The 53,205-nt window shown below is 30.3% G+C and overlaps 2 protein-coding genes and 2 long non-coding RNA genes across 4 annotated transcripts; 1 reads left to right on the top strand and 3 right to left on the bottom strand.

Moving 5' to 3' along the window:
• Positions 1–15,513: 15,513 nt before the first annotated feature.
• On the bottom strand, positions 15,514–16,325 carry LOC116403707. Its single transcript, XR_004216534.1, has 2 exons — positions 16,076–16,325; positions 15,514–15,922 (listed from the first exon to the last, which is right to left on the bottom strand). It is a non-coding gene; the product is annotated as an uncharacterized LOC116403707 (long non-coding RNA).
• Positions 16,326–16,612: 287 nt separating this feature from the next.
• Positions 16,613–21,439, bottom strand: LOC101216582 (cytochrome P450 714A1). Its single transcript, XM_004146418.3, has 4 exons — positions 21,054–21,439; positions 19,172–19,640; positions 17,919–18,300; positions 16,613–17,252 (listed from the first exon to the last, which is right to left on the bottom strand). Exons 1-4 carry the CDS (start codon positions 21,364–21,366, stop codon positions 16,827–16,829), a joined length of 1,590 nt encoding a protein of 529 aa, XP_004146466.1. The 5' UTR covers positions 21,367–21,439; the 3' UTR covers positions 16,613–16,826.
• Positions 21,440–31,929: 10,490 nt separating this feature from the next.
• LOC116404004 lies at positions 31,930–34,239 on the bottom strand. The gene is made up of 2 exons (XR_004216942.1): positions 34,099–34,239; positions 31,930–32,252 (listed from the first exon to the last, which is right to left on the bottom strand). It is a non-coding gene; the product is annotated as an uncharacterized LOC116404004 (long non-coding RNA).
• A 1,821-nt stretch (positions 34,240–36,060) lies between these two features.
• Positions 36,061–38,269, top strand: LOC101216819 (isoleucine N-monooxygenase 1). The gene is made up of 2 exons (XM_011656750.2): positions 36,061–37,103; positions 37,398–38,269. Exons 1-2 carry the CDS (start codon positions 36,168–36,170, stop codon positions 38,019–38,021), a joined length of 1,560 nt encoding a protein of 519 aa, XP_011655052.1. The 5' UTR covers positions 36,061–36,167; the 3' UTR covers positions 38,022–38,269.
• The last annotated feature ends 14,936 nt before the right edge of the window (positions 38,270–53,205 follow it).

Raw genomic sequence — 53,205 nt, 5'->3', positions numbered from 1 at the left:
ATGACCATGTCATTGTGTGCTTATATGTTGATGATATGCTAATTATAGGTAGCAATATTAACATTATTAAAGAAACCAAACAAATGTTGGCCAATAAATTTGAGATGAAAGACATAGGTGTCGCAGATGTTATTTTAGGTATCAAAATTTCTAGAACCCCACAAGGATTAGTGTTATCTCAATCACATTATGTTGATAAAATATTGAAGAAATATACAAAACATGACATTGTGATTGCAAAGACTCCAATTGATGGAAGTTTCCATTTAAGTAAAAATAATGGAGATAGTATAGCACAATTAGAATACTCTCGCATCATTGGTAGTTTGATGTACAGCACAAGTTGTACACGTCCTGATATAGCGTATGCGGTAAGCAAGTTAAGTCGCTATACAAGTAATCCAGGTCATAATCATTGGAAAGCTATTTTGAGAATTTGGGGATGCTTAAAGCATACTAAAAATTATGGATTACACTATACTCGATATCCTGTTGTACTTGAAGGCTATATTGATGTCAATTGGATATCGAGCACTAAAGACTCCAAATCCACCAGTGGTTACATTTTTACCCTTGGAAGCGATGGTGTTTTTAGGAAATCTTCCAAACAAACATGTATAACACGATCAACAATGGAATCTGAATTTATAGCTTTAAACAAGGTTGGAGAAGACGCATAATGACTTCAAAATTTTTTGGAAGATATTCCCAATTGGTCTAAACCAGTGCCTGCAATATGTATACATAGTGATAGCCAAACAGTTATTGAAAGCGCATGGAATATTATGTATAATGGTAAGTCTCGACATATACAATGGATACATAATACAATCACACAACTACTCTCTAGTGGAATTATCATAATTGACTTTGTGAGGTCAAAAGATAATATAGCAGATCCACTTACTAAAGGTCTAACTAGGGAGTTGGTTGAAAATTCATAAAAAAGAATGGGATTCAAGCCTATAATATGAAGTTATCCAGAGAGGCAACCCAACCTAGTTGGCTGAAGATCCCAAGATCTAGGTTCAACGGAAAAATCGATCTCTAAATAACACAATGAGCACTGCATTAAAAGATTTTCCCATTCTACGAATGATGAGGTAGTGCCAGTATAGTTTTAGGGTAAGCTTTATGCTTTTAATGATTTCCGTTAGTGATATTTATTAACAAATGAACATATATGATGTTCTGTACATGAATCACCTATGTGAGTGTGAAGGGGCCACTTCTGTGAGAATTTTTAAGGCAACATTCTCTAAAACACTCATGAAACCAGGCGGTGTTCAAGGCCAAAACGAATACAACCATGAGAACAAACTTTGTTATAATGAGAAGTTGTGTGACATCTATTGTTTTAGTTTACTCTAGAACAGTTGACAGTTCAAGGCATCATGTCCATTAATTAACCAAGTAAACTCGAATGATTTTTACTAGGAAAAGTTCAAAGTTTATACTACTTATCCTCATGCTGGTTCTCCATTCGAAAATATCGAACGCTTATTTTCTCCCATTTGTCAAATTACCATTTATGAGGGAGATTGTTGGAATAAATGGTTATGATTATTCATGAATGGATGCATCAGTGGATGCATCATTTCATGAAAAGTGTTATTAACTAAATGACATGACTTTTCGAATAGTCACGAAAAGTCTATAAATAAGTCCTTTTGATTAAGAGAAACAAACACATCAAAATCATTTGTTTTCTATAAACAAATTTCTCTCCATATCCAAAATCTTGACGTTCGGTAGATTCACAAGATTTCATTCGTAGATTTTCTATACTGGGTGTTACACTTAGAAGAAAGTTGATATGTTCTATCCTGGGAGACAATTACTCTAAATTCTCAAGCACTAGGGTGAGTAAATTTGTCTTAAGGAGACAACATGAATTCGTTGGGCATAGAACTATAGTTATGTATGACTTTTTGTTCATTGTGATAATAATCTTTATGACATTTTGATAATCTGTATAACAATAACTTAGAGAAAAAATAAAAATCTAGAAAAAAGAATACATAAATAAGACTTGAATTCTGGTTGGAAGAGGGGGTGACAAGCAAAGTTATTACTAAACTGCATACAAATATTAAGCATTAATAAGTTTTGTTTATACATATTATATAAAGACAATAAAGTTGAGAGGGGCTTGAGCCCCTCGAGCCTATACTAAATCCGTTGGTGACATAGGCTATCTTTGCTAACCATTCGGTATTTAGTTTTTAGTATTTTTAAAAATGAAGCTTAAAATCCCGACTTTTATTCGTAGTTATTTTAGAAGTGTTGTTAAAATCAAATAAAATTTTTGAAATCTAACAAAAAGATAGCTTCTTAAAAATTGTGTTTGTATTTTGAATTTTGCTATGATCTCAACTATTGTACTTAAAAATAACGCATGTTATGATAAAAATCTGTAAGAAAATAAATTTCATTTTCAAATTGTTTTTAAAAAAAATAACGAAACGATTGTCAATGAGTGGTTATAGACCTAATTTTCAAAATCTAAAAAACTGAAGTCAAATAGTTATGAAAAATAGCCTTAATTTTTAACTTTTGGTTTTGAATTTGAAATCACTATTAAAATCTAGATAACAAAACATACAAATCATAAATGAAAATGATGTTTATAGCCTCAGTTTTTTTTTTCAAAAAGTTTATTATTAAATTTAGAGTCACAAAATTAATTTTATTAAATTAATTAAATAATAATAACTTCTAAGTTAATTTCATAAATATAACAAAACAATTAAATACTCATGACATCTACAACAAAATAAAAAAGCTCATGATATTTTCATAAATTTCAAGTATGCCCTTGAATAATGCTGACAGATTTTCACTTATTTTCTTCTTCTTCTTTGTGATTCATCTCCTCTTCGTATTATTATTATTTCTATATTCTTAATTCTTCTTCAGTTTACAATATTATGATTATTTATGTTAATATTTACCAATTTAATTTTTTAATTTTCTCTTCTAGAATTTATTCCTTCTTCTTCCTTTCTCATTTTTTTCCTCTTTATATAAGATCTAAATGATGTTGGTATAGAATCTAAACGATCGTGTATCATTATCTAAACAATCAGTTGTCTATCTCAGGTAGACAGAGATAAACTACTATCACTAATAGATTGATTAGATTTGGCACAAAATCGTTTAAATTGGATATACGATCATTTAGATTTGGTACAAAATCAACCATTTAAACTGGGTACAATATCGTTTAAACTAGTTACAAGGGTACAAGATCGTTTATACTTGGTGCAAAGGTATAAGATCGTTTAGACTTGCTAAAAAATTGTTTAGCGATTGTGTTCACACTTGTTTAGACTTGGTACAAAGGTACAACTTCGTTTAGACTTGGTACAAGATTGTTTAGATTTGATGTAAAATCATTTTTTCACTCGTGTGCAACTAATTAATCACGAGGATATTTTTGTTATTTCATCTTGTAGATTTTTTTCTTTTTAAAATTATTCGATAGAGTGTAAACATTTTTCCACTATGTTCTATCTTTTAAATTTTAAAAACTCCTAATTTCTACCAAAGAAATTATAATAGGTGAATATGTTTTCAAATTTTATATTTTGTGAAAAATCTAATAATTAAAAAAATGAAAATGGCAACAAACAACTAAAATTAAGTTTGGCAAAGTATACACACAAAAATTAGATATATTAAAAGGAAATTATTTTAATTCTATAATAATTATTTATTAGCATCATCATGAGGAGTTGTTGTTTTCAAATGTTATCTCCTTTTTCTATTTATTTATTAAGAATAAGAACGTCGTCCCCTTTTTCTTTCTTTTGTATCATTGGGGAATCATAACATCATTTTCATCATCTCATTTGTTTGTATTATTTTTGGTAATATATGTTAGTATAGTTTAGCTTTTAATGATTAAGACATCTCATTCTTTTTTATAATTAATGGTCCAATTTTTTTTCTTCATGATGTGTCACGGAGAAATTAAATTTATCATCATCTATAGACAGTATAAATTTTATATCAGTTGAACTATACTTATTTACGTAATTGATGGTAAGAGTTCTCTTTCAATAATATAGTAGATCGTTGTTATTTACTTTCATATTTTTTAGAGTTTTTTAAAAAATATAACAAATCAACAAAATATTTACACTGTATAAAATAATTTCGAAAATGGAAAAAGTTCACAGGTCACATTGTAAAATACCAAAAATGTCTCAATCAACACGCGATTAATTTATCACTTGGACATAATATATTTGGTACAAAAACGTTTAGATTTGATTACATGATCGTTAAATTTAGCTACCGAAATCTAAACGATTGTGAACCAACATCCCAAACATTTTTTTTTAAGATCTTAAAATAATGCAAGATTTATGATTGATTGAAAACAAAGATCGTGGTTTTAAAAAAATATAAAAAAATTGCGAAAGACGGTGGAAATGAAAAGAAAAATTACTAAAGAAGACAAGAAAGAGATGAAAAGAAAAGATAAGCGTGAACTATTTAGAAAAAATGGCTTTATGAACTTTTTAATTTTGTTACATGGTAGTAAATATTTTAGTATTTTAGGGATAGTTTGATAACCCATTTGTTTTAAATTTTTGTTTTAGAAAAGACATATTTGGTAATTACTTCACTATTTTTTTTTTTAAACAAAAAACTTGTTTTTAAAATTACGAACAAAAACTAAAAGTGATAAAAAGAAGCTTTAAGAAAATTAAAAAAAATGGGTTAATCAAACATATATGGGTTAATCAAACATATATAGTTTTCTTAATAAACAAAAATTTTAAAAACAAAAAATTAAAATAATTACTAAACAAGATTTAAAGATCAAAATGTTTTGATCCTTTCAAATTTGTGAAAGATGTTTTGCATACAAGTATAGAGTTTATATGAATTATAAACTTTGGGTTAAAGTGAGCATTTATGTGTCACAGTGGAATCGTCTTTTGGGTTCTAATTTAAGAGTTTTTGTCAACTACATTTATTCGTGTTAATATGAGTATAAGGACTCAACTCACAAAAATATAACGATCGTCCATCAAAATATCAAAATTAGAATCCTTTCGATGTATAGACAAAGATTGGATTTATCACTTGTGTCTATATTTTTCATCCATTACTTCATTAGTTACATGTGTTTTTTTAAAGTATAATTATGTCATTTGGATGGTGTTAGACTTGTGGAAAAGATATAATAAACAATATGTTATAAACAAAGAGTTAGTTAACAGATACACAAATATAGAACACTATTCGATTGATATTGGCTAAGATAGGAGCAATCAGACAAAGATATAGATAAAGATAGAGGACAGATAGACATTGACATTCTCTTTTGTTACTTTCACTTCTTTTTCTTTCTTAATTTGTTTTTCTTCTGCCTTTTCTTTAGATTTCGTTGCTTTGCTAGTTGATGTTGCTTGCTTTTTGCTCACCATCTATTTTTTTTTATATAAAATAGGGTTAACTTACACAGAATAAGAGTGGTTATTACATTAAATAAAACAAAGATATATTATTTTTTTGTATGGAAGATAGATCGAGTTAGATTTGGTTGTGGAACCAAAATATTGAGCAATGACCAAAATGTCAGAAACAAATTTCAAAAGAATTGATGGAGTACAAAATGTAAATAACAAGATGAAGAACAATTTCAGAAGTTTGGTTGAAGAAGGTAAGTGGAAATGAACGATCGAAGAAGATGTACGACGAAAATGATATGAAGAAAACGAAGTTGTCTGAACAAGAGAAAAAGTATGAACAAAAGGATTCTCATTTTTATAGCGCGTTGATTTGGATAGTATTTTTTAAGGACTAACAGAAAAAATAGCAAAATTGAAGGTTTACTTTGGATAAATAACAAAATTTAATTTAAATTGATAAAATAGCAAAATAAAAAAATATGAAAAAAATGGTGCAACAATATCTTAAATGCCCCTAATCTAATGAAAAAATGCTGCAACATATACTCCATAATTGATTCAAACTCCAAAAAGAAAAAAAGAATGATTATATCTATCTCCTAATTTTTCTCTATTAACACAACAAAATCAATTAAAACCTATCAAAATTTTAATTTCCTTCAAAAATCCAAAATTCCTCTCCATCAAAACTTCAAATTCCAAACAAAATTTGGACAGTCATTTCATATTTTCTTAACTTATGCACGAAAGAACATTATCATATGTTACAAACCCATCAAATCCTTCACACCTTTCAAACATTTCAAGCATTCAAACATTTAGGGAAAAGAGGTTCACCGAAAAATATTCTTCAAACCCCTCAAACTCTTCAAATCGAAAAGATTCCAGCTTCATCCTTTGTAGAAACGATTCCAGCTTCGTCCTTTGTAGAAACGATTCCAGCTTCCAGCTTTGTGATCCTCTTCAAACTCTTAATACATTTGGCGTAAGGCATGGAAGTATTCAGGTTTTTCTTATTGTGGAGGACCTTCATCATTAAAATGATTCCAACTTTATCCTCCGCAGAAAAAATGTTTGTTTTCCTCATTCTTCTTTCGTTCGCTTGAATTTTTGATATTTAGTGAACTTGATGCTTGATAATACCTCTAAAAAACAACGTTTAGAATAATAAAAACAAATAACATGAATAATGATATTTTAAAATATTATAAAAAAATACAAATTTTCAAAATATTTTTTAAAAATCTATAAATAACATACATTTTAAAATAATAAATTTGAAAATAATGAACGTATTCTGCATATACATTTTAATATATATATTTTAAATAGATATAACTACCATCAAAATATACATTCTAAATTTTTTAAAAAATATATTAATGAATGTATTTTGCATACCAAATGTGCGCCGAATTTTCAAAATCTAATCTAAAATAGATCTTATGTATTTATTTAACAATATAATTCCGAAATGTTACTAAAAATATATATTATGTATTATTTAATTATAAATTACTAAAATTGTTAATAAATAGTTTATGATATAACAAACCGGGAATTTGGAAGGTATGTTTGCCATTATTATAGGAGAAGTTGCTGCAATCTCGTCCATAAACAAAATCTCAGATTTAGTTAGGATTTACTAAAGTTAAAGATTGTTTGTAAAATATATTGTCTTTCTCAAATGTGCGATATTTGCCTCATGTTGGATCTATTAAAATATATTGTACTTTGAATCTATGAATTATCCTATAATGAGAAATATAATCAGGATGAGTATAATTAAATCATGCCGAATGACAAGTAGTTCTCGGAACTACATTGTAATCATGAGCATATCCCAACTTATTCGAGATAATGAGGATGTATTTAACAGTGATAAATTCCAACACATTGCTTACATACCAACGTATAATCTTTCCATTTGAAATAACCAATATGTTAGATTTACAATAATTGAACGCACAAATACAAAAAAGACAAATACTCCATAAGGCAACAACGATTACAAACTATACATAATGTATCTTGAGCCTAAATGATAATATATGACATGAATTTTCGATTATAACAACCTGAATGTATCTAATTTGAAAAGAATGGTACTTCAATTTAATACGAATAACCTACAATAGAGTATAATTGCAAGGACAATATACTTAGGTGACTATAAAATATATGAAATACATTGTATTTCGATGAACATAAGCACTGATTTTTTTCATACAACCAAGCAAATCCGATAATAACAGAGAACACTCTTATGAATTAACAATATTATAACAAAACCCAGTACTTAAAAAGAATAACTAAGAACTAAGGAAAATGCTAAAATGGGAACTTAACGTTGTATGAGTTCTTTACAAGACCTACAATTGTGACCTATTTGACCACAACTGCTGCAATAAATAGTAACTTTTTTTTAAAAAAATGAAGTAAGCCTCCTCTTTTTAGTCTTCTTTGCTGGAAGATTCAATCCATCTACCATCCAAAACAGTTTTTACTCGTTGTAAAGCCATTATAAAAACTTATTATGATTTTACTATTGTCTCCGAAAACTAGTGTTAAAGGATCTATTGTAAAGATTGTAATTAATCAACAAAAAATGTTAAACAAATAAACTAAAGCTTACAAATATTAAAAATACATATTTTTAGAATTTAGAATCTTAAAAGCAAACAACGAGAATACCAATATTTCAAAAAATATAAAAAGTGCACATTTTCAAAATATTTTTAAAAATAGATATAAATAACATATTTTAACATGTAAACATTTACAATAATAAACGTATTTTGCATATAGATTTTACTATATATTTTTTATTTATTTTTTAATATATATAACTGCCACCAAAATAAAAAGGAATAAAACATATTGATAAACGTAAATTGGGCTGAAATTAAGAAATCTAATCTAAAATATAATTTCAAATTGTTATTAAAAATATTGATTATGTACTATGTAATAGAACATATCCAAAAATAGCAAAAAAATTATGATAATAGGGCCCATGTCACTATATTTTCTAAATTGTCAAAATAGCAAATTTAAAACTCGACAACTCTCTAATAGCTTTCTGATATTACAAATTTTGCCATATTCACAATATGCAAAAAAATACGTGGTATGAGTTGTTTTTTAAATGTTTTTGTCATCTAATGCAATTTTCTTTATTTAATAATAATTACCGATATTGTTAATAAATAATTTAAAATATAACCAACCAAGAATCTTGTAGATATATTTTGTCACACCCCACCTCAAGTACCTACTTGCTCGGCTCGAGATGTGGCATAAAGCCAACCAACATCGTTTCCTTTCTCTAAACAACATCAGTTGACCCTGACTACTGATTCTTTACTATACTAAGCAACTTGAGTAATTTTTTTAAAAAAACTTATGCAACGAAAACTATGAGAGATATTCTTTAAACATAATAGATCAAAACAATTTTAGGCTAAACACCATTTATTTACAGACATCACACTTAGGCAAAAGAAAGATAAGATTTCTAACTAATTTCACTTTACAAAGAACTATGAACAAGATAAAGATTAACCTAGAATTGTCTCTTCGCAACAAAACTATAAACAACTTTGCATAGTAGTCTGAAGACAACAGTCAGGTTCTTGGATCACGACCTCTACCTAGAAAGTAGAGAAAACATTTAGAAAGAGTGAGCTAAAAAGTCCAGTGAGTGACGGTTTTATAAAACATGCTTTAAAACGATTTAACTTTAAATTTTAGGATTTTACACAAAAAAAAATCACAAAACATATCAATAAAACTTCCTCTACTTTTAAATATATACCACACAAATCACAAGGATGGAATCATACACACTCTAATGGATCCTCATCCTATGATGTGATATTTACGAGACGAAGACTAGGCGTTAATAGTGTCATGTCTCACTATAGCTACAATGAAATGGAATCAAGATAATCGTACAGGCCCTCATCTTTTAAGATGGAAAACTAGGCATATGTAGACCCTCAACTCATTAGATCTGTCCCAATGATGTAAACTAGGTTTCTACTGAATACCCTCATCAAAGGAACCTTTGTGCACAAGCTATATCCCCCAACGGATTGCTATATATATTGGACGATATAGTCTAAAACATTATGAAATCATTTTTTAACTTAGATACTTATCATAAAATACTCGACAAATATTTCAAATCTCATGCATTGGAAACATTTTTGCTAAATCAGTAAACTCAAGTAATTCATACATCAAAGCATACATAAAATATTTGATAGATAATTAGATTAAAAAATCAACATTAAATTCATTTTATCACTCATCGATCATAGCTCAAAACCTCGGCCAAAATAATTCCATTTAATTTCCTTTAATCATAAAAACCTCAAAACTTTCCTTAAGAATTTTCAAACTATAAAAAACAGCCCAAACACATCAAAATGACATGGTTGGCGTGCAAGGGTGGGCGACAGAGCCCTGGCTGCGCGCGTTGGGTTACCCACACTAACCTCACAAGAGGTTTGCTATACGCACTGGGCATGCCTGCGTGCTAACCTTACGCACAAGCACGCCACGCTTCTCATCTGGTTGTGTGCTTAGCATCTCGCGCAGCCTTTATCATGTGCTCCCTTGGCTGCTCGCCCATTGTGCGTAGGTCGTGCATCCAACACCAACCTAAATGCACGCAACGCTAACCTCCTTTAACCTAAAACGCACGCTCATCTCACCTAGCAATCATTGACACTCGACCAATAACCTATACTGCCCAGAAACTCACAATTCGACCAAAACCTTACTTCTAGTTTAGACCTCTATAATGTAAAATCCAGAACTCAAATGAAAATACTTTCTTCTACAACACTATAAGAAATGAGACTTTTACCGACACAACAACGGACGTTGAGAAAAACGACGTCGGTGAAGAGCAGCAATGCCAACATTGTTAAATCCACGTCGAGATGACGAGGTAATGCCGACGCACTTACACACGACGTTGAGAAAGGTCCGAATAATATTATTTTATTGAAACCTTTGTTCACGTCGAATGCAAGTGCGTCGGCAAAGGTTTGAACAATATTTTTATTTTAAACCTTTGCCAACGTCCTTACACGCGACATCGACAAATGTTGTATTTTAATAATATTATTTAAACTTTTACCGACGTTGTGTGTAAATGCATTGGCAAAGGCTTGAACAATATTTTTATTTTAAACCATTGTCGCCGTATTTACACACGACGTGGACAAATGTTGTATTTTAATAATATTATTTAAACTTTTGCCAACGTCGTGTGTAAGTGTGTCGGCAAAATTCGAATAATATTATTAAATTCATACCCTTTTTGGACTTTCTCCAACGCGTCACTAATGGCATCGGGGAAAGCGGGAAATGCCAACGTGTTCGGGCTGCATCGGCTGTTCCCTTCCCTATTTGTTATGTTTTACACAGAACACACAAAATGCGAAAGAGAAAAAGGAAAAAGTGAAAGAGAGGGAAGAAGAAATCCGTCGTCCGCTGCTGTCGTCGCCCACCATTCCGTCATAATACAATACTCATTTCAAACTCATCCACAAAAAAATAATATCATCAATGTAGACTTGAGCAACTAGAAAATCATGTCGCCTCCGTTTAATTAACATAGTCTTGTCAGCATCGCCTCGACAGTATCATTGTTGTGGAAGAAACTCAGTTAAGCGTTCATACCAAGCCTGACGACCTTACTTTTAAGACCATACAAGGTTTTATGTAGTTTGTACACATGATTTGGGTTTGAGGGATCCAAAAAAACCTTAAGTTGAGAAACCATTCAAGAATGCACTTTTGATGTCCATTTGTTATAGTTTGACTTTACGAATGCAAGCTAAGCCAAGCAACAACCAAATGGCTTCAAGACAAGCAACAGACACAAAAGTTTCCTAAAATCCACACTTTCAATTTGTGCATATCCTTGAGCAATAAGACAAGTCTTGTTTCTAGTCACACAACCCTTCTCAACAGTCTTATATTTTAAGATCCACTTCGTGTCAAAATGTTAACGTGAACCGGTTTTGGAACCAAATGCCATACTTGATTACGTTTAAATTGAAACTCCTCTTGCATTGCAGCAATACACTATTCATCCTTCAAAGCTTTAGTAACATTTGTAGGTTCAATGGGAGATGTATAGCACACATTTGCAATCATCTTTGCATAATTATGGTGTTCCTTCTTACGAATTGTGATTCCACCACCGATCTCTCTTATAATACTGCTAAATGGGTGATTTCCTTTAGCATGAGCAGATGGAGCAATTTGTTGAATATCTATAGAACAATGGAACTAATGTGCTTGTTGTTATCTTCAAAGTTAACAACTGGCAAATCAACAGAATCATCACTAACTAACTCATTAATCAAAGAGGAAACCTCAGATGTAGTTCCCCGGTTAGTAACAGAAGACAAAACATCTGAATTGACTATATCACTAGTGGATGAACTGATAGAAGTGAAAACCAGCAGTTCACTCATGTCATTAATAACAACTTTAATAGACTTAAGAGTTGTTTTGGTGTGCTTATTAAACACCTTGAAAGCTCTACTATTTATAGAGTACCCAAGCAAGATGCCTTCATCGGATTTGAAACTTCCTATCGCTTAGAATATAACACGTGCTACCATAAACATGAAAGTACTTAACGTTTGGTTTATGTCATTTCCATAACTGATAATTGGTGAAAGGATGTACCTAGATGAAGGGAAATATGATTGTGGATGTGACAAGTAGTATTCAAAACCTCTGGCAAGAAGTACAAATTAAAGGAAGAGATTTGGCATGCAACATTACGTAAGCCATTTCTTGCAAAGTTTATTTTTTCGTTCAACAACCCCATTTTGTTGAGGAGTAAAGGGTGCTGAATATTCATGAAAGATTCCTTCATTTTGACAAAACTTATCAAAGGCAGAATTCTCAATCTGTCTTCCATGATCACTGGGAATACGCACAATAGCTTTGTCTTGTTCTTTTTGTAGTTGAAGACACAAAAAATCTACATACTTTAAAGGTATCTGATTTTTTAATAATGAATTTCACCCAAGTATATCTTGAGAAATCATCTACACACACAAAAGCATACATCTTGCCACGAAGGCTTTCAACTCGCATAGGACCCATGAGATCAATAGGGAGAAGTTCAAAAACTCAATGTGTAGTACATTGCCCAATAAAGTTGTGAGATGTTTTAACTTGTTTCCCAATAGGACATTCTTCATAGAAATTATCTAATACAATATTCAATAAAGGAATTCCTAATAGAGCCTTTTCCCTAATAGTCTTGCATATGGTAGAAATATTGTGTCCAAGACGTTTATGTCATAGCTCGACTTCATCAAACTTAGACAAATGACACAAATAGTTTTTTTATTCAGAATTTCGTTGATAATAGTTATCAGATAATCGAGTCCCTATCATTATAATATTTTTTTCTTGATTCAGAACTTAAAGAAAACTCTTGATTACACAGCTGACTGATGTTGATCAAGTTAGCAGACAGTCCCTTTACAAGTCTGACATCTTGAAAAACCGGTAATCCAGGTTTACTTATGCTTCATTTTCCAACAACTTTGACTTTCATACCATCACCAAAAGTCACATGTCCAACACTTCACTCCTTAAATTCTTAGAAGAAAGAGAAGTTTCCCGTCATTTGAGTTAGACGCGTGAACAAAGGTAAAAGTCACATTACATATGTTATGTTTTTCTTCTTTTTTCATTCTCCACTCTGTTTTAATAATAGAATGAGGATGACTTAGTAAGTTTTTTTTACTAATCTTTCCATTCAACCTTCTATGGTTGTATCATATATAGCCATGCAACTTATAATAAAATGGTTGTATATGTCCAAATTTTCCACAAATATGACATGTCCACCTTTTTTAAGGTTTTTGAATAGCCTTGCGTTGACTAGTTTTAACACACAACGACTCTGCAGATTCTTCACATTGGTTTTTGCTATCTGAAGCTCTAACAAACACTATTGAGGATTCACTAGTGCTAGAACCTCTTCCAGTGAAACTAGTGCCTTTTTTTATATAAAAAAAAATCTCTTTTAGTCTTTCCTTCATTCAAGAGATTATCCAAACTCTGAGTTCCAGAGATGAGCAACTTCACAAATTTTGATAAGGACTCAAACTCAATATGAACATCTTTCAATTCCATTTTAAAAGTAGAAATCATGGTCATAAGAAGATGATTATCTTCCATAAGAACTTGTATTCTCTCCTTCTGCAATTTCAACACTTCCTGATCTTCTTCCCATTTTATAAGCAGATCATCCTAACTAGATCGAATAAGACTGGTTTTTATATCGTTTTTATTGACTAATTTTTTATCATGTATACTTTCAGAGACTTCTGGTTCTTCCTCATTTGCACATCTGGTAAGAGCTCTGCCATATTCCTTTCCATTACTATCATATGATGATTCTTCATCGACAATGTAACGGTAAAGCTATTCTTTTTCCTTTTTAGAAATGTAGGATATTTTGCCTGATAATGCCCAAAACCTCCACACTCATGACATCTGAAGCTTCTGTCACTTTTGTATGACACAGAATTTTGATCACCTTTGTTAATCTCTCTATGCTTATGAGCAGCATTAAGAATAAGAGGAATTTGAGCTTGATGCACTGGAACTACCAAAATCTCTATTAGACTGAGCTCCATAATTACCAGATCGCTGGTGAAACTTGCTTCGAAGCTTCAAAACCTTTTTAGTCAATAAGATAATGGACACGGCTAAATTTTCATCATGAGTATGTTCTTTGCTCGATTGAGAAGTATCCTCATTTATAACCTGAAGAGCAACTCCACTTCTCTTTTTGGAATCTCCATCATCAAGATTTAGTTCAAAGGTTCTCAAAGAACCAAAAAGTTCATCTACTTTCAAAGAAGCAATATCATTTACCTCTTCAATGGCAGTAACTTTCATGATGAAATGAGGAGGTAGAGATCGCAAAACTTTTTGGACGAGCATAGTGTCTGAAATATTTTTCCCTAGGGAAAATGATTCATTATCAATGTTAAGAACTCGATCATTAAGTTCAACTATAGACTCATCTTCAGACATTTTTAGGGTTTCAATTATTTATGTTAAAAGTTGCAATCGTGACATTTTCACTTTAGATGTTCCTACATAAGCTACATCCAAAATACTCCAAGTCTCCTTTGCAGACGTATATGTGTTAATTAATTTGAACATGTTTTGATCCACTCCATTGAAAATTGTATTTAAGTCTAGAGAATTGTCCAGAGACGTTTCATCTTTTGCAATGGACCAAGAGATTTCTGGCTTCTGAGATACTTTTCTAGCAATATCAGTTACAATAGGATGCTCCCATCCACTTACAACAATCTTCCATGTTTTGTTGTCAATTAGTTTCAAGAAGGCAATCATTCTAGCTTCCTAGTAGGCATAGTTAGAATAATCCAAAACACGAGGTCTTGTGTAGAGCTTCCTTCACGCACACAGATTCCATATCAGACACAGATTACGTAACTAATACCTAATGAAAAAAGAATAATTCAGTTAATAAGGTGCTTCTAACATACACTTCAGCTAATGACTGACGTAATAACTTTGAGAGCAATAAGTAGATCTAACTATTTAAACACCAAACATTGTTATCGAGTTCAATGACACAATATCTACATTTAGGGGTCCTTGACCTATGATAAGAGATTATATATTGTTTTGTGTTATAATTCGTGAATATAGACTTATGACCAAAAGTATAGACATCTAAACATATTTTTAACCTTCTGTACTTAGTGACACATTTTTACTGACAAATGAATCATTAGAACATTAACTAGTGTTTTTCAAAGAAATAGCAAAAGAAATCCTCCCCCTTAATTAAATATCACTATGCAATCAATCAAACATCAGTTGATCGTTCCCTAATAATCTTGAATCACTCTTTTAATGATTGATCACAAAATTTTATCTCATCTTCGTATCTCACTCACCATAGGAGTACACGAACTAGTTAACTTATCTTTGACAACTTCTTCAAAAAAAAATTCCACCACACTCCAAATGCACCTGAGAGCCAATAAAAGACGAAACAAGCAGCATATAACAAAAAAGAAAAACTAGGAGCAAATCTCAACAGCTAGTCAAAACTCAACAACTATATGCAGAGAAAATAATTTAAAACCGAACTTAAATACAATGATTAAATAAAGGAAGTGATACCCTAAACACAATAGAAAGAAATCAGGAGGGTGCAAGCTTGTCAAAGCACAGTGGTTCACCTAAGAGAGTGTTGTTGTGTTTCTAGTGTGATGTTCGTTCAATCAAGTTTGGTGCGTCGCTCCACCTCGGGGGAGCGCCATTGTGCTTCATCTAGGTTTGAGGTCTTTGAAAAGCACGTCCAGCAGGCACCAAGCTAGCACCCCTGCGCTTCATCTGTATAGGTCTTCTCGAATTCTACCCCAGACAAGCGTCAGGGCATTCCTGAAATGCTATGCGCCAGAGGACCAATTTGAAGCTTACACTTAGTTATTTTATAGAAGATAATAAACATGCTAGCAAAAGCCAAACAAATTAAACACTCTAATTGCTTTCAATTTTTAGGATTAAAACATGCTCAAAATAATAAAAAAGAATTTAATCACCATTACAAAAGTCTTTTTGACTGATCTTTGGCCATAGATCGAGATGTTGGGATCCGATGAGTGTGATAATTTATAGAGAATTGAAGAAATGAAAGAGAGCTTTCGGTAGTGCTAAGATTTTCAGGAAATCTTAAAAAACAACTAAGAAGATTAATCTAATTAAACCTTCATATATTTATAGCCATGCAAATCAATTGCATAAGAATTGAACACTTAAACTTGGTTAAATGAGTGGGATTTGTGGTAGATTGAGTGAAGAACACTTTCCCAAGTAGGGAGCTCACTCATACTATTGCTAAAAATGGGATAATCCCACTTAAACGTGGGATTGTTCACTAAATGTGTCTAAGTTAACCTTCGGACTTTTGGTAAAAAAAATTGACCACCAAGGTCAAAATGTCAGCTTTTACTTTTTTACAAATATTTTAAAATTTCAATTTTAACACCTTTGATTTAAATTTTTTCAACTTAATTAATTAATTAAACAATTTGATTAATTTAATATTCAACAATAATTTTCATTAATCTTCATCAATATGATTGAAAAGGAATTTAGCTTGTAGTACAGTGAATCAAATGTGATTTCCATAATGTATATTTGTACTGTAGCCTTGTATAACTAACAAATTAAACTTGTACCAAATGATAAATAAACACACATACCAAACATATCACTCCAATTTCTTATAACTTGACCCAGCAATAACCCTAAGCTAAATTAACCTCATTTACAAAGTTCTTAAACCTCAATTCAAAGCCTTTGGAAAACAATCTTCACACCATTTGCAGGCTCCACAATCATTCTATATGAAGGGCAATGGTGATACTCAGGAGACAACGAGAATCTAAACTTGGAAACTATAAGAGAAATTATGATCTTCAATTCAACTAATGCGAAGTTCTTCCCCAAACATAGTCTAGGGCCTGCCCCAAATGGCACGTAGGCCTGAGGGAACTTGCATGCTTTGGCTACCCCATTTGCGAATCGCTCTGGCTTGAACTCATTTGCATCTTCTCCCCATATTTCAACTTCTCTGTGCAGCGTCGGAATTAAAGTCCATAAGCAAACGCCCTTTGGAACCACCACATTCCCAAGTTGTGTCTCAGCAAATGTCTCCCTCGCCACAAATGCAGCTGGTGGATACAATCGTAGCGTTTCGTGAATCACCATACTCACCTACATACACCAGTTGTTTCATGTGCTAAGGTTAGGAGAGTATACACATGTGTCCACCATTTACTTTTGGTTTCAATTAGTTAGTATTTTAAATTTGCAACAATTCAGTTCATTCTCCTAAAAACTTAGATTCCACCCATACCCTTCTTTCTTTATCATCATCTTAAAATTCATGACTTTTTATTATCTTATTTTTCTCCGCAAAAAGTTTTAAAGACCTATTATTTAAGAAGTAGGTGTTAGAGTCAAGAAGTAAGTGATCCACTTATTAGTTCCAAAAGTTCGAAAACTTCATAACTATAAAACATCGTGCTCTTAACTCATTGAACTTTTTATATACTATTAGATTCCAAATTAAACAACTTAAAAGAAAATGATAATTACATATAAAACAATTAGATTAGTATATGTATAGAAGTATAGATTTAAAATATTCGCATAGGTAACATTTTTTTAAAAAATGGTAAATGTAGCAAAATTGTTAAAGTTTATCCACGATAAAATCTAACCAATAAATTTTGCTATATTTACAATTTTTAAAAAATGCAATACTATAATAATTTCTAATATTTGGAGAAATAAACCTAATTAAACAAGTTTTACTCCTGCAAAATCACATATTATTGTACAATCTAAAACAAACTATGTGTTTGAGAGAGAGATTACCGATTTGAGTTGTGAAGTGGCAGTCGGGTCGAGGTGGCCGTCGGGACAAGCCTGAGCAAACTCAGAGCGGATACGGTCTTGCCATTCGGGGTGGAGGGCGAGGAGCATCAAGGACCAGGTGGCGGCCACGGCGGTGGACTCATGGCCGGCGAAGTAGATGCTCTTGCAGTTGTCAACAATGAAGTTCTTGGAAGAGTCCTTGGCTCCTATATTTGGGTCATCGATGGTGGCTTCCATTATTAACTGCAACAAATCCTTGTCCGACGAGGAGGTTTTAGAGCATTCTTTTTGTCTTTGTTGAACCGTCTCCCATATTAATGACTCAATCTCCTTCTCCAACCTATTTATTCTTTTGTGTTTGCGTGGTTGCAAAAATCTATCACTGTTCATCAAATTAAAACCTTTATTAATCTTATTGCTATTGTCAATTTAAACACAATTCAGCTCCTCAATTATTATCAGTCTAAAGAGATTCTTCTTCTCTTTTTCTTTTCTTTTTTTAATTTATTGGCTTATTTTTATTATTCAAATATATATAAAGTGATTCTAATTAATAAAATCAATTTTTAACCACTATTTTTCAAAAAATAATAATAATACTTTAACCCACATTTGGTACATTTACTTTATTAGGAGTCATTTGATTAGTAACGAAAATAAAGAGTTGTAAGAAGTTGACAAAAATAAGAATGTAAAAAATATGAATATTTTAGTATGAATCAAAGAAAGGACTGACCCAAATCTTCCAAATTATTAAAGTTGTCAAATTCCCTGATAAAATATTTTTTAAAACAATCTTATCTTAGTAAATAAAAACAATGAAAATGTTGAATTAGTTTAAAACTATTTTTGAATAATTTTCAGATAGATTAGAAAAAAATTTAAGTGATCAAAGATAATGTATGAAATATATAGCTATATATACACTTAAATATGCATCCAAAAAGTTTTTATTCAAAGTTTATTTTAGTGTATTAGAAAAGTATTTTATAAAAGAATTAATTATGGTGGAAGATATTTAGAACATGTTTCAATAGTATTCTATTGCATTCAATGAGTGATCTAATAAGCCAATACAAATGTGACACATCAATATGTACGTAGACATTTATGCTGGTGTGTAGGCAGCTGACTCAGCTGACTCAGATTCAATCCAATTTTCTTTTAAAGTAATTTTAAAGTTTTTTTTTTTTTTTTTTTTTGTTAGTATTAATAAAATTAGTTGTGAAGAAAGAAAAAGGAGAGAAAATAACCTCCATGAACTGTAACCAAACAGAAAGCTATCCTCACAAATCAACTTCTGAAGATCCCTAAGCTTGGAAAAAATCTCCTTCCCCTTCTCATATGAGCTCCCAAAGCAAGCTCTAGAAATGACGTCAGCCGAGAACCCTCTTAGATCTTCATCCACATCAATCTCGATGGTTCCATCTCCAACCCTGCTTTCCCATTTGTTGATAAGACACGATGCAGCATCGACCATGTGGAACGCCATGGCCCTGACACGGTCCATGAAGAACTCGGGGGCAATGACCTTACGTTGCACTGCCCAAACAGCGCCGTTAGAGCGGACGACGCTTTGGCCGAGAATGGGAGCAAGCTTTTTGGTGACATAGAAAGGCTTCCCCACGTTGAGATTGTTGGAGAGGCTCAAGTCCTTCACAAGTTCAACCTTGTTGGCGTAAAGATGCTGTCTTGTCCCTGTCGAGTACGTGTATAATGGCCCTGCCAAACCAAACAAACAACATCTCAAAGTTTCTCTACATTCAATTCATAGGGCCTCTCCTATTTACTCATCCATGCCCCATTCTTGTGTTTCATCCTCTCGTGTTTCGGTCTCTACTGTTTAGTTTATTTATCACTCAACTTTTAAAATTATCTAATATTAAAAATATTAAACTTTAAGTTGTGTAATTAAATATAGAGTTAATCAACTGTATGTCTAATAAGTTTTTAACCAATTCAATTTTTTTAAAAATTCATTCTTCTCTAATACAAAAGAATTCTAAATATTTTATCCATTATATGTGAGAATTTTTAAAAAATTGAAAAGTTTAAAGGTTACAATAATGTAATTTTAAAAGTATAAAATTCAAAATGTGAAATTTTAACCTAATCTATTTGTATTATAACGAAAGAGGCACGTAGGACAAATTACTGAAAAGGACAATTCTAATGTAGCCAACTGTTTTGGATTGTGTGAGAGAGTTTAAAAGTACTTTGAAGTTTTGTATGCATTCTGGTTATAATTTTGGATAGAGCAGATATATTGTGGCAATGAAAAACAAAAAAGATTAATGTTATAAAATGAATTTAATTAAATAAATATATATATATATATTAATGATTTTTGTTTGTTGAGAATATCCATTAGAAGTGGAGAAATTTTATATCAGAAACGAACTTCTTCTAATGTTATCAAAGGATTTTTATTTTTGAGATGAAATATTTATGTTATTAAAACTCCATATAATTAAACCTTTGATCCAAAAAAATAAGATGGAGATGTGATTAAAAATAGTAAACGCATTAATTAAAATAAAATGTGTATTTAGTACTATGCACTATTTAATGGACAGGAAGTTGGGTTGAAGTCGAGGTTATGAGAATTGACTTTTGATACTATTCATGAAAACTACTTTTATCTATTTAAATTTTTTTTTTAAAAAAAAGAAAAAAACTAATATTGAATTTACAAAACGTGTAATAAATTTTGTTCAATCTTTTAGACGGTGGAATGATTGAGGCAACAATAATATTTATTTGTAGTCAGAATATTAAAATCTCCACTACTCGTATAAAATTATAATATTGTCTGAAAACAATAAAATATATATGTGTGTGTATACCATTACAATGGAGGAGATTTTCTTGTTTAAATTATATTATTCCTAGAAGTTTGGATTGCATATAAAATTACTTCATTAGGTCCACTCACTCAACATACAACGCATACTCTCAATTAAATGTAACATTTCATAAAATTAAATTTGTATGAAATTGCGTGAAACAAATAAGAAAATTTCAAAAATTTAAAAAAGAATTGTCAAACTATTTAGTTAGACAGAACTTCTATCAACCTGGACTACGTTATAATTTAACCCAATAATACAAAAGGATAGAAATTAACAAAAATACCATATTGCTTCCTCCACTCGACGAAATAGGGAAAGAGAGTTGATGTATAATCATGAGCGACAATCGCGGAAGCACGATGCAATGGAGAAGCCATAGCAGCCGTTTGCAACTGGATCTTTTGCATCTCCGGCAAGTTACCATACAAAATGGACGGTGGCGGTCCAGTCACGCCTTGTGCTTCCAACTTCCTTCTCACCTCCGCCGTCCTCCTCCACGCACCGTAGGAGTAAAAATGGAGCAATATCGCCACCACCGCTACCACAATCGCGGTCGGGAAAACCAACACAAAACCACTCATTACATACCCTTCCATAGCGTAATGAAAATCTTTAACCCTTCTCCTTCTCCTTCTCCTTCTCCTTCTCCTTATGAACTTCCGTCTTGTAATCTTCTATGTATTATATAGAGAAAAAAAAAGTCAAAATGGGAGTGATGTAAGAGAGAGAGAAGAGGGTAAAGGATTAGCATTGGAGGAAAGAGAGAGAGAGGACCCCACTTGACATGTGAAAGTATTAACATTGCCTTATAATTTTCCTTTCCTTTTATTATTCATTTTTCTTTTTCTTTGAGGGGAAAGTGTGTTATATTAAGATAGCCTTTAAATCTCGATAGGTATGAAAATGATGATGAATTTTTTTTTTAATATTTCTATAAGAAGTTACTTATCTAATTTCTTTTATGATTTAGATATTTCCTTTTACCTTTTAGTATGAAATTATAGATTTTCATCACTCAAATAAGTGTTAAATTCATAAAAATGCATCTGAAAATGTTCTCATGACGATATAAATTTATTACCATAGCTATTACCAATGGCGTAGCAAAAAATTCTAAGGTGTGCTTAATTCCATATTATAGTATTAGAAGTTCAATTCATACAACTTTAAATTAGCCTTTATAAATGATCTCTAAACTTTAAAATATACATAAGTTTTCATTTTGCTCCGTTGTCCCATATGGATCTACTCCTAACAAAAATTCATATAAACACATCAATAGAATATTTAAATTATATAATATCGTCAAAATGAGTAAAACTAACACATAGCAAAAAAATCCAAAAGTTCTTGTTAGAAGCATAACTTTGTATAAGGTTAAAATCTTAGCTCAACATCTCAATTTATATCATATATAGATTTTAAACTTTAAAGGATATATAGAGTATATATAGTAAATCATGACATCCCTATGGTGTGTTTAATATGCAGGTACCAAACATATTTCTTTGAAAATAAATAATATAACTATTATCAACAACATTCAAAGTTTAAGGTTTAATTAGAATAAGTAAAAACTTTTTTTTTTTTTTTACTAATCTTTAAGCATTCTTTATATTTTAATAGATTTTTTTTTTAGGCTAGATGGAAAGTTTATATATTTATGAGCATTTTTTAGAGGTTTCTAACAGGTAGGTTAAATTGAAATTTCAAATATTTTATTAGTCATAGTTTTAGAAACTAATTAAGAAAGTAAATTGTACAAACTTGAATTTAGCTTTAAAATAATGGTAAAATAAATAAATAGGTTGTTGTTTAGAAGAAGAAGAAAAAAATATAATTTGTTTCCTTTCTTGTTAACCAAAATTTAAGTAAGAAGTTCTTTTTTTTAAAAAAATGGAAACCCTAAATTTAAACGTTAACTTTTAGACCACCTCTCCCCAAAATTTGAGTGTTTTGTATTTATATTGTTTTGGTGAATTTTTTTTTAAAATATAACAAACTAGAAAATATTATGCAGAATAATTTGGAAAAAGAAAAAAACCTACATACCGACAATGAAAAATACAAAAAATGTCTCAATCAACATTCGATTAGTCGATCACACACGCATGTGTAATTCTTCTTTCTAAACGATTATGATACAAGTTCATGTAGGTAATGATAACACGATCGTGTAGGTAGTATCAACAAACCGTGTTCTTTTTAACGATGGAAAAAGTGCTTGAAATATAAACGACTGTGCCAACCACGCTAAACAATTGTGTTGACTATGGTAAGCGTTCATTTAGATCATATCTACACGATCGTGTAGTTCTTTTTAAATGATGAGAAAAAGGACTTCAAATCTAAATGATCGTGTTGATCATGCTAAACAATCGCGTTAAGCATTAACTATAATAAGTGATTGTTTAAATCGTGTGAACATGGTGTTTAAGTGATCGTTTAAATCGTGTGAACACAGTGTTTAGATCATTTACATGATCATTTAGATTATTTTAAACGACGGAAAAAGTTTCAAATTTAAACAATCGTGTTGACAATGGTAAACAATCGTGTAAATCATGTCAAAAGTGATATTTAAACAATCTTGAAATTCTTGAATATGAGGAAGATGAAGTAGCTTCAAAGAATTCTTGTCGAAAAATGGTGAAAATGAAATAGGAGACTTAAACAAAAAAATAACTCGTCTAAAAATAGAAGAAAAAAAATCTAAAAGAGAAGTTGAAGAAATCTAGAAGATAAAGAAGAAAGAGAGAAGTGACGAAACGTTCACAATATTAAGAGAAGAAGATGGACATTTTGTTTTTGTTACACGAACTATAAATATTTTTGTGTTTTGTTACCTTTATAAAACTTAACATATATATATATATATAGTTAAAATATGTTGAGAGTTTATATTAAAAATGTAAAAACTAATAACTCCAGTAGGACACGTGCTTCCCAACCCCTTCCAGACTCTATTAGTGATGGTTAGTGGTTATGACTTATATTATATTATTAAATATTTTTTTCACAAATTCACGTATGTATTAACTTTTTTTTAGGGTTACACTAGACATGAAGAGTGAATAATTGCTATTTTATTTATTTGCTTGAAGGGAGAGTGTGTTATAGGGTATTAAATTTATGTTTGACAACATTTTAATCATGTTTACGTGCTTATAGAATTCACCTCTATCAATCAACATTTTCATTATATCATAAGAAAAAAAAAACTATCAAACGTTGAAAAAAAAACACATAATTGACATGATTTTAATTACATGAACTTAAAGAGAAAATTTATTTTTTTGAATTATGAATTATAAAGTAAAAGTATTTATGTTTTATAGATTCATTGATAGTGATAGGATCATCAAATAATTTTTTTATACAATCAATTAAATTAAGAGTTATCATTCAAACAATTTTTTTTTGCTAATTGATCTATTCGTATTACGTGATGAAAAGTTAAGATAACTCGGATCTTAAAGTAGATATTGGATGACTAAGCTGTACTTTATATCTCTTAGAAATAATTTCTAATACTATTCATATTAAGTGATCAAAAGTTATGATTTAAGGATAAATTCAATCCTATCTCCTATAAAGTAGAGATGATTAATTTGTACTTTTATATCTCTCGGAAATTCTTTTAATACTATTTATACTATGTAATGAAAAGTTGAAGATTCAAGGATAAACACCCATTGATTAGATATTGGATATGACTAATTTGTACTTTTATATTTCTTCCCTACTTTTAACCCTAAACCCTAAATCCTAAACTAATAAATCTAAATAATGTCGTTGTTCTTATCGCCAACATTAAATTAAGTACTATCGTGTTCAAATTGAGTTAAGTTGTTGCTTCTCCATGATAAACATATTTATTATATAAAAAAGACATTCCATACGTAAATAAAATGTCACTTTACTCAATTCAATATTTGTGTCATTAAGTTTTGACAAATACTTACATGGGCAACCTAGTTTTTTCCACATCATTTACATAACACTTAGCTACCTTCTTCCATAAATTGACCAACTCCTTCAATATAATCTCTTCATAATCTAATTTTTAGTTTAATCCAATCCCTATTAATATTTAGATATAATGGGAAAAAAAGGTAACCATATAGGAATTATGACAATAGATTAGCTAAAAGTAAGTGTCAAGATGTGATTTTAACTTTCAAAACAACTCGTAAATGTCTTGATGTGATTTTCAAACTCAAAACCAAAATGAATCTAACTATCACTTCAACTTTCAAAACAAGTTAAAACTAGTTATGACTGATTTATTTTTATATAGTGTTTTCATAAAATAGATAAATTATTTTAGTTCAAAACAGAATTACCTCCAAACTCAAACAACTAGAACGACTAAATTGATGAGATAAGGTGATGTTTAACTTTTGATTCAATGATATTATTGTTATATCAAATTAGTGTATTAAAAATAGAGGTTTGAAGTTTTTGTTTAATATAATAGAAAGAGACGTTGAGTAGGCTTTCCATTGAAGTAGAGAGTTGGATTGGACCACATATTACACTATAATTGATGTATCATATTAATTATTTCTTTTTCTTTTCCCTATTTTCAGAAACCATTCATCATTAATTGTTTTTTACACAAAGCATTAATCATTAATTATTACTACTAATAGTTAATTCATATTTATAATTCCAAAAAAAAAAAAAAAAAATTAACATGCTTCACCAAAATCGTTCACGTGAATATATTTTTTGAGATCCAAAATATATATATATTTTTTCAAATACAAAATATAGCAAACGCATACCGTTATTTGGTTTAAGATCATGTATCAAATATAAAAGATCTTGGTTAGAAAAATCATTAAATATTGGTACACGATTATTTTAAGTCGATTGTATACCAAATTTATTAAATCGCGTGTTGACAGTGACATTTTATGTATTTTTATCGTGGAACTGTAAGTTTTTTTTTTTCGTTTTCGAAATTATTCTATATAGTTGAATACCGTTTTAATTTTTAAATGTTCAAAATATAGAGATAAAAATGATTACTTATTAAAAGTATAATGAGTACCGCTAAAAAATGTAGTATTTAAACCTAAAAAATATTGATGCCCTTTACATTTATTTTCTTTTGAAAGAAAGTTATATTTCTAGGAAGTTCTAGTATAGGGCCATAGAGGTGTACAAGTCTAACAACTCCACACCTAATATTTAATATCTCATACATCACTATCAATATCCCCATCCCTTTTCAAGTTCTATGCATATAGTATTTATCAATTTTACATACATGTATTTAACATTCATTGAATCATCCCCTCCCTTTCAAACTTTCTTTTTCTTCCTCACCAATCCCTTTCAAACTCTTTTTCATTATTTTCTTTATGTTTTCTTTTATTATTCTTTTGGTACCATCTAACTTAGCTTTCTTATAAAAATATTTTTATATTACTAACATCCTCTTCTATTTTAAATTTCTTCCTTTTTTTAAAACATGAAAAACAATATAAATCAAAACAAAAGTTTTAAGGGAGGAGAAGAGATGTCTATAGGTTTAGTTTTTCCATTGAAGTATTTTAAAAAATAGCAAAATGTTATAACTATTTATAAAATATAATAAAATTCATCTGCATGGTGTATATATATAATAAAATAGGGTATGAATGTAAAGAGAGCAAGTAGTGTTTAATGAAAACCAAATCCTGATAAGTCAAGGTATAAAATCAGACCCTAGCAATGAATGATGAAGACCAACTATGCAATAATTCTCTTAAAACTTGCCAATTCTTCAATAAATATTCACCTATATTATTGTCTTTCATTATAGTCTTATCAATTTAACGTCACGTCTCTATTTATAAACTTTCTTTCTTTCTTTTTCTTTTTTTTTTACTATTTTTAAATGCAAAAAAAGCTAAAATTTTCAACATTATATTTATTCAACTTTTTTATTGCAATTTATTCTCAACTAATTCTTTAAATTTCTACGCTAATTATTCTAATCTCTAAGTTTTCCTTTGTTTTGTCATCTACCTATCCTATCCTTGAAGTGTCAAATATTTGAAAACTTTGAAAAAAATCTCATTTAAAATTAGATTTACCAATTATGAATCTTCATGTTTCTTGAGACTAATGAAAACTATAGTAAAAAAATAACACCCCTCAAATAGTACTGAAAGTTGTATAAAAGATTGAACCTTCAACGTTGTTTTTATAAATTATAGTCAACACCGGTAGAAAATAGAAAACTAACTTTGAGCTTTTATAAAATATAGTTACTTATAAATTAATTTCATTTGCAGTCAATTCTTTTAAAAATATACTTTACTCTTACCATTTAGAATAATAATTATATTTTCAATTGTAATAATATTAATTATTATTTTAATTGAAAAAATATGAAGTCTGAACAAAAATTATTTAAAAAAATGAGGGACATTTATCTTTGTATAGTTTAACCTAAATCTGGATAGAAATTGTTTTACGAGAAAGTATCTAGAGAGTAAAAATAAAATTAGGTGCAACCTCACTAGAATAAATGTTTTAAGTTAAAAGTAACTAAATATGGATAATTATAATTATAAAAGCTTATTATTTTCCAAATCAAACAGAAATATATAGTAGGGTTTTTTAAGTCAAACTTTATGAGCATATTGTGTCACATAGATATGGACTAAAATGGAGTAATATTATAAAAAGATCTAGAGAAGATTTATATATATTAAAGTATTTGATATCTATATTTTAACCATTTGGGTCTCGAGTGTCTAATTTTTTTTTTATCAAATCACTTGGAGGCCTTTAATTTGTAAAACATTCATTTTTCTTTTCTTTTCTTTTTTTTTTAATGTTGATTGATTGATTCCACAAAATTCTCTCTTAAATAATCTATCAGTAGTAATTTAAAAATTGTGTATGATTTAGTGATAATGAAAGGTAAGGGCTCAATTTCGTTTACAGTATAAATATGATCAATCTAATTTCCATCCTTGGATACCATTGCTATTATTGCTATAAATATTGTGTATTTATTTACATATGCATGAATATGAGTTGTAGTTTAATTATATTGGTGATTTGAATCTTTTTTCTAGTCAAGGACATATACTTTTAGCCTTTTATGATTACCATATTGATGTGACAGACCCATTCAAAATGTTTTCTCAAAATGCTTATTTTTCATAAATATATATATTTTTGAAAGACAGAGGCATTTAAGTTTAAGTGGTGTTTTTGTATACTTCAAATAGTTAATTAATTTTATTTAAGAAATAGTTAATTATCACAATCTTTAATTTGTATGAAAAAACAATATTTATTATAAAAAATAGTAAACTTGTGTATGAAAAGAAAATTTATTTTTAGTACTCAAAATTTAAAGATGTCCATTTCTATAATTTTGGTGTAAAAATGATGGAGAACAAGAACAAGGAAATTTTTAAAAAATATAATATTAAAATAATTAAAATATAATATATAACATAAGAGAATCCTAGAAAAAATGACAAATTTGATAAAATGTTTATAAATTATAGCAATAATTGAGATTTGATCAATAATAGACATACATAGATATTAATATATTTGTATAAGTAACACAAATTGAAAGTGAAAACAGAGAATGAGTTAAAAAGAATTTAGAAGTAAAGAGATATATGTTAAAAGCAATATATATTTTGAGAAAGAAATTTGAAAAGGTCACCACCGCAACTAAATATTCTGAGTTTATCTCCTGGAAATGTTTGTTTTACAATTATTTTCATAAATGACGTATTTGAAAAGGACACTTTCATTATCAACAAAATATGGCTCACTTGTAATCACCATATATTTTTACTTTCTTTTTTGCTCCCAAACTTCCAATTTCTTCATTACTGTTTTCTCTAACCAAAATTATAGTTCATTCATTTAAACTATATTTATTAACAAAGTTATTATTACCAGGTTTTTTTTTAAGAAATATAACACAATAATTGAAATCGAGATAATTTATTTAGGAATCGATAATTTACATTGACTATTTTTTTCTACACGATCGTTTAGATTTGATCGTTTAAATTTGTCTACTTAAATCTAAATGATTTTAAAAGATTGTTTGTTACACGATATTTGACAATCTAATATTCTAACGAATTTTTTTTCACGATCTTTTATATTTGACACACGGTTTTAAATAATCAAATAACAGTTTGAAAAAAAATAGAGCTTTTATATTTTTGGTACACAGCCTTAAACCAAATACTGTTTTGAAAAAATAGAAAATAAAATGTAGATGAAAAGAAAAAAAAAACTTGCATGAAAAAGAATGACAAACATAAATATCTAAAAAATGACAAGAGAAAAATACGATGGAAGAAAAAAAATGGCAAAAGAAAGGGTAAACCTGAAATATTTAAAAAATAGTCTATTTCATAATTTATTTTCATTTTATTACCCGAGTCGTAAATATTTTACTGGTTTGTTATATTTTTGAAAATTAACCTCGTTAATTATTAAGTTTGAGATTACCATATAAGGATTATTTGAGTTGATTTATACTTATGTTTTGACTCAAAATATTAATTAAAATGGTAAATTACAATTTAATGATTAATAAAAGGAAAATTCAATTGGTTTTAATGAAGCTTCCTATCTCAAAAGGTAAGGTAAAATATGTGCAAATATATAGCCACAAAAATTTAGAATGAGTGAAATTGTAAGAGAAAATTTCACAAAATTCAACCATCACTAAAAGCAGTGTGTTGATTGAACGTATATATAGTGCTGAGAATACTGCACTCAGCTTCTTAAATACCTTGTGATTTTTCCATAACCATTTATTAAATCACTTCTAAATCTTAAAAAACTATCATCTTTGTAATTCGATCATTGTAAAATTAATGCGTCAAACTAATGATAATAATTCAAAATCACTTATTCTTTTCTAAAATATTCAAAATCTATTTTTAAATATATGAAAATAACCTTAAAAAAATTTAGAAATATCCGAAAACAAAAGTTACAAAATTCGATAAAACATCTATGGGTTGGAATAGTAGTTAAAGCAAACTTAGAACCATGCAGAATACAATAGTAGATATGTATTTATGTTGATGAAGTTTTTTGTTGAATGACCCTGGTCTCCATCACCGAAAGCTAGTCGGTTCTTTTTTAAAATTATAAAGGAAAGAGAAAAAGAAAATAGATTTGATATGTTGTGATATTTGGACACAGATTTTGAAACGATGAGATTTTAGTACATTTTACAGATTGTACGATGAAGACAGGTGAAGTAGTAATGGAGGTGTGTCAGTGCTGACTATTAAACCGATATGCCAATGGGTAGCAGCAACCTCCCCTCAGCTTTATACCTTGAGTTTAATAACTAAATATATTCATTCACGTGTCCATATTTTATATCTCAATACTTTACAACACCAAAAAAATTGTATAAATTAAATGAATCAATATAATATTTAAATCATATATTATTCTCAAAAACTAACATGTAGAAACTAATAAATCAAAACTTTTATGTTAGAGGGCACTACTTGATATAAAGGTAAGATTATTAATCTATTAACGCTTCAGTTTGAGTGATATAGGAGTTATTCAATTTATTATATAGAATGTTTCAGTATGTTAAAGAATTTAATCGGTTAATTTCCAATTTTTGAAGCACATAATATGTAGGGTTCATTAGGTCACCTTGATAGCTTAAATCGGACAAAAACTTAGAACAATGTGATAAATAAATTTGAAGTTTTTGAAAATTAAACATATAAGGAGAGAGAACCAGATATTTACATTAGAATTGAATATCGGAATTTCTAACAAGGATTCAAAATTGGATGATCAGAATATTCGAGAGTAGTGGGATACTAAAATCAAACTAACTAAGCTGTTTAATTAATAATTAAAATATAATTAATTGTTTGGATTATTTTTATTTAAATTAGAAGTTCAAATTTGAATTTGAAAAATTGGAAAGAGTGTAACCATTTGACTCGTCCAAATATTTGATCAAGTGAAACTAATTTGAATCTAATTGCTATGTTTGCAACAATTCCAATAATGTTGTATTTGAGATATTGTTGGAGATGAAGTTGAAAACCAAGAGTTTCTATAGTATATATATTATAAACTGTTGGGAATAATATACCCAAATTCTATTACCACTTGTTATAACTATACCGAATTCCCACCACTTGATATAGTTTTATGCACTAATAAGAGAACACAATCTAAACAAGAACGCAACAGCCAAATAATCACAAGGAAAAGGATAAGAAGTGACACATCTAATACCGAGACCCAAAGCCGTAGAAAACCCAATACTAAAGTAAACTCGATCAAAACCCAACACTGAATGACTTGTAGAAACGCATAATAGTGCCCGAAAAAAGCTTCTACCAGATGCCGATCACCATCGAAATAAAGTCGCAAACGTGCATCGTTCACCGCTAGCTCCACCACGAACGTAGTTTACCATCGGGAAGATGCAAAAACTCCAACATCAATGCTCCATCGAACGCCTCTGTCTCTCACTCACCCCCTCTTCCTTAGTGTGACTATCGACTACCATTCCTTTTTTTTTTTTTTCCTTTTCTTTTGTCTAAATTAAAAGACATAAGATAGAAGATGAGAATAATTACAAACTTGCCACGAATGAAAATTATCATTCTACCCTTAACTTAAAACCTATTTTACTTACCCTTAAATATTTGTCATTTTTCTATAAAAACCATCTTCACTACGTAAAGGTTCGAGTTCATCTAACATATTTGCTTAAGCATAGTGTTGTACATATTGACACTACTCAATGAAGATATTTTAAAAAAATTTAATTGAGGAACTGTTAGTAAAAACTTTTGAAGTAGGGGATTGCTTATGAGAAATTTATTTTAAAAACATATATTATTATTTTATTGGGTAATTGTAATTGATGACCATTTAAGGAATAATAATTAAAGATATAGCAACATTTAAAAAAATTTGTAAATATAGCAAAACTATCACTGATAGACTTGTATCGTTGATAGACTCGTATGGTCTATCAGTGATAGACCAATATTTACAACATGATCTATCGCTCATAAACTTTTATCATTGATAGAATTTGACAAATTTTGCTATATTTACAATTTTTTTAAAATGTTGTTGTATCCTTAATTATTTTGAATCTAATTGCCAAATTTGCAACTATCCCTATTTTATTTAAAAATGATTTGCAAGTGGAAGCTTCATTGCGAACTCTTACATTGAGTTATGGGTTTGGGCTTGAAGGACCTATGTATTAAAGGGGTGAGAAGATAGGCTACTCCAATGTACTTTTGATAGAGATGACTGTTTTATCGTTGGAACGCGTGACATCCAATTTTGAACTGTTTCCATACCATACAGAGCTGTAAAACGTCTTAAAGACAGTGATGAGATTCTAACCCTTTTTTGGACTTGATATTCTTCTTGGATGATTGATCTTTGTAACTATATTGTTCGTTCCATCGTTGTGTACCTGTTCCACAAATTCAATGTTCCTATTGGTTGTGCAATTTTTGTTCTGAGTGCAACTCTTTCGAACAATGTCAATAGTTACATATACAACACTTTCCGAGATAACTTCTACCTTTTTAATTGTTGGGAGATGATATTTCATCATGCTTTTTTTAATAGTTTTTTCTAACAATTTCATCCAAAAAAAATAGTAATTTTCTTGTAGACTGTTTCAGACATTCACTCGAAGTCTACCAGAGTTAGAAAGTAGAGAACATATAGAATTTCATGATTTTAAATTCAGAAGACCACAAAAATGGATAAATTTGTTGTTTTTTTTCACAAACCTACAACTTGAAGATTTAACTCGCTCCAAACTCAAGAAAAAACTAATAATTGAATCTAACTCGATCAAAAAGTTTGAGAGGGATCCAAGATAACCAGAGAGACAGAGGTTGTTCACAACAAGATAGAAGCTGATTGAAATAAGTCAAAAATCGATCCAAACTAATCAACAAAGGTCGATCCTTCAATTAAAAGATCACCAAATCTAAAGATCAATCATCCAACTAAAGATCATCGAACCTAAGATCAATCATAGCACATTTATCAAATTAAACCGGAATAGTGATCATTTAATAAGATCAACAAATATAAAGAGTAAAAAGTTTATGCATTCAAGGAAAAAATTATAGACGTAAGTTTATGCATTCAAGGAAAAAATTATAGACGGTAACATTTGCACTGCAAATCAATATATTATGTTCATTTCCATCAATTAAATTTCACATCCCAAAATCTTGTGAGTGTTTACCACCTATTTAAGAATTTGGACAATATTATTTAATATCATATTAAATTAGAATTAAAAGGTAAACCATTAGGAATTGACATTGCAATTAATGTTCAATTAAATTACACTTGGAAAAGTTGAAATTACAGTTAATATTATATTAAGTTTTAGTTGAAAAAAGGGTTCTTTTCTAATAGACCAAAATGAACTACAATGTTTACCAGAGATAGTAAAATATCAAAGTGTGATGGTTCATGATGACAAGAATAAACTAGTATATGGGTAACAATTATGAGTTTGGAAAGATATGAATGATTTAATATCATACCTGAAAGAAAAAGATTATAAGGAAATGAATATAAAAGTTAACAAAGGCTTAAAAGAATTAAACGTTAATATTTATACCAACAAGGTTTATATTTTATTTCGATAGCTCGATCATAGGAATTCTAAAATTATGTGTGCTTAGTTCGAATTAATTTTATATTAGGTAATCTTGAAATTTTCATAGAATGCATGTGAATGAGAACAAAATATAATGAAAGAACACGTGTTTGTTCGTGGGAATGACTTTCAGTCCAATAAGCCTTTAAAACAAATAAAAATGATGTTGTTAGGTGGACATAGTAGTAGTTGAGATATATATTTTGCTATTTTTATAAATATTTTTAGAATTTTTGCATTTAACATAATTTTCTTTGAAAAAATCACTAATTTTGTTCATAAAGAAGAAAAAAAAAATGATAATATTAACATATCTCAAGTGACACAAACTTGTACAATCAAGTTTGAGATTTGAGATTTGAGGATTGATCTCATAACCTCAAATATCATTAAAAAAAAAAAATTATATTACCAAGGAAGTATATTATGTGGAAGATGAGATTGTGTATCAATATCTAAATGATATTGGTATACAAGATCATTTACTAAATCCTAAACGAAACAATAATGACCAATATCTAAACGATCTTGGTTCAAGATTTTGTACCAAGATTGTTTTGATATTGGTACACAATTGTTCAGATTTATAGTGAAAAAAGAATAATGAAGAAGAAGAAGGACACAATTATACCTGATAATGGAAAAAGAATAAGGAGATGATGCCAAAGAAGAAAGAAATTCTGGAAGAGAAGATGAAGAAATCGTGAACAAGAAGACGCGAAAATATGAAGAAGAAAAAGTAAAGATATGAAGAAGATGTGCAGACGTTCAACGCAAAATTCAATATCAACTAGAATAAGTCTAGCATTTATGAAGGGTTGATGGACTTTTATTTCTTTATTGCTTCTCCAAATTGTAGAGGAAGATAAATCAACGACAAAGGAATTAATTAATTAATCTAAAGAAATGGTTTTATTTCGTCATAACTAACCCCAATTTCTTCTTGTCTACTCAAACCTAGTAGACATAACCACAAAAATGAATATTAATTAATCAATTAAGGAATTAAATAAATTTTTATCTAATAATTTTCAAGCTAAATTTTGAATGAATAAATAGTAAATAATATAAAGGTTATTTTTTTATAAATATAACAAAACACCCAAATATTTACTACCCGTGTAACAAAATTAAGAAACTCATGATATTTTTCATAAATTTTAGGTTTGTCTTTAAATAATGCAAACGATTTTTTACTTATTTTTCTTATTTTTTTGCTATTTATTCATCTCTCCTTTGTATTATTAATTTCTTTATGCGGATTTTGCACAAATAGCAAAAATATTTATGATAATAGGATCCATGTCACATACATTTTTAAAATTGTAAAAATAGCAAATTTAAAAGCAGATTACCGTATGATTATCGCCTGATTATTGTCATATTTGCCAAATTTGCAATATGTAAAAATGAAATGTTATGAGCTATTTTTTTCTAAAAAATTTTTGTCGTCTAATGCAATTTTCCTTTCTTTATATTATTATTTCTTTTTCAGTCTACAATATTATAATTATTTATGTAATTATTTACTAATTTCTTCATTTCCTCTTCTAAAATTTCTTTCCTCTTCTTCATTTTTCATCATCTTTCTTTTCTACTTAGTAGAAGATTTAAATGATATTGGTACGAGATTTAAACGATCGTGTATCAATATCTAAACAATCAGTTAGTCTATCTCAGATAGACAAAGATAGATCACTATAACCAATAAATCGTTTAGATTTGGTATAAGATCGTTTAGACTAAGTATATAAGATCGTTTAGACTAAGTACAATAATACAAGGTCGTTTAGGTTGGGGTACGAGATCGTTTAGACTAGGTATAAGGGTACAATATCGTTTTAGACTTGATATAAGGGTATAAGACCGTTTTGACTTGCTAAAAGATCGTTTATACTAGGTACAAGATCGTTTAGACTGGGTACAAAACCATTTTTTACGTGTGTGTGATTGATTAATTACAAGGGTATTTTTCTTATTTCACGTTGTGAGCCTACATGTATTTCACGTGTGTGATTTTGTATTCTATACGGTGAAAATATTTTCGCTCGCTTTGTTTTTTTTTTTTTTTTTGAAGAAAACCCTAAAATAAATCTATAAATGATTACATTTAGGACAAGATAGTTTTTATATTCTATTTGAGTCTCTATACTTTGTAATGTAATCAAGTTTTAATCTCCAACTTTTGACATGAATGTTAGAATTAATTTCTTCAAAGTTAATTTTTGTCAAAATTAACTGGATAATAACAATTAATTTTAGGCAAAATATAAAGCATGTGAGAATATATTTTCAAATTTTCTATTATAAAAATGTGATAAACAAAAAGCCATTTTTTAAGAAATTGAGAAAACGTATTATTTGAGACTAAATTTAATGAAATTGAAATTTGAAAGGCTGAAAAATTTTGCAAATGGAGAGACTAAAAATGATATTTTAAGTTTAAATAATTTACTACTTTAATCTCTAACATTTAAGAACCAAACTCTATTCCTAACCCTAAATACACCCTTTGAAAATTGTCAAGAGTCATAAATCTAACCATTTCATGAACTCTTGAATAAATGTATTAATAGTTTGTTACATTGTGGTAAGTATATCCATGCATTTTGAGAAAGAATTGTCCAAAATTAGCAAGTCGTGAAAGCTTTATTATTCAACAGTGAATCTTCTTATCATCAAGACTCTACAAAACCAGCCATGGCCATAACCTTCCTTGCTATCATTTTATTCATATATTCAATTATTTATGCTATAAAATTTTCTCAATATTATCTCAAAGGAACTCCCTCAATTCGCCGGCTTCCACCTGGCCCAAAGCCATGGCCTCTCATTGGTTGCCTTCCAGCAATGTTGAGCAACAAAAACTTGCCAGCATACCAATGGATCCATGAAGTTATGAAGCAATTCAACACTGAAATTGCATGTATTCGTCTTGGATCAAATACCCACATAATTCCTGTGGCTTCTCCAGAACTCTCTCTTGAATTTCTAAACACACACGATTCTGTGTTCGGTTCACGATCTATCTCCATGACTGCTGAGATAGTGAGCAATGGATATCTAAGTACAGTTCTTTCACCCATGGGAGAGCAGTGGAAGAAGATGAGAAAAATACTCGCTTCTCAAGTACTCAATTCTTCAACCCTCCATCGAATGCTTGGGCAAAGAACAGATGAAGCCGATATTCTCCTGCGTTACATTTTCGGCCTCACTAAAAACGGTGAAGCGATCAACATAAGAAGCATTGTACGACATTATTGTGGTACCGTTATTAGAAGAATGATTTTTAGTAGAAGATACTACGGAAAAGGTAGGGAAGATGGAGGGCCATCTTTAGAAGAAGAAGAACACAATCAAGCATTGTTGTCCATTCTTAGGCATGTTAATGCATTTTCTATATCTGAGTTTATACCTCTGTTGAAGACATTTGATCTAGATGGACATGGAAAGATAGTAAAAAGGGCTCTGAAAGTTATAAGAAATCATGATGAACCCATTATAGAAGAAAGAGTGCAAGAGTGGGGAGATGGAAAGAAAAAGAAGGTGGAGGACATTCTTGATATTCTTATCTCACTCAAAAATGAGAATGGCAAATCCTTGTTGTCCATCGAAGAGATTAAGGCTCAAGTCACGGTAATATATGATAGTTTTGTTTTTTCTTTTTATCATATATTGTAGCAGATTTGACATCGAAATTAAAGATTAAGAGACCGTCTCACAACTATATACGACTTTCTCTTCTCATTAAAATTTCATCTCTTTGTTTAATTAAAATACTTAGATACATCATAGGCTAAATCTTTCAACGTCCATCCGAGCAAATTAATCATTATTTGTCTCCTAAATTAAATTAACTTTATTTCTTGCTTAGACATATTTGATTACTTATTTCATTTTGTGAAATTATCTTTTCTTATCGTATGGCAGGATTTGCAACTTGCAAGCATAGATAATCCTTCAAATGCAGTGGAATGGGCACTAGCAGAATTACTTAATCAACCAAAGATTATCCAACAAGCCCTTGAAGAGTTAGATAAAGTAATTGGAAGAGATAGACTAGTACAAGAATCTGATATACCTAACCTCAAGTACCTCACAGCTTGTATTAGAGAATCTTTTCGACTTCATCCATTTTCACCCTTCAATGTTCCTCATGTTTCCAACTCTGACGTTTTTGTGGCTGGCTACTTCATCCCTAAAGGTAGCCAAGTATTACTAAGTCGTCTGGGTCTCGGTCGAAACCCTAGAATATGGGAGGATCCAATGAAGTTTGATCCAGAGCGTCATCTAAAAGATGGGACAGTTAAATTCGGAATTTCAGAACCCAGTCTTCGATTCATCACTTTCACTAGAGGGAGAAGAGGATGCATTGGTACCTCACTTGGCACAAATATTACCATGATGCTATTTGCTAGACTTCTACAAGGATTTTCATGGAGCTTACCACCAGGAACCCCAAAGATAGATTATTATAAAACCGATGAACTTTTTCTTTCAAAGCCATTACATCTGCATGCAGAGCCACGCTTATCCCATGTTATGTATTATTGATAACAAATGATATAAAGCTAACTAAACCAACAAGTCTACGAATAAAAACATTTGGTTGTGAGTTTCTTTCCATTACTAGATATGGTTGTGGTGTTCATCTATGCACTATCCTTTAATTTATTGCAAAAGTAATTGTATTTTTCCATGTGCTTCAATGTTTACATGTTATGTGAGGAACATATCAACAAATTATAATTTAACTTTTATATTAATTAATTCCAAGTTTACCTCGTTTTTGAAGGGGATAACATGAGTTTTTCCTATTTCCTTCATCTGCCTCTTACTTACGTTTTATGAAATAGAGAATTACATGTATTTTCTCCATGAAATTCGTCATAGTGATTGTATCCTTCTAGTTGTTTTCATTGTTCCTTGTTGTTATAATTTGGGTCTTGGGTAATTCTTTTTATTGATGGTTGTAATTTTTTAATTTCAATGAAGGATAGAAGTCTATTTTAATTTTTTATGGAAATACTAGTCATAAACTTTTATTGATGATAGTAAAAGCATATCACTTGCATGTTCTTTTCTAATATGTGCTTGTATTACTAATACAAAAAGCGATAAGCATCAATAAAGAATAAAAAGATTAATTATATATTTATATTACACCTATCACTACTCAGCCAATGATGTCTGTTAAGACGTTGTTTTGTCAAATCCTTAAGTTTGTTATGAGAATATCTAATATTCCTAGCATCTAGGGATTGTGATAAGATTGCATTCGTTCTTCATTCAAAAGATATTCTAAAAAAATATTCTAAAAATATATACATATATCAGTAGAGACTGCCATTGGGAGGCGTGTGAAAAATAATAAGGATCCAACAATTCGGGAAAGTCATGCTCGACTGAATAAACAGGTGATGACGGAGTTTTTGTGTGTCTCTAGTGATTCAATATATAATCTGTGTACAACGATGATAGTATAAGGAATATGTTTATGAAAGAACTGCAGAATTGAACGATCAATTCAAACAGGCTGAAGGAGTCAGAAGCGGTTGTTTTCAATGGTATTCTGCATCTACTTAGAGAGAGCCTGGGTCAAGTATGCTCATAGTAAGGGGAGCCTGATTTCATTAATACATATGATTGTATTGTTTAATGTAACCTATGATTAAGTTACATGTTAAGAATCTCAATAATATTTCGTACTTGAGCAGAAAAGCTCCCTAGACCTAGGCAATTTTTGCTGAACTGGGTTAATATAATAAAGTACATTGTGTTATGTTATTCTTAAACTGCTAGCTAAGCTTAGCAAATAGTCGTATACTTGTGATATAGGTAAGCTATATTTAACGTATTTTCTTTTCAATGTCCTTTTATTTTGTTCTTTTCCAACTATAATTAAGAGGATTATCAACAACACTCAAAAAGTGCTATTTTTTGGCTAGTTTAGCTCAACTTCGTTTTGCAATTTAATGTGTAAAATGTGTTATTTTATAGATATCAAGCACCAAATGTGAACCCGAAACCTTTCTATTTATTTTATAGATATCAAGCACCAATTTAATGTGTAAAATTTTCGGCTGAAGAAGATAAGGAAAACTTAAATTGAAGCTCAACCATGGCAGATTTTGGTTCATATATACTAAATACCTCTGTTATTTTGGTGACTGAAAACTACAAAAAAGAGTTAGGAGCTGAGGCCTATGGGGTGTGAAATTCAATTCATTTTCTAATAAAGTTTATGAAGCATGTTTGAGCTGAGTCTGATGTTAGATTGGTGGAAATTGAAGGAGAAGATAGCTTACTGATTCTGCACGTGCAAATATGGAAAAAACCTCTGGTATTTCGAGTAGCCGGAAGTGTAGAAGAAGCGTTAGAAGTTCTATTTAATATGGTTGGAAAGTTTATTCAATTGTCTACAACTTTGATGAGGATCATTGGAGCTATCAATGACTGAGAATAGGTTAATTTTAAGGTAGAAGGCAAAGGGTTTCTGGAAATGCGTTTTTTGGATAGTCTCTGTTTTAGGGAAATCTGGGAAAATTTACTGAGAATAAGGTATTCATGTCTTTAAGTAAGTTGTAGAGGGCTTGAAAAGGAAGAGTTTGATACAAAATACCCTTAGTTTGATGAAGAAATGAGTGAGATATGAGCTGTTATAGTTGGACGTTTGAATCTAGAAATTTTAGGCAAAATTGTGAAGAGCTTGTTTTGTTCTTAAAAATTGGAATCTTTGTATGACATTTTTAGTAAAAAATATTAAGTACGTCGTAGAAGGACACAAATATTAGGGTTCTAATACTCGGTTGTGGTTTGTTTGACAGGTCAAGAAGAAATAAGTCAAGTCTACGTATCAAGGATCTAGTCAAACACTGTGAGTGAAAAAACAAAATTTCAATAGAAATTTCTAAACTTGTCTACTAGCCAAATTGTTTAAACAATTTAGGCATGTAATTTAGTTTACTAAGTTTAATTAAACCTAAATGGCTGAGAATGATTTATGGCTAGCAAAAGAAATTTAGGGATGAATTCTGGGTAAATGAGTTCGTAAAAGTTTTAGCAAAGCATGAGTTATGATTTTATAGTTTGCCAAAAGCAGACAATTTCTAAGCAGGCAATGTTTATGTTTTCTATAAAAAGAAAGTTTATAGTTTTAAAGCATGTTTTATTCTACACCGAGACAGATCAGATGAGATTATTGCACAGAGAGGATATATATAATTCCTATCTCACAGGATACGTATAGAGATGGGGGCGTCTGTCTTAGAGGTTTGTGTTGGTTTTTTTATGGTGCTCTATAATAATTTTATGGATAATTGGTTTATTGTTTAATTATTTAATAAAAGCTATTATTCTCATTTTTATTCAATTGTATATTATTGTATAATAATATCCATGAATATGTTATTATATTATAAATGTCCCTAATCGAGTATTATTGTGGGAACACAATAATAAATTAAAAGGTTAGTATGAGTTATAATTGATAGTCATAAGATGATTATATATGTAGAGCCATAAATTATAATCATATTTTATTATTAGAGAATAAGAGTCGGATTGAACTTGTGTCATAAATAATCTCAAATAATGATTGTTTTGATCCTTAGACCTGAGATTATCATAGTGTCAAACATAATAATTAATCTATTTTGATGCAATCAAACGTTATCTTTAACTGGATCATTATAAAGGTTGTACTTGAATACGTTATAATTATGTAGTTGACAATGATTAATCAAAATGAAATTTATCCATTTTGTTAGGGAGAGATATCTTTGGACCTCTCGATTAAGCGTGACTGTAAATGCATGGTCGTGCTATAAATGAATTAATAAGGCTATTAATATCATTTATTATTTCTATCACACCCCACCCTGAGCACCTGCTTGATTGGCTCGAGATGTGGGGTGATGTCAGTTGAAGTCGTTCACCTCCAGAACAACTTCAACTGACCCTTGACTTGAAAACGTGAAAGATTTAACAGCGAAAGTCTTTAAACTTGAAATACTTAAAACCGCAGTGTGACCTATTTGAAATTTCTTTTATAAATACTAAGTAAAAATATATCAAATATGAAAGTATAAACTTTGTAGTAAATATAGCAATATTTTTAGCAAAACAATTCCTTTTTATGGTTAAAAAACTAAGTTGGCCTAGCAGTAGTACGTTCAACACGAGAAGATTCACAATTGTATCTAGAAAGTGGGAAAATAATTTGAAAGAGTAAGTCGAAAGACATATGAGCAAATGGTTTTAGAAAACAGGTTTTCATAAATGATTTTGTTAGAACACTTGAAGCTTTAAATACTTTATAAGAAACAGTCATTATTCATAACACGATACTTGAAACATTGAACATTTGAATTTTTTAAGACAGTCGTCCACAGCCACCGACGATATTTACCCATTCGTCTGAAGATGAAATAGTCGTTGGTATTGGAATTTATGTCCTAAAACTAGTAGTTTGTAATCATATTCTATTCAATAAAAGTCGTTATTTAGAAATTGAATATTATAATCTTAAATCCAATAAACTAAGTTTCGAGGTTATTTTTTAGTAAACTTGAACTTTATGTATAAATATAAATGTGGATCAAGTTCGAGTGTATAGCCTAAATAGTCTATAGTATATGGATAAAGGTTGGGCACCTTATTTAGAGAAACTATGGATGCAGTATTCTTTGTAGTTAGTACAAACAAGGTGATTCTGAATCGTTCATGTAGAAACACATGAAAGTGTGGGCATCCTATGTAAAGTGTTTATATAAGATTGAACCATGAAATAGTCAATTTTACGTTATAACGTCGTTTACTATTTAAAACTAACTATCTTGTTTATTGATGACCTAGGTAACTTAATATTAATTCTGAGCTAACTATGAACTCTTGTTCACCGAGATTATCCTTAGATTTGCATAGGTGAGGACAACTCTTTAGCATTGGTCTAATAAGCCTCCCATTTTAGGGATAAGATCGAGTGGATAGCTGGGGACATAGGGTGCAAGATAAAATTCACTCATACCTTCTTTAGGGCTAGTAGATAGGTTGTTTCCATAAAAATTGAATCCAAGTCTTGGACAAAGGGCCCCCTCATTGGTCTGAGAGGGAATCAGTTTATAGGTTGGACTTTAAACGAGTTGAACTTTAAACCAATTGTTCAATAGAGGATCAATGTGACTTAAGGAGGAAGATGTAGTCTCGGGGGCAAAACGGTATTTTGACCCAGCCGAGCTTACGAACAATCTGTGAAGGATTAATTTACTTATCATGGTTATGTCAAATGTACACAAACATATCTATAGTGAGGAGAGTACAACTACGCGACTTTAGTGGAATAACTTGTTAGTTAACGAATGTTTATTAGCTCGATCTAAAAGAGTTTAGACAGTTAATCTCAGATCGTTGGAGTCCATGATCTATAGGTCCATTAGGTTCATCTGCTAGCTCATATATTGGAATAAACTTAGAACAATATGATGGAATGATTCGAATTGTACAAATTAGGCGAGGAGAGAGAAACTGACATACATAAGTGATAAAGCTGTCGAATTTTAGATTACAGATAGAGCTTTATGTTTAAATCGAAATTAAATATTAAAGATATGAATACAAATTCATACTCGGAAGCTCGAAATTGATGGAAATAGTGAAAGTTGTCAAAAAAGTCAAAATGTTGACTTTTCATATTGAAAAGTCAAACTTTGACTGGCAATATATTTTTTGAATCTTGAGAAAATAAATACGGATTCTGTTGGGATTTATATTCTAAAACTTATAGATAGTAAATATAATTCACTGACCGTTATTTATTAATAAAATATCATTATTATTATTCCAATAAGCGTTATTGATTATATTACTAGCTTTGTCTTAAGAACCTAAATCCAATAAACTAACATCCTAAGCTATTTGATGAGTCTTGAATAGTATATAAAGACATACATGGATCAATATTCGAGGTCAACTTAAAAAGTTTATAATATAGGGATAAAGTTGGATACCTTATCAACCTTATCCTGGTAACACTATGGATATGACTCACTTTGTATTTGATATGAACGCAATGATCAAACGTCTTTGTGTGTAGGTGACATGCCAGTGAGGGCATCTTATGTAATGAGTTTGTATAAGATCGGACCACGAAATAGTAACCACTAGATGTAACTCCGTTAACTAGTTGAGTTTCTAATTTGTTGATTTGTACATTTAAAGACGTCAACGAGAGTAAGTTACTCTATTATGTAGTTCCTTAATCTATAATTTGCTTAAACATGCTTAATCTTAATATAAATTATAAGAAAATTTGTTTATGTAATTTTTTGCCAACATACGGTATTTTAAGTTTCCAGTTAAATTTGAAAAGGTGTGTGTAAAATCTTCTACTGCCAAGGACTTTAAAGTATCAACTGATGATGATAACAACCTACAAGTACAACATAAGGCTTGTGAAAAAGTTGGCTTATAACACTTTAGAAGTGTTCTTGCACCATTGGAGGAGGGTCTGGCACTTATGCATAAGTGGGGAAGTACGGTGAAGATGGAACTTGCACATCATCCCACGAGAAGAAGTCCTTTGTGATAAAGAATCAGTACATGAGAAGAAGTCCTTCAAATTGGGATGTTATTGTGGAATTTGGAAATTAGGGCTAGTGGAGATGAAAAAGGTAGATGTGGATGGAGAGAGTGATGTAATTTGTGGCTTTGCAACGAAAATTGAAAGGCCTCAAAATGGAAACATCTTCTGGTAGTGTGCAACAACGTAAGTCGAGAAGGAGGAGGTTGGAGTCAAATTTGGACGATCTCAGAAGTTGTAGCACAGCTGGAATTAGCATCACAGCGGTAGTAAGATTTTTTTGAGCTTGCTATTGGAGTCAGTGTTAGCGACTGATGAGGTAGTGACTGAGGTGCGGTGCTAGGAGTAGGAATGATTAACTTTGGAAGGAATGGAGAAATGGTAGGGAAGGGGAAGAAGGGGGAAATTGTGGGTAAAGAGAGAAGGAAAGGAAATTTGGATGAATGGAGGGAAAAAGAAAAATATAGACAAAAAGGGAAAGAGAAAGACATTTGAAAAAAACAAACAAAAAAAACAAAGAGAGAGTAATTAAAACTGGGTTGGAGGGAAATTAAAAATGGAGGGAAAATTGTGAATTTGGTAAATGAGGGAAATTTTTTAATAAGTTTATTTTAATAAAATAATTTTTAATAAAGTAATTTTTAATTAGTTTATTTTAATAAAGTAATTTTTAATTAGATTATTTTAATAAAGTAATTTTTAATAAATTTATTTAATGAAATGATGGAAATAAAATGTATTTTTATATTTTTATACTTGACAACATAAAAATGTTAACTATATTTTTAGTATCGTCTGTTGTGGAAAGTCTTTCTATGACAGTTTTAAAAAAGACAGAGTAATTAAAACTGGATCCTAAAAAGGATTGATTATGAGATTTGCTCCCATTTGCCTAACGCCTTTTGGGCTAGGAAGAAACACATAGTGAACCTTCTTTATATTGAGAACTTTGAGGAGCCCCAAATTTCTACAAAGGTCATACCCATTCAAATGAGCAATGACTTAGTTGCTACCTACTTCAAGGAGATATTTGATCTCTAGATGAAAGGATTAATAAGCCCATAAAAATGTCCATGGTCTTGTGTGGCTTTTTATGTTAACAATCTGGCTAAAAAAGAAAGAGATGTTCATCGCCTAGTTATTAACTAAAATCCCCTAAATAATCATCAACACTTGCTTAAGCGTATTGCTAATGAACAATCTTTTCAAAATTTGACATGAAGTCTGGATTTTGGCAGATTCAAATTAACCAAAAAGATAGATATAAAACCACTTTCAATGTTCCCTTCAGACTATACAATGAAATTTTATGTCGTTCAGTCTTAAGAATGCTCCATCAAAGTTTCAAAAGATCATGAATGATTCAATAAACATCAAGGTTTCACAATTGTTTACATTGATGATGTTTTAATATTTACGAAAACTATTGATCAACATTTTAAACATTTAAATATGTTTATTCAATATCATTAAAACAAATGACATTGTTGTGTCTCTACCAAAGGTTAAATTTTTCAAACAAAAATCTGATTTCTTAGATATTGTCACACCTCAAACCGTACTACGACGAAAATGTCGAAGTAGTAGAAATATGATGTGAGTTTGTTACAACTTTGAAATTTTCTTATTGCAAAATATTATTCTCAGCTGCTTTTATACTATCAATAAAACTCAAAACTCAATAGTGGACAACCTAAACGCCAAGTATAATAAATACCTACCAAAACATTTATTAATAACAAGTGTTTGATACATAATTTCAACACTTTGACCAAACAACCAATGCTTAACTATTTCAAAAATGTCTAGAGTCATCTCGCCGCAAATTCTTCAATCTTCTTCTCTACTTGACCTAAACATCTGATCTTGAAAGATGAATTTTTGAAAGAATGTCTAAAAGACTGAGATTTTATGAAGACCTTTTTGCAATACATTTTCATAAATATCATTTCGCATAAATAACATGAAATAATTTCATCTCACACAAACCTTTCTTTATACTTATCATATTCATAACATAACAATTTCACATAAATAGACATTAGTTAACATTCATTCCTTTCACCAAGGATCCTGAATCGTTCTCTACGTTTGGTTTCATTTGAAACACTTTAGTAACTTCTTTTTGAAACACTTTCTCATTTGAAATCATCTTTCAAAATAGTAAAGTGGAACCACAAAACATGTAAGAAGAAAACCACTCACCACACCTTAACAAAAATTCTACTCTTCCTTCTCTTCTCGTGGAGAGGGAAGAGAAATTTTCTTAATCTTATACATTAACTCTTGTCAAATAAAATTTGACATCTTCTTAGTCATACCTTACTTCTCGCCTAACCTCATACCGCAACTAACTTTAACCACAACACTTTGCGAATAACTTTATTGCATAATTATATTTTTACAAGAAACCTTCCTCGTGAACTAACCAACTTTTACTCGCTTAGAACACTTATTGTGAATTTAAACTTCAAGACTTCCTCGTATACTTCTTCATCACGAAACTCTTGGTTCTTATCGCGAAGATTACCAAAACACCTGGTCGTTTTAGTCAAAAACTTATGCAAACTTTCTTTTGAGAGCGTTTAAACTTATAGATTCTACTACAAACCCTTCTTTTCTAAAAAAATTCTTGCGAATTAACTTCTTAATAGAAAAACTTATTCTAACAATAAAAGATTTTATCGCTTAATCTTTTCTGCGTATATATTCAAACACCAATTTCTATAGAACTTTTAGCCAAAATTTTACTTCCTATACTCCAATTAAAACAGGTCTCACAATAATGATAATGATCAAGAAATCATCAAGCCTATCCAGAGGTCATTAGACTTTGTGGATATGTTTCCTGATGAAATTCAAGATAAGACCCAACCACACCGATTTCTTGGGTGCGTCAATTATATCAGAGACTTTATTAAAGACCTCCGAACAATTGGTCTGCCACTTTATGATAGACATAAGAAAAATAAAAAACCATGGACGACTGAGTACACTCAAGTGGTCCAATTAATCAATTAAATCCCTGGCCAAAGGCATTCCATGCTTATCGCTTGTGGATGAAAAAGCCAAGATGATTGTCAAAATCGATGTTTCTGAGAAGGGTTACGACAATATTCTCAAACAGGAAATAAATAGAAAAGAATCTCTTATCTGTTTCCATTCTGGTGTGTGGAATAGTGCTCAACAAAACTATTCCACGGTAAAAAAGAAAGTTGTTGCAATAGTATATTTCACCCAAAAATTCCACGAAGATCTTATCAACTAGGATTTTCTTGTCATAACGAATTCAAAAGCAAGTAAATTCATGTTTGAAAAAATGTAAAGAATCTTGTTTCAAAGCAAATCGTTGCAAGATGGCAGGCAATCATATCTTGTTTTGATTTCTCAAATGAGCCTATAAAAAGCAGCGAAAAATTGCCTTGCAGATTACCTATCAAGAGAGCATCTCTAAAAAACAAACTCCCTCATAGTATTCCGAGCAATCCCAAAAATGTTTCCAAATCCTGACCGACCTCAACCACTAGGAAGGCCTCCACCTCCTGTTCCACGAAATTAGCCTAATTCGACTACTCCTCAAATAGCTAGCTCCTCTAGGACAAGCTCTTCCAAGGGTAAACACCTTATTTCTCAAGCATCTGCACTTATATGTGCAAATAATTATTCCATGGATTCGAGTTTCCAAACGGTTTCAAGGCGTCATCAAGATTCCTCCCAAAGGAATCTCACAATTGGATCAACCGTAGATCTCTCAACATCGTTGTTGCACCCAACAAGCGCCGCAACTTAAATTAGGCCACCATCAAAGCCTAAATCATCTGCTTGAAAGTTAAACTAGTGGTATTCATGCCCCTACCACCGATCATAGGTTACCAAACCAAAACAATTCTAGAAGATGTGGTAATCGAACCAAAATTCGACGGACTATCCGTCTAAGAAATTTTCTCCCACGTCTACCCCCATGGGTTCAACTTCTTCCTGAAAGACATTGAGAAAACGAGACAATTCTATGAGTTCATTTTGGTAGACAGTGTCTCTATCGAAATTACTCATATTCCGGATTAGAATAATCCCAAAGAAATTGTCTACTCTAAACTCAAGATTTTCAAGGTTCTAACACCATCTCACAAGCCACAAGGGATGTTTGTTCCCAAGAAAATTTTCAAATCATTTAGCCTTCAAACGTACCCTTAACCAGACTACATGGAAGCTTGGTATAAAGTTCTATGGCATGAATCTCAAAACCACTCGTTGTGGAGCTACTTCGGCCTAACTCCAGAGATTTTCCTAATCGTGGTCCAACGTGTCTACCACCAATTCTCAACCAGCATCTATTTGCTAACCCTTTCACCGACGTATAGATTCTCTCTAAATTTCCAAGTGCCCTAGATGTTTTGTTGAAGTCACCAGCTTTCAACTAGAAGTTCAAGGTCTTAGGAAAGATCTTGCAGGTTAAGTGATGGGATAAGTACGACTACTCCCATCTGAATGAAGATCAAATAGCAAAGTGCTTTAAAACTAACGCTCATCTCTCTTGCAAAGAAGAAGACATGTTCCTTATGAGGAAAAATTCAATAATTACCTCTATTGCTGGAGCTAAATCTAAAGCTGACCTCCAAGCAGTCATGGAAACAGACATCCATACCATTTTCGACAACAACAAAGAAGATGACCCTAAAGATATCAAAATATCTTCAGATTTATCTGTCAATGATATCGACTTTGATAACGATCCCTATTACAATTTTGATATTTTCGACCCCTATTTCAATTTCCAACAAGGATGAAACATAGGTTTTTGTTTTTGTAAAAAAAAAGTACATAAATACCATGCATGTATATCCAGCTTGCAAATTGTAATCGTCGATTAAAGTAATTTTTTATCAAGGGGGAGGTGATGAAGATGACAAGTGACTAAAGTGGAATGACCAACCACATGCCATTGCAACCAACCAGGATTGATTTTGGTTAGAAAAGCTTACCACGACCAACTGATTGAAAGGGATTAGGATGCTTGGGCAGTTAATGGCGGGGAAGCCGAGATTAAGTCCTTGAACGTATTCTAGCTCGCAGAATCTACAGTTATTGCATGCTATGACCATTCCTAGCCATTCAGACGAAGTCGAGTGATATCACCATCATTTCTATGAATAAATTACAAAAAAAAAAAAAAAAGCTTGAGGACAATTGTAGACATATCTTTTCAGCTTTGCTTTTATTTTTGTTTGCTTGTATTTTTACTTTTTGATTTGTATTTTAATATTTTGTTGCATTAGGAAGAGAGAAGGATAAGTGGGGTCATATCGTACTCAAATTTTATTGTAATATTTTCTTTTTTAAAAAGAAAGATTCCAAAGAGATAAGTTGCCAGCCATGGATCCTGTCCTGTGAGTCACTCTCTTTGTCTTTCGACTTTGTAAACCTATAGTTGAAATCTCGGTGGGAGATCCATCTACTTATATAAGGGCATATCCCTTAACCTCTAAATGGTAAAATGTTTTTCTAAATTTGGAGAAAAGACTAAAACTTCATCGTTATAAAAAATTGTGAACTCTTGAAAATCATTGAAAATATCATTCATGATTTTTTTAGCTTTCGACCGGGCATTCTTTGACCCAAATGGCATTAAATTTCTTTTTTATTGTTCCAACAGAAGATTAAAAGCAGTTTTGAAAATATTTTTGCATTTGCAATTCTCTTAAGTAAATGTTGTTTAGTTTATTGGGAATTGGATATTTAATCCATTCCAAAAACTTTGTTTAAAGGTTTTGTAATCCATCACTAAGCTTGACTTCTACGCTCCTTTTCAACAACGATATTAACATAGAGCAACACATGACCATAGACTTTTTTAGGACCTTATTAGACGTTTATCTAGTCAGTACTTCCTGCAATGTGTTAGCAAGTCTTGATTCATTTGAATCCATCTAGTCTTTGTGGGGATATACAATTCGTTGGATTCTTTAGAATATGAAAGATTAACTATGTTCTTTTTCCTTTCCCAAAATTCGTTCGGTGAATTGGAACAAATTTCTTTTCCAATTTTGAATTGAGTCTCTTTTATTCTATTTTGAATTGAAGAATTTTTCAAATTTTCTTCAATTCTTTTGTAATCAATTTCTTATTTTAGAAAATGAATTTGCTTTTGTTTTTTCACTTTTTAAGACATTGATTTATAAAAGCTTAGGAGGTAAAATTGAAGAAATATATTAAAAAATTAGTTCCTCTTCAAATTTATTGTTATTATTCCCTTTTTTGTAATTGTCAAAGGAAATAAATGAGTAATTAATAAATGGCATTCCAAGGATTAATTCTTTGTGAAGATCTTTAACTAAAAGAAAGGATGTTTTGAAACAATGTTCTTTGTCACATACATGCACTTTTGAAAATTTGAAGTTGATATTTAATATTTTTCCATTTGCTCCCTTAAGAACCTCTGGGTTTTTTTCAAAATATTTTGTTGGGATTAAACCTTCTTGAATTTTTTGGAATAAGGAAAATCAACTATGTGCTTTCTTCTTTCTTAAAATGTGTTTGGTAAATTTGAACAAATTTCTTTCTCTTTTTTAAATTGAATTTCTTTTATTCTGATATTTTGAATTAAACTCTCTATAAGCAAATGGTTTGGAAGCTTGATGTACTTAACAGCTATAAGGACTGATATTATGTATGTTGTATAAGTTTAATCAGCAAATTGATGGAATCTCCAACTGAGCTTTATCTCCTTGCTACCAGTTAGAATCTTACGTTACTTAAAAAGGACTTCTGATCTTGACATTCTTCATCAAAAAAGAGAAAAACTAAACTTTGTTGGTTTTAGAGATAGTGATTATGCAGAAAATTTAAACGATGTAGAAAGAGTTCTTCAGGGTATATGTTTTCATGCTTGGTTTAGGAACATTTCTTAGAGTTTCCATTATAAGTAAGAAGAATCATCTATCATTCATTGTGATAACATATCAACAATCAAGCTCTCAAGGAAGCACATTGATGTAAGATACCATTACTTGAAAGATCTTAAAGATGACGGAATTATCAATCTAAGCTACTATAAAAGTGAAGATCAAGAGGCAGATATTTTAACCAAGACTCTCAAACTAGGAAATTTGTGAACCCCGGAAGCTTATTTGAGGTGGTTTCCTCTACTACTTTAAACTAAATACTAAATAGCATAGTTTTTAGTTTAAGGGAGGATGTGAAAAATAGAATTGATTATATTTAGTTTTTTTGTTGCCAGTCTTTAGGGTTGCTATTCTTTGTGCCTAGTCTTGTGCTATTTGTTTTGGTTTGGTTAGTTTGTTATTTATGGTGTAATTTAAGCCTACATAAGGCATAATTAGAATGAAACTCATGCACTTCAGTTTTGCATCACTTCCTCTCTTTTACTAGTTTTCTCCATTCGTATCTAACACAGAATGATCTACAAAACATGGACATATCCCGGCCCTAGCTAGATTAGAAAAAGAATGAAAAGAATTGTGTGTTTGATCTACTTCTATATGAGGATGTCATGCTCTTAGTAGGAAGTTTTAGTGATGATATGAAGTATGGAAAAATATTACTAAAAAAGAAGTTTTGATATGAAGGATTTTAGTGAATCCGAGTGAATTTCGTAAGAGAGATGAAATATGTAGAAACAGAGGTAACTATATGTTGCATATCAACCAATAGAGTTATTAATGTAAAACGATATATAGTACAAAAAAATTCAAAATGGGAGGTTCTAATTTGATTTCAACTCTTCTAGCTTTTAATGCTTTAAGTTGTCTACAACAAATCACTAAACAAAAATGGCACTCAACATTTAGTTTGATGTTTAAAAATCTCGTATTCCCAAGGAGTAGGAAGTTTGGTGTATTTTGATGATTTTGTACAAGACCAGATCTATTCATATATATTCACCAAACCAAGATTGGTTAGCTATTACATTCATGAATAATCTAGGTAAAAGATGTTAAGACAGCCAATAAGTTAATACTAATTAGATATATTAATTAAGCCATGTATGGGATAGCAAACCTAATCTATAAAAAAGATATATAAATTTTCTACTTCTAAATTATTCAACTATATGTGGACTTTGATTGTGTAAGGGATCTCGATGAAAGAGTCCTTATTCGGTTATTTGTGTTTCTACTGGGTGACAAATAACCAATTCAAAGTCTTCCCTACTATCTGTAAGGACCTTATTTACTATAGAAGTAGTATAGCTCTTCTGAAGCTATATTAAAGAAGGATTATGGGCTACAAACAGTCACAGATCAAAAAATAATTGTTAATAAAAAAAAATGCAAGGAATGAGATTAAACCTAAGTCTAAAGTTGGCTAGTATATTAATTTATCACTGGACCAACTAAAAATATTCATACAATGTTAGTTTTATATAAATATATATGACTTGCACAAAATTGCTTCTAAACCTACATTATATGTGTTAGTAGCTAGAAGTTCTTTGAAGTAATTTTAGCATCAAACAACTAAACAATGTGATATTTAAAGTGTTATACATCTATATCTGCGGTCAAACAAAAACATATATAAAAACATTAAATTTCATTTTATTGAAAAGATTGAAGTGATAAAGGTAACATACCTTGAATAATGTTGCTGATACGATGACCAAACTTGTTTCATATCTAAAGTTTCTCAACTGTTTCAAGCTAATAGATTTTGATATATCCGAAAAAGGATGAAATCATATGTGAAAAGAGAGTAAGATGATAGGTACATGTCAATTTCAAGGCAGAGATTGTTAAACTAGCTAGTTGTCATCAACATTGATCTCGTACTTCTTTTTAATAACTATATCTCTTGTTGTCCTAGGCTAGTCAGGTCACTCCTGATAAAAGAATAAAAAATAACTAAAGCACATGTATGAAAGTCTTTCTTTTATAGGATAGGAAAAGGATAAAAGTATCTTTAATTTGTAAATTTTCCAAGAAATATCAATGGAGTTGCTCCTCTTTAGTGGATGTAGTTTCTCCACCTTGTCCATCCACTTGAAACCTTGTGTTTATTCTCTTCCATAACATCTTTATCTTCTTACTCGTGCATCTAGTTATTCTCCATAATATCGTCCTCCATAGCATTTGCATATTTTGGTTCTCTTCTTCATTAAACTAAACATTGCTAACGCTTCATTTGGTCATTTTGTCTTTG

This window comes from Cucumis sativus, chromosome 5 (genome assembly GCF_000004075.3).
Source record: "Cucumis sativus cultivar 9930 chromosome 5, Cucumber_9930_V3, whole genome shotgun sequence".
NCBI classification, from domain to species: Eukaryota; Viridiplantae; Streptophyta; class Magnoliopsida; order Cucurbitales; family Cucurbitaceae; genus Cucumis; species Cucumis sativus.
The sequence above is the reverse complement of the archived record's forward strand: the minus strand, read 5'-3'. Positions and strand labels throughout refer to the sequence as shown.

Bases quoted from the DNA above. Each gene is read 5' to 3' on its own strand.
- LOC101216582 (XM_004146418.3), bottom strand. From the start codon at position 21,366: ATGGAAGGGTATGTAATGAGTGGTTTTGTGTTGGTTTTCCCGACCGCG. The intron at 19,641-21,053 runs GTATTTTTGTTA...TTGGTTTGGCAG, and splicing joins CGAGTGGAGGAAGCAATATG to GGCCATTATACACGTACTCG. The intron at 18,301-19,171 runs GTTATTTTCTCT...TTTGATGAACAG, and splicing joins TTTGGTTACAGTTCATGGAG to TGATAGATTTTTGCAACCAC.
- LOC101216819 (XM_011656750.2), top strand. From the start codon at position 36,168: ATGGCCATAACCTTCCTTGCTATCATTTTATTCATATATTCAATTATT. The intron at 37,104-37,397 runs GTAATATATGAT...ATCGTATGGCAG, and splicing joins AGATTAAGGCTCAAGTCACG to GATTTGCAACTTGCAAGCAT.